The 63,568-nt window shown below is 45.4% G+C and overlaps 2 long non-coding RNA genes across 3 annotated transcripts; one reads left to right on the forward strand and one right to left on the reverse strand.

Annotated features, from left to right (window-relative positions):
• Nucleotides 1-18,881: 18,881 nt before the first annotated feature.
• LOC109557650 (uncharacterized) lies at nucleotides 18,882-20,280 on the reverse strand. The gene is made up of 2 exons (XR_002180572.2): nucleotides 20,130-20,280; nucleotides 18,882-19,509 (listed from the first exon to the last, which is right to left on the reverse strand). It is a non-coding gene; the product is annotated as an uncharacterized lncRNA (long non-coding RNA).
• Nucleotides 19,007-41,035, forward strand: LOC139182762 (uncharacterized). Of its 2 annotated transcripts, none has more exons than XR_011566314.1 (3): nucleotides 19,007-19,440; nucleotides 34,702-36,532; nucleotides 39,486-41,035. It is a non-coding gene; the product is annotated as an uncharacterized lncRNA (long non-coding RNA). The 2 variants fall into 2 exon arrangements; XR_011566315.1 differs by lacking the exon at nucleotides 39,486-41,035 and having other exon boundaries at nucleotides 34,702-35,213; nucleotides 36,262-38,476.
• Nucleotides 41,036-63,568: the final 22,533 nt, after the last annotated feature.

Below are 63,568 nucleotides of genomic sequence, written 5' to 3' on the forward strand. Positions count from 1 at the left end.
TCCCATGCCCTGTCTCTTAGCAGAAAGCAAGTTTAGGATAAACAGAGAAAAAAGAGAAAGCATGGGGAGAAAGAAGGATGCAATTTTCATGGCTTGGTGGGGAGGGCCTCTGAAACTAGAAGAAAATTGTAGAGGGTAATATGATATCGTTAGTAGTATGTAAGAAGATACAGTTTCTACAAAACAGAATAAAGTAATGGGAGAAGCTGAGATGAAAATGCAATGGAGTGAGGCAAAAAAAAGAGAGAGAGAGAGACAGTGGAGATAGGCTTGTGGGGAAACCGAAAGGCAATATATTGTTTTTTTTAATAATTTTTCAAAATTCACTTTGGAGTTAATAAAGGACAGGATTGAAACTGTGGCAAACAGGCTCAATGACAGGGCAGGCAGATCTTTACAAATTTTAAAAGGTTTAGTTATTTCAGGCACAATCAGGAGACACAGAGAGAAGCATGATCATTGAGACTTGAATAAACCTCTTCTTGGTCTTTTATGAGGGAGGCAATACAAATAATGACAAATGGAGTGCCATTAATAGATCTACTTCAAAACTGATGAATTTCAACAGCATTTTTATCAAGCACATATGCTATATTACCAACAGCTGAACTTAAATAAGAGCCCATACAACAATCTCAATAAGTTCAGATGAGTGGGGATTACTATGTGGATTGAAAGCACAATGCAGAAATTGTGGAGCCACATTCTGGCTTACTAACTGAACCATGGTTTCTTAATCTGCAAAATGTGAAGATTAATAATACCTACCTTCTATAGGTATTATGAGGACAAAATGAGTTTTTACAGAACTTATTACTGTGGTTGGTAAATAATAAGCACTCGATATATACTAGCTATTGGTATTTTTACTGTTAATAGTTTTTGGTCATATCCTCTCAGTCAGTCAGTCAGTTCAGTCGCTCAGTCATGTCCGACTCTTTGCGACCCCATAAATTGCAGCACGCCAGGCCTCCCTGTCCATCACCAACTCCCAGAGTTTACCCAAACTCATGTCCATCGACTCGGTGATGCCATCCAGCCATCTCATCCTCTGTCATCCCCTTCTCTTCCTGCCCCCAATCCCTCCCAGCATCAGAGTCTTTTCCAATGAGTCAGTTCTTCGCATCAGGTGGCCAAAGTGTTGGAGTTTCAGCTTCAGCATGAGTCCTACCAGTGAACACCCAGGACTGGTCTCCTTTAGGATGGACTGTTTGGATCTCCTTGCAGTCCAAGGGATTCACAAGAGTCTTCTCCAACACCACAGTTCAAAAGCATCAATTCTTCTGTGCTCAGCTTTCTTCACAGTCCAACTCTCACATCCATACATGACCACTGGAAAAACCATAGCCTTAACTAGATAGACCTTTGTTGGCAAAGTAATATCTCTGCTTTTGAATATGCCATCTAGGTTGGTCATAACTTTCCTTCCAAGGAGTAAGCATCTTTTAATTTCATGGCTGCAGTCACTATCTGCAGTGATTTTGGAGCCCAAAAAAATAAAGTCTGACACTGTTTCCACTGTTTTCCCATCTATTTCCCATCAAGTGATGGGACCAGATGCCATGATCTTTGTTTTCTGAATGTTGAGCTTTAAGCCAACTTTTTCACTCTCCTCTTTCACTTTCATCAAGAGGCTTTTTAGTTCTTCTTCACTTTCTGCCATAAGGGTGGTGTCATCTGCATATCTGAGGTTATTGATATTTCTCCCAGCAATCTTGATTCCAGCTTGTGCTTCTTCCAGTCCAGCATTTCTCATGATGTACTCTGCATATAAGTTAGATAAGCAGGGTGACAATATACAGTCTTGACGTACTCCTTTTCCTATTTGGAACCAGTCTGTTGTTCCATGTCCAGTTCTAACTGTTGCTTCCTGACCTGCATATAGGTTTCTCAAGAGGCAGGTCAAGTGGTCAGGTATTCCCATCTCTTTCAGAATTTTCCAGTTTATTGTGATCCACACAGTCAAAGGCTTTGGCATAGTCAATAAAGCAGAAATAGATATTTTTTTGGAACTCTCTTGCTTTTTTGATGATCCAGCTATTACCCCAAATAATAAAAGTTTAAAGAGGAAAACAATAATTTAAAAAAGATCAGCTATGAATACATGAAGTCCAATGGAAGGCAGTCAAAGCACTATTAACAGGTAAACTCAGACTCAAATCATTTTTTTATTTTGTAAAAGAAAAAAGGATAAGAATACAAAGAAATGACACAAAGAAATGGAAAGATACCTTGTGCTCTTGAATTGGAAGAATATTGTTAAAAATGGCCTTACTACCTAAAACAATCTACAGATTTAATGCATCCTCCATCAAAATACCCATGACAGTTTTCACAGAATTAGAACAGTAATCCTAAAATTAACATGGAACTATTTAAAAAAAAAACAGAATTGCCAAAACAATCTTGAGAAAAGAACAAAGCTGGAGGTACCACCCTTGCAGGCTTCAGATTATCCTATAAAGCTACAGTAATCAGAATGGTACTGACACAAAGCAGACACACAGATGAATGGAACAGAAGAAAGAACCCCCAAATAAACCCATGTGCTTCTGGTCAATTAATCTATGATAAAGGAGGCGACAATATGCAATGGGGAAAAAGATAGTCTCTTTAATAAGTAATAAGTAATGCTGGGAAAACTGGATAGCTACATGTAAAACATTGAGTTCAGAACATTTCCTCATACCATACACAAAAATAAACTCAAAATGGATTAAAGACCTAAGTGTATGACATGATACCATAAAATTCCTAGAAGAGAACATAGGCAGAATACTCTGACATAAATTACAGCAATATTTTCTTAGATCTATTATGCAAGGCAAAAAAATAAAAGCAAAAATAAACAACTTGGATCTAATTAAACTTAAATACTTCTTCACAGGATAGGAAGACATCAACAAAACAAAAAGACAACCTATATATGGGAGAAAATGTTTGAAAATGACATGACTAACAAAAGGTTAATATCCAAAGTGTATGAATAGTCCATACAATTCAATGTCAAAAAAAACAACTCAATCAAAAAATGGGCAGAAGACCTGAATAGAAATTTTTTCCAAAGAAGACGTACAGATGGCCAACAGGCATGTGAAAAGATCCTCAACATTGCTAATTATTAGAGAAATGCAAATCAAAGCCACAATGAGGTATCACCACACATCTGTCAGAATTGCTGTCATCCAAGAATTGATGCTTTTGAACTGTGGTGTTGGAGAAGACTCTTGTGAGTCCCTTGGACTGCAAGGAGATCCAACCAGTCCATTCTAAAGGAGATCAGTCCTGGGTGTTCATTGGAAGGACTGATGCTGAAGCTGAAACTCCAATACTTTGGCCGCCTCATGTGAAGAGTTGACTCATTGGAAAAGACCCTGATGCTGGGAGGGATTGGGGGCAGGAGGAGAAGGGGACAACAGAGGATGAGATGGCTGGATGGCATCACTGACTCGATGGACGTGAGTCTGAGTGAACTCCGGGAGTTGGTGATGGACAGGGAGGCCTGGAGTACTGTGATTCATGGGGTCGCAAAGAGTCGGACACAACTGAGTGACTGAACTGAACTGAACTGAAAATCTACAAATGGCAAATGCTGGTGAAGATGTGAAGAAAAGAGAACTCTTGTACGCTGTTGGTGGGAATGTAAATTAGTGCAGCCATTACGGAAAACAGTTTGGAGGTTCCTCAAAAAAAAAAAAAGAAAGAAAGAAAGAAACTAGAACAATTAAATGATACAGCAACTCCATTCCTGGGTGAAAGTGAAAGTGAAAGTCAAGGTCGCTCAGTCGCCACAGACCCTTTGCGACCCCATGGACTATACAGCTATACAGTCCATGGAATTCTCCAGGCCAGAATACTGGAGTGGGTAGCCTTTCCCTTCTACAGGGGATCTTCCGGACCCAGGGATTGAACCCATATCTTCCTCATTGCAGGCAGATTCTTTACCAGCTGAGCCACAAGAGAAGCCCATTCCCAGGTATATATATGGGAAAAAACAAAACACTAATTCAAAAAGATACATGCACCCCAATGTTCATAGCAGCACTATTTACAATAGCCAAGATATGGAAGCAATCCATGTCCATCAACAGACAAATGGATAAAAGACTACTGGGGGAAATATCTGTATACACACACACACACACATAATGGAATATTACTCAGCCATAGAAAGAATGAAATTCAGCCATCTGCAATATAGATGGGCCCAGGTCCTCCTGCATTGCAGGCTGATTCTTTACCATCTGAACCACCAGGGAAGCCTAAGAGATTATTATGCCTAGTGAAAGAGGTCAGAGAAAGACAAATACTGTATCGTTCACATGCATGATCCAAGAAGTAAAACAAACTAATGTACATAGCAAAACAGAAACAGGCTCACACGATAGAAAAATAGTGGTTACTAGTGGAGGAGAGAAAGAGGGAAGAGGCAAGATGGAATTAAAAGATACAGACTACTATGTACAAAACAGATAAGCAACAAGGATATATTGTATAGCACAGGGAGTAATAGCCATTATCTTTTAATAACTTTTAATGAAATATAATCTGTAAAAAACACTGAATCTCTCTGCTGAATACCTAAAATATAAAATTTATAAATTAACTATACTTCATAAAAAATAAATATAAAAATATTAAAACTAATCTTAGGAAAACAGAAGGAATGAAATGGCAGATATAAAAGCAGAAATTGCTTTTTAAAAAATAGCATAAGATGAGTATAGTTTGGGAGGTAAAACAGCAAAATATACTTATTACTTATAAATTTAAATAGTTTTAAAAAAAGTTTTAAAAAGATGGAGACATATGCATACTTCTAGATACCAGGGTTGAATACTGTAAAAATGTTAATTTGTCCCAGATTAGTTTATCTACTTATTAAAAACCCAATCAATATGCTGATGGGACTACTTTTTGGAAATTGGCAATGTAATTACAAGGTTCATCTGGAGAACAGGTGAGAGTTGCTAAGAACATTTGAAAACATTCTAATAATACAAAATTCATCCAAACAGTCTAGATTCGGGGGAAAATTATTTTGAGAGCAGACTGACATCAGGATAAAAAGGACCTTATTCAACCTGATACCTTATTAAAATACTAATTGCCATCAATCTGGAATTCACACCTACTCAACCCCAGCTCTAGGTATTCTCACCTCTTTGATGTACAGACCTTCAAATCAGATAACAGAAAGACAGGCTGAAAATGAATTGCTCTATGTCCCTCAACGAGGAGCCCCCCCAAATGGTGAAAATCTAAACCATAAAATATCTTTCAATCTTATTCAAGTGGAGTGTTTATTGTGTATTATTTTGTTATTTATTAATCACAAAAGGAATTTGGTGTGCACCAGCCATTTCAAATCCTCTTGGTTATTTTCAGCCCCTAGGTTTTGCTCATCTTCAGGCTAGGAAGATTGGAAAGGTTATGTCCAAATTTTAACGTTACTGTTCAAGGACAAAACTATAAACCATTTCTAAAGTGACTGCTAGACTGATTCTAAAGTGGGATTCGTTTTACACTTAAGGTCTGAAAATAAAGCAGGTTGCTTTCATCTACCATCTGAGTTTTGATGGATGGGGAGTGTGGCTTGGGGCAATTGCTGAGTGGGATTGACTAGGCGAAGATGCCTGTGGTTAGCAGCATAAAGACGGGACAGAATGCACAGGATTCCCTCAACCTTCCTAAAATTATAAGAATTATGTGGAAAGATGAGGAGTCTAGAAGTTTAGGGGACTGGTACAGCAATCAAATGTTAGTGTCAGTACTGATTTCAAATACTTGGTACCATAACCAGGCCATGGGTTAAGAAAACATGTTCTAGAGTCAAAAGAAACATGAAATAAGCGTCAGAGCCACCACTTACTAACAGAGTAATGTTAAGTAAGTCCCTTAAACACTGGCTGCCAAGTTCCTGGTCTCTATATCAGGTATTACTCAGATCTAGACAAATGATAGCCAGTATTACTTAGTACAAAAGACTGTGGTCATTGTAAGTCTAAGTTTCTCATCACAGCATGGTAGAAAATGAGTCAGAAATGTGTAAATGTGCAGGCAAAAGGTATTCTAACAAGTGAAGTATTGGGCATAATATTTTTACTGTGTGTATATCGGGAGGTAAAAAGAGACAGAATATAAGAATAATACAGATTAAAACTTAAATGATGCACACCATGGGGGAATTATGCATGCTTCCCTGGTGGCTCAGACAGTAAAGTGTCTGCCAGCAATGCGGGAGACCCGGGTTCAATCCCTGGTTTGGGAAGATCCCCTGGAGAAGGAAATGGCAACCCACTCTAGTACTCTTGCCTGGAAAATTCCAAGGATGGAGGAACCCAATAAGCTACAGTCCATGGGATCGCAAAGAGTTGGACAAGACTGAGCAACTTCACTTTGTACTTTGTACTTTTTTATGGGGGAAAATTATAGATATTATTGCTGGTTTAAAAATACTAATAAACTGGAACTTCCCTGGTGGTTCAACGGTTAAAATGTGGGGGCTCAGATTTGATGCCTGGTCGGAGAACTAAGATCCCATACACATGAGGTGCAGCCAAAAAAATAAAATTAAAAAAAGAAATATTAGTAAATCCACAAAAGAGGGCTTCCCTGGTGGCTCAGTGATAAAGAATCTACCTGCTGATGCTGGAGACCCAGGTTTGATCCCTGGTCTGGGAAGATTCCACATGCCGCGGGGCAGCTAAGCCACAGTGCCACAACTACTGAGCCTGTGCTCTGGACCCCAGGCTCCACGGGAGAAACTAATGCAATGAGAAGCTCGTGCACCACACCCAGAGAGCAGCCCCTGCTCGCCACAACTAGAGAAAAGTCTGCTCAGCAACAAAGATCCAGCACAGTGAAAAATAAACAAACATTAAAAAAAAATCCACAGAAGAGAAGATCCAAAGATGTTTGGTATAAAACAGAAAATGCATGGTGGATGGTCCAGAGAAGCACTTGAAATTCAGCTTTCAGATAAAGAAAGGATGCTGATGTTAAAACGTCCAGCCTTTGAGCGGCCATTTAGGATGTCATTCCTGTGTGCTAGGGAGGACGCAGAGATGTGGGGATGAAGGGGAAGATGGCATGAGGTTAGCGGGTCCTGCTGCACCCAGGTGACCTCTGGTCTGGTGGCTGCCCTGCCTAGGGAAAGGTGTAAGCAACCTTGAGCAATGGGAGATGTCAGGCACAGGCCAGAGAGTCTCCATGAACTCAAGTACAGGATTTATAACCACGAGCACACACCTGTTTACACACTTTATGCTTATTCCCATGCAGATCATTAGGTGAAACAAATTGGTATTGACATGAAGTAAAGCTTACAATAGCACTGAACTTTCAACTCCCTTCCAGCAGATTTCTGATCTTTTCCAATTTGTGGCTCATCTATTTACAACTTAAAACAGTTAGAAGGATATTGATGACAACATAATGAGTGTGGAGTAAATTTCACACTTTGTAAAAACGATTATATGACTGAGCAGACTATAAAGCTCCTGGCTTGATCTGAGGTTTATAGGACCAGGACTTTAAACCTTAAGAAGGTTAATGCCTTAAGTTATCCCTTAATGCATAGGGCTTCCCAGGTGGCATAGTGGTAAAGAATCCCCCTGCCAATGCAGGAGATGTTGAGACGTAGGTTCGACCCCTGGGTGGGGAAGATCCCCTGGAGTAGGAAATGGCAACCCACTCCAGTATTCTTTCCTGGAGAATCCCATGGACAGAGGAGCCCAGAGGGCTACAGGATATGGATTCGAAAACAGTCAAACACGACTAAGCAACTGAGCATGCAACGCATGGGTATGAAGATCTTCAGTTCACTTCAGTCACTCAGTCGTGTCCGACTCTTTGCGACCCCATGAGTCGCAGCACGCCAGGCCTCCCTGTCCATCACCAACTCCTGGAGTTCACTCAGACTCACATCCGTCGAGTCAGTGATGCCATCCAGCCATCTCATCCTCTGTCGTCCCCTTCTCCTCCTGCCCCCAATCCCTCCCAGCATCAGAGTCTTTTCCAATGAGTCAACTCTTCGCATGAGGTGGCCAAAGTACTGGAGTTTCAGCTTCAGCATCATTCCTTCCAAAGAAATCCCAGGGCTGATCTCCTTCAGAATGGACTGGTTGGATCTCCTTGCAGTCCAAGGGACTCTCAACAGTCTTCTCCAACACCACAGGTCAAAAGCATCAATTCTTCGGCGCTCAGCCTTCTTCACAGTCCAACTCTCACATCCATACATGACCACAGGAAAAACCATAGCTTTGACTAGACAAACCTTTGTTGGCCAAGTAATGTCTCTGCTTTTGAATATGCTATCTAGGTTGGTCATAACTTTCCTTCCAAGGAGTAAGCGTCTTCTAATTTCATGGCTGTAGTCACCATCTGCAGTGATTTTGGAGCCCAGAAAAATAAAGCCTGACACTGTTTCCACTGTTTCCCCATCTATTTCCCATGAACTGATGGGACCGGATGCCATGATCTTAGTTTTCTGAATGTTGAGCTTTAAGCCAACTTTTTCACTCTCCACTTTCACTTTCATCAAGAGGCTTTTTAGTTCCTCTTCACTTTCTGCCATAAGGGTGGTGTCATCTGCATATCTGAGGTTATTGGTATTTCTCCCGGCAATCTTGATTCCAGCTTGTGCTTCCTCCAGCCCAGGGTTTCTCATGATGTACTCTGCATAGAAGTTAAATAAGCAGGGTGACAATATACAGCCTTGATGTACTCCTTTTCCTATTTGGAACCAGTCTGTTGTTCCATGTCCGGTTCTAACTGTTGCTTCCTGACCTGCATATAGGTTTCTCGAGAGGAGATCAGGTGGTCTGGTATTCCCATCTCTTTCAGAATTTTCCACAGTTTATTGTGATCCACACAGTCAAAGGCTTTGGCATAGTCAATAAAGCAGAAATAGATGCTTTTCTGGAACTCTCTTGCTTTTTCAGTGATCCAGCAGATGTTGGCAATTTGATCTCTGGTTCCTCTGCCTTTTCTAAAACCAGCTTGAACATCAGGAAGTTCACAGTTCACATATTGCTAAAGCCTGGCTTGGAGAATTTTGAGCATTACTTTACTAGTATGTGAGATGAGTGCAATTGCGCAGTAGTTTGAGCATTCTTTGTCACTGCCTTTCTTTGGGATTGGAATGAAAACTGACCTTTTCCAGTCCTGTGGCCACTGCTGAGTTTTCCAAATTTGCTGGCATATTGAGTGCAGCACTTTCACAGCATCATCTTTCAGGATTTGGAATAGCTCAACTGGAATTCCATCACCTCCACTTGCTTTGTTCATAGTGATGCTTTCTAAGGCCCACTTGACTTCACATTCCAGGATGTCTGGCTCTAGGTCAGTGATCACACCATCGTGATTATCTGGGTCATGAAGATCTTTTTTGTACAGTTCTTCTGTGTATTCTTGCCATCTCTTCTTAATATCTTCTCCTTCTGTTAGGTCCATACCATTTCTGTCCTTTATTGAGCCCATCTTTGCATGAAATGTTCCCTTGGTATCTCTAATTTTCTTAAAGAGATCTCTAGTCTTTCCCATTCTGTTGTTTTCCTCTATTTCGTTGCATTGATCACTGAAGAAGGCTTTCTTATCTCTTCTTGCTAGTCTTTGGAACTCTGCATTCAGATGCTTATATCATTCCTTTTCTCTTTTGCTTTTCGCTTCTCTTCTTTTCACAGCTATTTGTAAGGCCTCCCCAGACAGCCATTTTGCTTTTCTGCATTTCTTTTCCATGGGATGGTCTTGATCCCTGTCTCCTGTACAATGTCACGAACCTCATTCCATAGTTCATCAGGCACTCTATCTGATCTAGGCCCTTAAATCTATTTCTCACTTCCACTGTATAATCATAAGGGATTTGATTTAGGTCATACCTGAATGGTCTAGTGGTTTTCCCTACTTTCTTCAATTTAAGTCTGAAGATCTTAACTTACATGTAAACAGAGTTGACTGGGAGGTGGGGGAAAGATGGAGAGATAAGAAAGTTATGAAAATTCAGGAGCACCTTTAATCAGATACAGGACCTTCTCTGCCCTATATATCTATGTCCCTCAGAGAGGAAGAAGGAAGAGAAAAAAGGCAAGAGAGGGCCAAGTTATCCAAACTCTCTTTCCTCCACTTTTGAAGTTATTCTTAAATAACCTTGAGCAAGACAAGCCGCGCTGCTATGTGCCATGGAAGACAAATTGACAAAGCACATGTTTTGTTTGAGGGATTATTTCCTATTCGGTTGTAGAAAACCTAGCAGAGAGACCCAGATAGGTCCCCTTGTTATCCTCTGCTAAGAACCTAGGACAGTTAATCCCTTTAATGCTCAAATTCCTCCCAGAGCATTCCAGGCACCCTGGAGTGAGGGTGTCTCCTGTGGATTCTGTGCATCTGTTATCTTGGTTGCACAGTGCAGTTTTCCTTTTCTTGTTCATTGGATGCTGCTAGATTGGGTCAACTCCAAAAGCAACATCTAAGCATGAATTCTCCTTCTAGGTCCCCACTGCGGCTGCCTGATGTCTGATTAAAAGGCCTAGACATGAGAGCAAGGGAGTTGTATGGTACTTCTGAAGTCCCTGGCACTATCTCCCACCATTGCAGAGCTGCTGGGACCAATATGGCCGCTTCTTGTGCTCTCAGAGCCCTGTGGAGACGGTGATGAAAAAGCTCACGGAGATCGGACTTGCCCTTTTATTGCAGAACTCAGCCATGAGCACCTGGGGTCTGAGCCAGGAGGACATGGTTTGTCTGACAGATCCCTCACTCTACTCAGTGGCAATTCCCAGGCACAATGAGATGGGGGGGCGGAGGGGGGAAGCGCTATCCTGTTAGACTCTGGTACAAGAATTTATCTTAGTAAGAGATTTGCCTTTTTGAGAAAAATGCCTTGATAAGCTCACTTGTGTAGTCAATTCCCTTTGAAGTATAGCTGTTCTCTGGTGCCAAGGTTTCCAAGAAAGGGCCAACGTTGCTCTGTTTAAGAAAGCAAACGTAATTTATCTACCCATTTATTTTGTCATGGAGATGTGAAAGAGGAGAGTAAAAAGGAGGAAGAAGAAGATAACCAGACAGTGGGAGGGGACTTCCCTAATGGTCCCGTGGCTAAGTCTTTGAGCTCCCAATGCAGGAGGCCTGCCTGGATTTGATCCCTGGTCAGGGAACTAGATTCCACGTGGCAGAACTGAGAGTTCACAGTGCAACTAAAAAGATCCTGCGTGCTGCAATGAAGATTGAAGATCCCTTGCAGCCAAACAAACAAGATAGCAGGAGGTCATGTGTCACACAGCGGGATTCTTCTTCACTAGTATTATTAAAGACCATAAAATGGTTGGTCTGATTGGATTTCTTATGGGAAAAAAAGCTATTGGGAGATGACCTTGTGTATATGCTGACTTGGGGGCAAAACAGCAGCCACAGAAACAGATAAAGGAAGGGCAGACAGACCAGTTGCCATCTGCACAGTTAGACCAGGTTTGTGGACTGAAATCAAACCTGTCAGCCCACCAGGTCCTTAATTATGCAAATTGTTATGCAAATTGAGCCCCAGGAGATGTGCCCGGTAAGGGCCCAGGAGGAGATAAGACAGGTCTATAAGTCGGGGTAGACACAGCTTAGGAACTGCAGAACGCTTCAGAAATCACTGAAAGTGGAGGCAAAGCGGACCTCAACAGCCACCTCCTATGACCTTCTTTGCAGTACGCATTCCCTTGCCTCCTCCAGGAGGGGCCTCGACAGGCTGGGCCCCTTCTGGTGACCAGGTCTCCCCCGTTTCCAGTAAGACCTCTGCCTCTGCTCCAGCTCTCCCTCCCACTCCATTCCCGGCCACTCCACGCAATCAGTGAGCGCCACCTGTGTGCCTGACACTTCAGCGGACCCTGAGCCTACAGGAATAAACATCACAACATCTGTGGGAAACCAGTGCTCAGCTTCTCTGCACTGTCGAGCCAGGGGAAAGTGAAAGTGACTCAGCTGTGTCTGACTCTTTGTGACCCCATGGCTACACAGTCCATGGATTTCTCCAATACTGGAGTTTGTAGCTGTTCCTTTCTCCAGGGGATCTTCCCAACCCAGGGATCAAACCCAGGTCTCCCACATTGCAGGCGGATTCTTTACCAGCTGAGCCACAAGGTTAGCCCAAGAATACTCGAGTGGGTAGCCTATCCCTTCTCCAGCGGATCTTCTTGACCCAGGAATCAAACCAGGTCTCCTGCATTGCAGATGGATTCTTTACCAACTGAGCAGAGAAGCCTGTTGGTCCAGGGGATGGACCCCTTTTTCCTTTCTTGAGCACCCTGTTGAAAACACAATTCTTGTCGCCTAAACAGGTTATCATTTCCTCGTCTTCCAGATCAGTCTATCACAGAGATGAGTTTTGATTCTAGCATTTCTCACACATTTCCATTATTTTCTTACACACAGGTGCCTCCTGCATTGGTTTTCCATTGCTGCTAAACAAACTACCATTAACGTCATGACCTAAAGCAACACAAATTTATCCTCTTACAGGTCTGGAAGTCAGAGAGGGTGTGATTTTCTGGAAGCTTTGGAGAGAATCTTTTTTTTTCTTTTTTTTGCCCCTGGCTTTTTCCAACTTCTAGGGACTGCCACACTCCTCTGCTCGAGGCGCTGCATGCAGCACTCTGGCGCTTCCGTCGTCACATGACCTCTTACATATTCATCAGTGCCTGCTTTAGGGCCCAGACCCAGCCTGCCTCCCTTATTTATGAATGCTTGTGGTTAATTAGACTCACCTGGCTAATTCATGCTACTCAGCTCATCTCATGAGCCTCAATTTAATCACACCTGCAGAATCCCTTCTATTACTTAAGGCAACATATTCACAGGTTCTAGGGAGTAAGATGTGGGTCTTATTGTGCTGTGTGCTAAGTCTCTTTGGTTATGTTCCACTCTTTGTGATCCTATGGACCCTACTGGCCAGGCTCCTCTGTCCATGGATTCTCCAGACAAGAACACTGGAGTGGGTTGCCAGGCTCTCCTCCAGGGGATCTTCCCAACCCAGGAATCAAACCCTCATCTCTTTTGTCTCCTGCATTGGCAGGTGGGTTCTTTACAACTAGTATCACCTGGGGAAGCCAAATTGAAAACTGCATCCATGTGAAAACCTTAACGGGCTTCCCCAGTGGCTCAGCTGTACGAGGCTCAATGTGTGGGGCCATTATTCAGCCCACATTCCCCCACATATCAAAAACACTGCCCTCCGCACCCTGCCCCTTCTGGAGCTGTCTTCCCAGTGTCAGGTCCACAGTGGCCTCTGGGTCGAAGACCAGTCTCCACAAGATGGTGGGGGGTCATCTTGGACATGAAGTGCAACTGAGAATTAAAATTCATAAAACCCACTCTTAAAATTAAGAAATGCTTATTAATAGTCTACTTTATATAGATGCTATTCTGAGACTGGGGGAAGTAGCAATGAGTGAAACAGAGGAGTCTCTGTTACCAGAGGCCTGGTGAACTAGGGAAAAAAATACAAAGGCTTGTTCAATGTTATATGTCATTCAGTTCAGTTCAGTTCAGTTGCTCAGTCGTGTCCAACTCTTTGTGACCGCATGAATCACAGTATGCCAGGCCTCCCTGTCCATCACCAACTCCCGGAGTTCACCCAGACTCACGTCCATTGAGTCAATGATGCCATCCAGCCATCTCATCCTCTGTCGTCCCCTTCTCCTCATGCCCCCAATCCCTCCCAGCATCAGAGTCTTTTCCAATGAGTCAACTCTTCCCATGAGGTGGCCAAAGTACTGGAGTTTCAGCTTCAGCATCATTCCTTCCAAAGAAATCCCAGGGCTGATCTCCTTCAGAATGCACTGGTTGGATCTCCTTGCAGTCCAAGGGACCCTCAAGAGTCTTCTCCAACACCACAGTTCAAAAGCATCAATTCTTTGGCACTCAGCTTTCTTCACAATCCAACTCTCACATCCATACATGACCACAGGAAAAACCATAGCCTTGATGAGACAAACCTTTGTTGGCAAAGTAATGTCTCTGCTTTTGAATATGCTATCTAGGTTGGTCATAACTTTCCTTCCAAGGAGTAAGCCTCTTTTAATTTCATGGCTGCAGTCACCATCTGCAGGGAGTTGCAAATTAAAGCAACAAGGTATCATACACATCTATTAGCAGGCTAAAGTGCAAAACACTGGCAACACCAAATGCTGGTGAGGATGTGGAGCAGTAGGAATTCTTACTCATTGCTGGTGGGAATGCAAAATGATACAGACACTTTGGAAGCTAACCATATTCTTACCATGCCTGCCTGCCTCCCTGCTAGGTCACTTCAGTCATGTCCAACTCTTTTCTACCCTATGGACCATAGCCCACCGGGCACCTCTGTCCATGGGATTCTTTAGGCAAGAACACTGGAGTGGGTTGCCAGGCCCTCCTCATTCTTGACATATGATCCAACAATTGTGCTCCTGGGTAAGTTGAAAATTGTGCATAAAAGATGCCAATCTGACCGAAAATCAGTCACTCAGTCACGTCCAGCTCTTTGCAACCCTGTGGACTGTAGCCCACCCGACTCCTCTGTCCATGGAATTTTCCAGGCAGAAATACTGGAATGGGCTGCCATTTCCTCCTCCAGGGGATCTTCCCAAGCCAGGGATTGAATTCTTTTATCTCCTGCCTTGGCAGGCGGATTCTTTACCACTGCGCCACCTGGGAAGACAAGTTGAAAATAATATCCATGTAAAAACCCTGCACCCAAATGTTTATAGAAGCTTTATTCATAATTGCCAAAAATTGGAAGTAACCACAATGTCCTTCCATAGGTGAATGGATTAAAAAAAAAAAAAAAACTGAAAAACTGTGATCAATTCATACAATGGAATATGGTTCAGTGATTTTTTTTTTTTAATAAACTATTAAGCCACCACAGGAGAAGGAAATGGCAACTCATTCCAATATTCCTGCCTGGAGAATCACATGGACAGAGGAGCCTGGTGGGCTACAGTCCGTGGGGTCGCAAAGAGTCGAACACGACTGAGTGACTAAGCACACAAACCACCACAATGACATGAGGGAATCTTAAATGCATATTGCTGAGTAAAAGATGCCAATCTGAGAAGACTGTGTACTGTATGATTCCAACTGCATGACATTCTGGGAAAGACAAAACTATGAAGACAGAACAGAGGTCAGTGTTTACCAGGGGTTTGGGGGAAGGAGAAGAGATGAGTGGGTGGAGCACAAGGAGTTTTAGGGCAGTTGAAACTATTTGTATGATACCATAATGGTGGATATAGAACGTGTAATGGTGGGTACAAGAACTTATGCATTTGTCAAAATCCATAGAATGTTCAACACAAAGAGTCAACTCTAGTGTAAACTATGGAGTTTGTGGGACCTCTCTGTTAACTTTCCCTGGTGGCTCAGACAGTAAAGCGTCTGTCTACAATGCGGAAGACCCGGGCTCGAGCCCTGGGTTGGGAAGATCCCCTGGAGAAGGAAATGGCAATCCACTCCAGTACTATTACCTGGAAAATCCCATGGACAGAGGAGCCTGGTAGGCTACAGTCTATGGGGTCGCAGAGAGTCAGACACGACTGAGCGACTTCACTTTCACTTTCTGTTACTTTCTGCTCAATTTTTCTATAAATCTTAAACTGTTCTAAACTTAAAACCTATTCATTTAAAAAGGCATGGTATGTTGGATAATGATGCGTGCAATGAAAAATTAAAGCAACACATAGGTACAGAAGTAATAGTGTGGTGGGGTGTGTGTATGTGTGCAAACTATTTTATTCTTTAGGTTAGGGATGACCTCACTGATGATGTGACTTTCTAAGACTTGAGTCTTAGAGAAAGTCTAAGACTTTCTAAGTCTTCGAAAAGTGATGGCAAAAGTCATACAGACTTCTGGTGGGGAAAAAGAAAGAAAACCTTACAGATCAAGGGAAGCAATTGCAAAGGCCCTGTGGCTGGTTATGTGTTTGGTGTGTTTGGTGTCAGTGTGGCTGGAGTGGATGAGCTTGAAGAGGACAGCACGGGTGGGGGAGGGCCATGTCGTATTGCAACTTGCTAGTCACTATGGAGAACCAGGATTTCACCCTGAGTGAGATGGGAGCCCTCGTGGGGGGGTGGTGAACAGAGGAGAGACACCGTTTGCTTTATTTTTAAGAAAATTCCTCTCACTGTTGTGAGAACAGACTGTAGTGGGGACAAAACTGGGACAGGGAGACCTGATTTAAGTCTTGTGGGCTTGGTGGGAAGAAGTGTCATAGCTAAGCCCAGAAGCAAGATCATGTAGACATTTGAACTTATGATCCATGTAAATAACAGGAGACCCTGGGGCCCAGTGCAGCTGGGAGAATTCTAACTTGTGCATATGTGTATGCTGGCCCACTTCAGTCATGTCCAACTCTTTGCAACCCTGTGAACTGTAGCCCGCCAAGCTCCTCTGTTGGTGGGATTCTCCAGGCAAGGATACTGGAGTTGTTTGCCATGCCTTCCTCCTGGGAATCTTCCCGGCCCAGGGATTGAACCCATGTCTCTTATGTCTCCTGTATTGGCAGGTGGATTCTTTACCTCTAGTGCCACCTGGGAAGCCCGGCAAACTCATGGGGGACCCTAATTCTCAGGAGAGATTTAGAAGCCAAGGAGTTGAGAGTATCCTGGTGAAGCCACTCTGCCTGTTTCTCAAAGCTTCCAGGCTAGGATTTCTGCTTGGTAAGTCTCATAATGTCGATGTTCAGAATGAGCCTTAACAACTCATTTCCAAGGAGCATCCAAATTCTGTGCCCCTGGAATGGTTTGGATATATTCATGGTGTCTTTTGTGATTGAAGACCCAAGATCTTCTAAGTTCTGCCCATAGTTTTTTTGTATTCATTAACTAAACTTAATCTTCATAAATATCCCATTATGAGGTCCTATTGACAAGTGTAAGGAATCACAGACCCAGAAAGGTTAAATATCACAAAGTCATCTAGTAATCAACAGCACGCAGACCTACCTGATCCTGAAGCCCAGGCCCATCCCGAGAGAACTGAACATCCCAACTGACACACTCACCACACAGCCCTGGGGTTTAATTCCAGAGTGGAAAACGTGAAAGACAAACATTTCCATGTAAGACCTCTTTCTTTTCTTTGACTATTTGATATCCTCTTTCAAAGTGGGTTTGGGGAATATGGTGGAGTGAATGAAGGAGGCAGGGGTTGGAGAGGAAGAGTTTAGAGGGCAGGAGAGTGAAGCGTGCCCAGAAGCGGGGCAAGTTTGGGCGTGTTTCTTTACGTCTCACTTACTGTTTCTAAGTGGCTCCCAAGGTGTGGAGGCTAATGGCGTATAAAGACAAAGAAAAGCCATGTGCTTCTTAAAAGCTGGAAGCTTGTGGGGGCCTTCTGGTTTCTGCAGCTTCTTCTAGGCAGGGATTTAGACCAGATAAGGGAATCAGGCTGGGTGGAGGGTTGGGTCAGTGCTGTGGTCCCCAGCAGGCTGGTTCTCCGAGCCTCGTCCCAGCCTCTTCCTCCCCACTATTGAGTAGAAGAACCTTCCCCAACCACAGCAGCTGAGCGGATTTGCATGGGGAAGGTCCCTCATTTCCAGATGCAATGATAAATGGAGGTTTGAGTGGGAAAGGATGTCAAAGAGACCCCTGCTGACTGATGACTCTGGGGTCATTAATGTTCACATCCAAGGGCCATTCACCAGCTGAGTCATAAACTTCAAAAGCAGAAATGCTGGCTGAATCCAAACAGTATGTGTGTGACAGAGATGGAAGTTGGCAGAAGATGGTGTTGACTTTATTGCTGCTCCCCAAATCCTGAAGGCCATTTTAATTAGCTTTCAAACAGCGTTTGTACTCTTTGGTCTTTGAGTTTGCTCTTACGGCTACACACACCCATCCACACATAATCCCAGTTTAATGAAACCAGAGGAACATCAAAACCGCTATATTGTATCAGTGTCTCATTAAAATGGACATCTCTTGCTCTGTAGTTCATTAATGTTTTTAATTATTTAAAGCAAAATTTCTACACACTGTTGTGTTGGTGAATAGAGGTCAAGTTTTTGTTTTTGTTTTTAATAAACAAGAGCGGTTGTTTTCTAATTTTCAAAGTAAGCTGCCAAGGAAGGAAAGGCTGTGACTAGCTTTGAATATATCAGATTCCTGGTATAATTGGTTGTGTTTTTCAAAACATACTGCTAATATTTGGAGCGACTTTATACATATTTATGGGGGCGAGGGGTGGCAGGAGCCACACTAGGGGACTAGTGGGGAAATGAAAGGATATCCAATTAGCTGTGGGTGGAAATTAATTGTGTAGTCCTGTAGAAATGACCAAACTGTTGAATCACCACATCTAAAAGAAAAATGACAATAACAATTTAAATAACCAAAGTGTTTGTGTGTGTGTGTGTGTGTGTGTGTGAGGTGATCTCTAGACACTGCTGGGGAACCTCTGGCCTTGACTGTGCTGGCTTCAGAGGCTGTGGGCTAGCTGGTCCCACAGACAGCAAGTCTCAGAGGCTGGGGAAAGGGGATGCTGAGGGTGTGGAAAGATGATGTGATACTGTGGGAAATGGGAGGAGTTGCTTTTCCTTGCTGCCAAGATGCAGTAAAAAGAGAAAAAAAAAAAAGGTCAAGAGTAGATGAGAGGGACCTGAGTGAGTTCCATTCCCAGTAGAGAACACCTTGGAGAGGAAGGGGGTGGCGAAGACACGCGCTGAGTTTTCCCAGACAGCTGGACAGCTTGGAAGGTGGCAGTCTGGGGACTCCAGAAAAGTGATGAGCACTTGAAGTTTTCCTAATGGAATTCTTCCTGACATTGTTTAATCCACATACCTGGTCTGTGATTGTCTGTTAAATGGCTTTCTCTGGCATCTGTACCCTTGGGGTCCCTGTAGTAAGCAGATGGCATCCTCAAACTGGGTACTTAAGAAGAGTTTAATAAAGGAACTGTTTGCCAAAGTGTGGGCCCAGTGTGAGGAAACCACAGGGATGGTGCCAGGGGCTGGAACAGCGTGGGGGAGGACAGTCGCCTGGTCTCCTGGAGAGGGGAGGGGAGGAAGCGGCACTGAACCTCAGCAGTGGGAAGAACCACTTCGGAAGGCAGCTTGGAATAACCTACCAGCAGAAAGCCAAGGGGACAAATGCCCCAGCCTCTCTCTCCCCACATCCTCCAATTGCCTGCTGTTGACCCCCTTTGGCTAAATCCCAATTTGAAGTCAGCCTTGACTGTGGAGCTGTCCAGTCCAAAATCCATAGTCAAGTGGTAAGCTGCAAATCTGAATAAAAGTTGACATTGCAGGCTGTAGTCCAAAGGCCAAAAAATCAAGCAGAATTTCTATGCTACAATTTAGAGAGAGGATTTCTTCTTCGGGTGGGAAACCTGTCTCCTCAGTCTTCTCTGAAGACCTTCAGCTGATTGGATGAGACCAACCTGTATTTTGGAAGGTTGTTTGCTTTACTTAAAGTCAACTGATTGTAAGTGTTAATCCCACATTTAAAATTCTTTTTCTTTGCCATCTGCAGAGATGTGGATGGACCTAGAAACTGTCATAGAGGGTGACATAAGTAAAAAAGAGAAAATCAATTATCATATACCAACACATAAAACATTGCATAAATAAACTTATTTGCAAGCAGAAATAGGGACACAGACATAGAGAACAAATGTACGGAAACCAAGCGGGGAAGGGGTGTGTGGGATTGGCATATATACACTGCTATGTATAAAATAAATAACTAATGAGAAATGACTCAACAGCGCAGGGAACTCTACCCAGTGCTCTGTGGTGACCTAAATGGGGAGGAAATCCAAGGAAGAGGGGACACGTGTATAGGTACAGCTGATTCACTTTGCTGTAGAGCAGAAATTAACACAATATTGTAAAGCAACTATACTCCAACAAAAGAGGGGAGAAGGCACAGGGGAAGGGAAAATTAGGGGTATGGGAGTAAGGGATACAAACTACTATGTATAAAATAGAGAAGCAACCCGGATATACTGTATAGCACAGGGAATCATAGCCATGGTCTTGTAATAGCCTTTAATGCAGCATAATCCGTAAACATACACAATCACCATGCTATATACATGTAATGTAATATGCTATACACATGTAATTAATGTAATATATTAAATCAACTATACTTCAATAAGATATAAATACCTTTACAGAGACATTCAGACTGGTATTTGGCCAAATAGCTGGTCACCATAGTCTCATCAAGTTGACGTATAAAATTAACCATCACGGTTCTCATGGTGGGGCAAGATGGAAGCAGAGCTACACTGAGGTTCAGTCAAAGCCTTAGTTTAAATATTACTCACATGTGTTGAATTATCTAATCCTCAAAACAATATGGTGAAACCTCTGTAAACAAACTTTACAGATGATGCAACTGAAGCTCAGAAAAGTTATTGCCCAAGGACACAGCTGAAATGCGGTCGAGGCAAAATCCAAGTCTTCTGAATTCAGTTCTAGACAGTTTCTAAGTGACTAGCACAATCTTTTAAAGTTCCATTATGAAATCACATGATATCTAGAGTTGACTTAACTCTTTATTGACTGGGGGATTTTTGCAGAAACACTTGTGGCTGGTGATTTGCTATGTAAGCGAAAATTGAAACATGCTAGTCAATAATATTCAGGTAACAAAAGAGGTATTAACATGTTTCTGGTCAATAATGTGTTAAAAACAATACAGTTTGGAAGCAGGTGAGAGTATGGATGAAATGTGATTGGTCATGTGGTTAATTGTTGGGCTGGGTGATGAGTACACAAAGGTTCATTGTATTTTTCTCTACAATTCTGAATATATTTGAGAGAATTTCCACAATCAAACATTAAATATAATCTCACAGCTTGGTCAGCAGTTGGCATTTTACAAGATGGAGCTAACCACTTGAGCCCACTCATAGCTGCATGAACTCAAGCCCTTTGAATCAAGCTCTGCTTTTTCCTGCTCTGCTTTTGAAGGGCATATTTGCCACAGAACAACGGCAGTTACAGCAGATGTCTTTACTGTCAGGTTACACTGAGTGTCTTCTGATGACACGACCCTTTTACCCATGAGCCAACTTGCAGGTCATGCCACAGTGTGCTGCTCACAAGCACAGACTCTGCAGCCAGACTGGGTTTGACCCCTGCCTCTGTCACTTACCAGCTGTATTCCCTCGACACGCCACTTAACCTCTCTGTCCCTCAGCTTCACTGCTCAAGAAGTAGGACATCAATAGTACCTTCCTCCTAGGTTTTATTACAAGGACTGAAGGAGTCAATATTGCTCAGAGACTTAGTCCCTTCATACAATAAGTGCGATGGAAGCATGGATTGAATAAAACCTACAAAACTCTCTATAAGAAAGAATTGCTTTGGACTGCAAGTGGCTTTCTGATTTTTGTCTCCCGATGCTGGAAGAGAAAGCAAAAAGTAAATTGTTCATTCACTCAATAATTATTGCAGAGAAGGTAATGGCAACCCACTCCAATACTCTTGCCTGGAAAATCCCATGGATGGAGGAGTCTGGTAGGCTACAGTCCATGGGGTCGTGAAGAGTTGGACACGACTGAGCGACTTCACTTTCACTTTTCACTTTCATGCATTGCAGAAGGAAATGGCAACCCACTCCAGAGTTCTTGCCTGGAGAATCCCAGGGATGGGGGAGCCTGTTGGGCTGCTGTCTATGGGGTTGGACAGAGTCGGACATGACTAACGTGACTTAGCAGCAGCAGCAGCAATGATTGAATCCCTGTTTTATATCTATTATGATGATGATCATAAAGACAAAAGTCTTTGACAACAAAGAACACAGTTTAGTTGGGAGAGGCAGACCGTTAACTAAATCAGTAGTTCTTAACATTTAAATATAGACCTTCAGAGAACTGTATGAAGTTTATGGATCATCTCCACAAAATATACCTACACATAAATTATTGGGTACCATGTTAAGAATCCCTAAAATAAACAATTATAAATAGTATGATAAGTATCATGATAGAGCTATGTATCCTGCTTATCTCTCTAGACAAATTGCTCTCCTCTACCCACCCTGCCCATCCCCAGTTCTACCATATTGTCTTCTTTCAGTTCTTGAAAGAAATGGTTCCCCAAGTCTCGGTTGTACACCTCAACTAGAAAACCACAGATAAGCAAAAACATTCTAGGCTCTAAACATTCTAGAAACAACTAGAAAACCACAAATAAATAAGCAAAAACATTCTATACATTGTGTGTGTGTATATATATATATATATATATACACACACCTATGTATATACCCCAAGATATGTATATTTATTTATAAATTGTACACATGCATTATCACCATTAATTAAGATGTCCAGATGAGAACCATAAACAGGCCCAGGTTTGCCTTTAACAATAGAGGATGCAAATCCATATTTCAAGAAGACTTGGCGATAATTTTGTATTCTTTTGGTAGTCTTCTTGTCAGGTCTGATTAATCCATTGTTTTTATTTCATAACATGGTTGACAAAGAACTTGTATGAGGCAGTGTCAGTTCAGAAGAAAATTCTTGTTCACTTGTACTTACATTATCAGCATTACCTTCCGTCTGTGACTTCTTCGCAGTAAACTCTGTGAGCCATGTTTCACTTCGTGAGGTTTGGTTTAGGCTAAGTCATGTGATCCATGCATTCACATAAAAGACACACAGACACTGCTTGTAGGGCGTGGCCATTCTTCCTTCAGAATACTTCATGGGCTTCGTACTTTGCATGGCATGTGACCCTCTGACACTATAGGAGTTGCTGGTTTCAGCCTGTTTATTAGATCATCGTAAAGCTTAATTTCTTTTTCAGTTAGATTAAAAATTCAGCATAAGGGGATGAATATGTTTTCCTCCTGCTTCCTAATGGGTTATCTTATGCACCCTTTGGAGAATAAGTCCTCTACCATGGAAACACATGCTTGAAAACACCAGCCCTTCTAGTTACAGTCTTCCCAAAGCTGTTTGCCACCTGGAGCACTTTGGCTGGGCACTTGCTCTTGGCCTAATTCCTTCATTCCCTGCAGGGTGTCTAACTTCTTACTTACTCTGGGCAGCTTTGCATAACATAATAACCAGGTGGAGGTCTTCTGTTCACCTCCCTGGCACTGCTTTATACCACAGATACCTGCTGCTGCTGCTAAGTCGCTTCAGTCGTGTCCAAATCTGTGCGACCCCATAGACGGCAGCCCACCAGGCTCCCCCGTCCCTGGGATTCTCCAGGCAAGAGTACTGGAGTGGGTTGCCATTTCCTTCTGCAATGCATGAAAGTGAAAAGTGAAAGTGAAGTCGCTCAGTCGTGTCCGACTCTTTACGACCCCATGGACTGCAGCCTACCAGGCTCCTCCGTCCACGGGATTTTCCAGGCAAGAGTACTGGAGTGGGGTGCCATTGCCTTCTCTGCAGATACCTGCTAAGTTTCAATTAAGCCAGGTTTACCAAGGTGAGCAAACTGGACGTGGCCCATCATTCACAAAGATTACGGCCTAGAGGAGTTGGACATGAATCAAGCAGTGATTCAAATATATATAAAATTATAATTGTGTTACAAGCTTTGATGAAGTACAAAATGTGATAAAAGCATAGAGAGCAGAGATTTGATCTAACCTGGGAAAATAATTAAATTTAATCTGAAGGGCTTCCCAGGTGGTGCTAGTGGTAAAGAACCCACCTGCCAATGCAGGAGATACAAGAGACATGGGTTCAATCCCTGGGTTTGGAAGATCCCCTGGTGAAGGGCATGGCCACCCATTTCAGAATTCTTGCCTGGAGAATCTCATGGAGAGAGGAGCCTGGAGGGCTATAGTTCACAGGGTCGCAGAGTCGGATATGACTGAAGCAATTTTGCATGCAATCTGAAGGAGTACTAGTCAAAGGGAAGAGAGAGTCCCGGGGGAGAGCGGGGCATAAGCAAAGGCCGTGTGGCAGAAGGGGGCATTTATTTGAACACTTACTATATTTTTTATAATTCCTTGTAAAATTGCCTCCACCCCTCATGCAATGCTGAGCTCTATGAAAGCAGAGACCAACAGTCTTGTTTGCCATTCTATCACCCTTGCCTAAGAGAATGCCTGTTACATAGAAGTTGCTCAAGAAATGTTTGTTATGAATGAATGAGCACATAGGAAACACAATAAACCCGGACTGGGGACTGGGAGAAATTTTCTCAGAGGAAACAGCACCTGGGTTGGTATATAAAGAACAAGTAGGATTTCACTACAGGAAGAAGCTGGAAGAATCCGGGTGAGGAGGAGCGGGAGGTCACAGGAGGACAGCAGGAGTTCTCAGGGTATGTGAGGACCTGCAGGGGTTTTGTACATATGGAACAGAAGGTGAGACTGGAGAGGCCATGGGGAGGGGACACAGAGAACCCTGCTCACTGGCCTTCGAAAGACTAGACCAATGGAAAGGTGTAACACAGGTGCAGGAGTGACGGCCCCAACCGAGGTGGGTGCAGTGAGAATGCAGATGCCACTAGCCAAAAGGGGGCACAGGAAGAGCAGCTGAATGTGACGGGCTGGGGCTGGGGACTGCAGGGCTGGTCAGGCTGAACTTGAGGTGCATGGGACATGTGTGTGTACTCAGCCGCTTCAGTTGGATCCATGGGATTCTCCAGGCAAGAACACTGGAGTGGGTTGCCATGCCCTCCTCCAGGGGATCTTCCGGACCCAGGGATCGAACCTGCATCTCCTGCATTGCAGGCAGATTCTTTACTGCTGAGCCACCAGGGCAGCCTGCGTGGGAACATAGCCCCAGACATAAACTGTAGTGGTCAAGTTTGCTGGTCTGCCGTCACGCGTCAGGGTGAATCAGGGAGAGGGAATCCTAGTCCGAGTGCTGGATAGGATACAAAAATGGGGAAGACTCTGCCCTGTCCTCAGGTGAGTTCCAGTCTACCAGGGATGCATTTATACATAATTACATATAAAGTGGAAGACGTTAGGTAAGAGAGAGAAGAATCAAAAACTACTTCTGGAGGGGCCAGCAGAGGAGGGAACCTGCTTAGAAATGCCCCATGGGGTGAAAGTCAGAAGTCATTCATATTTCGTAGTGGAGGCAACAGGAAAATGTGGGTGTCTCGTTGGCGTTAATCTCAAAAAGCTAGTCCTTTAAAACCTAGATTCCTCAGTGACTTTTAAAAATAGCCCTTAGCATGGAGTCTTTCTGAAAGTCTAAATAAATTGCCTTCATTGGTTTCCCCTTGTCCGCACATTAATCTTCTCAGAGGCTGCAGCACATTAATCAGGTCTGCTCTCTTCTGGAATCGCCTTTCCCGGCCAAGTTCTGCCATGGATGGTGCTCATCGACTCCACGCCCTGCCGGTGCTGGTGGAAAGGAGCGTGCTCTGCCTGTAGGTCTCTGAAGGCCCTGTGGGGTCTCCCCCGTGTTTGGGGTCCCAATGGAATTTTCTGGCCCCCAGACATCAGGGATCTCCATGTGGACAAGCCACACCTGTTCTGAGAGCTGTGCAATTTTACCACCCCCTAAAAAGTTGTTTTTTTTTAAAAAAGCTGATATTCTTTAATTTTTTTTATTTATAAATTGTTATTTATTTCTTTTGGCACCAATGAGCAGCATGCAGGATCATCATTCCCCAACCAGGGATTGAACCCACAGTCCCCTGCATGGCGAGCACAGTCTTAACCACTGAACCAAGACAGAAGTCCCTAAAAAGACTTTTCACCCCTCTAAAACTTTTGAGTGAACCCCATCCATTCCCAGGGATATATTTACATCTAGTTGAATGATTAATAGTTGAATGATTAAGTAATTTGGCTAGATACCTCCAAACTGCCTGCTTCAATAAATATTCTAGAAGTGGCCCAAAGCATCTGAGTCGTGTGGTTCTATGCCTTTCTCCCTCTGCCCAGGTACTATCATCACCATAGCCAAGTGTGCCCTTGATTTGTGGGACAGTCAAGCTGAGCTGGGTGCCGTCAGGCAGCATCTTCTTAGAAGCTTTGGAGCTCCCAGCAGGGCGTCTCCTAAATTATTTTTGTCCCTGTTGATTCCACTTTGCCCCAAATCTGCCACAATTCACGGACTCCCCAGATCTAGTTGACAGTGCTTTCTCCATGTCTACAAAATGCACTCTGCCTGCACCCCAGCCTCCCCTAATGAGTTTGGCCATCCAGCCTGTCAGGGGTCCTGTGGGCTGGCTGGCCTGTGAGAGAGTCATTTCGGACAAAGAGGGACCAGGACTGGCTTGAGCACCGTGCCCAGACGGGGTAGGATCGGGGCTGGGGGGAGCCTGCACGGACTACTCAAGGGATGTTGTTGATTTGCAAAGAAGATCTAAAGGGTTTTGTTTTGTTTTAGTTGAGAGTTGTTTTATCCAGTGGGAACTTTTAGGACTTCAAGCCCAGGAGACAGCATCTCAAGTAACCGTGAGAGAACTGCTCAGAGGAGGTGAGGAGGGGGACCCAGGTTATACAGATGTTTTGCGACAAAGGGCAGGTAGTCGGAAAATCAAAAGATAATTGTTAATTAAAGGAAAACCAGATCTCCTAAGTTAAGGAATTCAGTACTTTTCTCTGTATGGGAAGATGCAAGCATCTAGGCTCACTGAAGTCATTCCTTTGATATGCATCTCAGCAATCTGGGGCCAGTATCCTGAGTTTCCTCAGGGCTCGCTGTAGGGAGTGGTTGCAGTCTGAAGAAGCTCTAAAGTTTTGGGTAGAGCTGGGAGCCTGTTTGCATGGCTTGTCCATGGCTCTGTAGCCGACCATGAGTCAGGAAAGCTATTCTGTGTCTTTAATTAAAGGGCCATCAGAGGTAAAGACTCTGCCTGCCAATGCAGGAGACCTGGGTTCGATCCCTGGGTTGGGAAGATCCCTTGGAAGAGGGCATAGCAACCCACTCCAGTATTCTTGCCTGGAGAATCCCATGGACAGAGGAGCCTGGCGGGCTACATAGTCCATAGGGTCACAGAGTCAGACATGACTGAATGACTGAGCATGCACACAAAGGACCATCAACAGCAGTCCAGATTCATAGACTCCTAGATCATCCCCAGACTGAAAAACTGAAACCCATAAGGCTGTCCTCCTTGTTCAGTCAAGCCCTTGATTGTAATTGAGGAGGTGGGCTCATTTTGAGACTGAATCGGCAGTGGAGGTCTCACCCCCACCCCCCCACCCCCCCAGAAAGCTGACAGGGACTGAGAAGCCAGTAGTGTGTGGGGTTGCCTTCCCCTCATACCCTGTCCCCTCTTGGCTGTCTGAAACTTGGTTGTGTGTGTCTGACGTTAAGGGCCAGGCTTCTTCTACTCATTATCCAGACAGTTATTAAAACAGTCTGAAAAATAGCATCCTTAGACTTCAAAGGCAGCTGTGGCCATGATTGTTAGAGAGAAATTTTTTGAAATGGTTGACTTTAAGTTGTTCTTATTCAAAAATGACAAGGGGAGAGCTCTGAATTTGTAAAGTTGTTTGAATAACTTTCTGAGTTTATTGTCAGGCAAGACAGGTTGAACTAAATGATATTTCAAGTCCCTTCCAGCTATGAGAACCATGTTTTTCATAGGTGGTTGGGCAAGTAAGGGGCTTCCCTGGTGGCTCAGACAGCAAAGAATCTGCCTGCAATGCAGGAGACTGAGTTCAACCCCTGGGTCAGGAAGATTCCCCTGAAGAAGGAAATGACTACCATCTCCAGTATTCTTGCCTGGAGAATTCCACGGACAGAGGAGCCCTGCAGGCTCTTTGCATCCATGCGGTCACAAACAGTCAGACACAATTGAGTGACTCAGTTCAGTTGCTCAGTTTTGTCCAACTCTTCATGACCCCATGGACTGCACACCAGGCCTCCCTGTCCATCACCAACTCCCGGAGTTTACCCAAACATGTCCATTGAGTTGGTGATGCCATCCAACCATCTCATCCTCTGTCGTCCCCTTCTCCTCCTGCCTTCAATCTTTCCCAGCATCAGAGTCTTTTCAAATGAGTCAATTCTTCACATCAGGTGGCCAAAGTATTGGAGTTTCAGCTACAGCATCAGTCTTTCCAATGAATATTCAGGACCAATTTCCTTTAGGATGGAATGGTTGGATCTCCTTGCTGTCCAAGAGACTCTCAAGAATCTTCTCCAACAAATTGAGTGACTAACACTTTCAATTTCTGGACAAGTGAGAAACATAGTGGAAAGACGATTGACCTTGATCTGGAACAGTTAGGCTTCCAACAAACTCAAGTTCCAAGTCTGGAACAAGTAGGTGCCAGGGGAGACCCCACTAGGTAGAAAACAAGATTCCTTAAGGAATTTAGGTTCCAAAAGAGGACCTCAGTCCTTAGAGGATGCAGAATGAAGTGTTATCCTATCCTTGGATGTGCTGAAGTCCTTGGAACCAAGGCCAAGATTCGGTCAGAATTGGGGCTCACGGCAAAGCTGGGGTTGGATTAAACAAAGCAGGAGGAATGATTGGAAACGAGGGACCAGGATCAGATAGAGACTGATAGCCAAGGTGGTCTGATGCTAGCTACTAGTTATGTGCTCTAAAATTTTTACTACTTGGGGACAAGATGGAAAAGGTTGAACCTCAGATCTGGTTTGGTGGCCTCAGTTGGAAAAAAGCAAATAAATGAATTTCATCTGGTTATTAACGTTAATATTGAGGAATGAACTATAAAAATACACACACAGAGAATGACTGAACCTCTGGGAACATCTGCACAGATAGCCAAGCCAGCAGAGTGATATTCAGGGCTGGCTTTTAGATCTGATTCTGGAATTGTCCTCCAAGAACCTGTAAGTGTGACTTTTCACACAGATCACACAGTGAAGGAAGTGCTTAACTAATTGTGCCCAAGAGAGTTATCAGAAATTAACGAGATGCCAGAGATGGACCATCAACAAGCCATGAAAGAGAGACCTCAGGTCACAGTTAGACAATTCAACAACTAGAGATATTCTCCCAAGGGGTGGTGCTGTGTCCTTGGCTTTGCAGACATCTCGGAAGGTTAAAGGAAGATGGGCACACTGCTCTAGAAACTGTTCTGTTATTCCTTTCCTGCTCCCAGCTCTAGGCATCTCAGTCCTAAGCCCTCCAGCATCTCCCACCCCATCCCACTTGTGCTACATCACCGCTTTCTATGGGGAGCTTCAGGGAGGGTTGAAGAAGAGTTTGGACCCCCAGCTGGCTTCTGCTGGATCGGCCACTCACCAGCTGCATTTCTGATCTTGTTCTCATCTCAGAAATATCAGTTTTGGTATTCTTGCCTTAGTGCCCTTTTCTTGGTCTTGCCTGTTTGGTTAAAGCACCACTTCTCACAGTGTGCTCTGGGGAAGCTTGTGTGCGTGTACAGGTTCATATCAACATCCTCTGGTTTTAGTGTGCAGTGGATGGGGAGGCAGAGAGAGGGTTGGAGTAACAGCCAAACCATCTTCCTTCCCCCTTTGTCTTAACACATTCACGTGTCAGGCTTGAGGCTGAAATGCTGTGCTGCAGAGCAGCAGTCCACAAACTCTTTGTCACCAAGGACTGGTTTTATGGAAGACAAATTTTCCATGGAGTGTGGAGTAGAGGGGTGATGGTTTAGGGATGATTTAAGCGCATTACATTTTTTTCTGCACTTTATTATTATTACATCAGCTCCACCTCAGATCATCAGGCACTAGGTCTGGAGACTGGAGACCTCTGCTGTAGAGAACACGAGTTGGGGGTGGAAATGCCCTGGATGAACTTCCCAGGTGGTGCTAGTGGTAAAGAACCCGCCCACCAATGCAGCAGAGGTAAGAGACACGGGTTCAATCCCTGAGTCAGGAAGATCCCCTGGAGGAGGACATGGCAACCCACTCCAGTATTCTTGCCTGGAGAATACCATGGACAGAGGCACCTGGTGGGCTACAGTCCATGGACTGCAAAAGAGTTGGGCACGACCTAGTGACTAAACAACAATAGATGATGAATATACTCAGCACGTGGCTTTCCTCTTGCTCACCAGCCTCCCACCCCTGTTCTCTGCAGGAAGACAAGGAAGGGAGCAGAAAGCAAGTGGGGAGATGCCCTTATGGGAGGAGCTAGAGGGTTGACAAGTCCTCGCTCCTCGCCACTGAGAAAGAACTGTGGATGTGGCTCTCCCTGGCTGCAGAGGAGGTTGGGGAGTGTGGGGTTTTGTTTTTCAGCTGGAATTAAAATCAGGGTGTAGTTAGTAAGGAAGAGAGGGAATGGATATTGGAAAGGCAGCCTTACTATGTTAAAATAGATTAATTACTGTATTAAAATACATTAATACACATTCCATTCTGCATATTCCTTTAGGGTCTCCTAAGCTTCCTTTTTGGCATCATGGGACCTATAAAATAAGGCTGGTCTGGCAACATAGGGTAAACGGAGAACACGGCTTATGGATAAGGCAACTCGCCCCAGGGACATGGGTTGATGTGAAACCCACCCAACTTCTCCAAGGGCTGAGAGCACCAATCTCTGTAGCCCAGCCACCCATTCACCGTAATACTGAGCTATATTATAGCTACTGCTGCTGCTGCTGCTAAGTCGCTTCAGTAGTGTCCGACTCTGTGCGACCCCATAGACAGCAGCCCACCAGACTTCCCTGCCCCTGGGATTCTCCAGGCAAGAACACTGGAGTGGGTTGCCATTTCCTTCTCCAATGCATGAAAGTGAAAAGTGAAAGTGAAGTCACTCAGTCGTGTCCGATTCTGTGCAACCCCATAGACAGCAGCCCACCAGGCTCCTCCGTCCATGGGATTTTCCAGGCAAGAGTACTGGAGTGGGGTGCCATTGCCTTCTCCGTATTATAGCTACAGCGGCTTGCAGATCAGCACACAGGCACTTTATTAAGTAGTGTTTGTAGAATGGCTCTGTAGTAAAGAATCTGCCTGCAATGCAAGAGACCTGAGTTTCATCCCTGGATTGGGAAGATCTCCTGGAGAAGGAAATGGCAACCCACTCCAATCTTCTTGCCTGGAAAATCCCATGGACAGAGGAGCCTGGTGGGCTACAGTCCATGGGGTTGCTAAGAGTCAGACACAACTGAGCGATTATCACTTTCACTTTGTAGGACAACACCTGTGAGGGGTGAGGGACACAAGACTTGGCAAAGGAAGAAGCTGGGTGGCAATAAAATTGGCTCAAAGCTCTTAGGAGATCCTCTGGGGAGCTCTGGAGAGGGAACATCTTTCAGAGTTGTCCCACTCTGAGACAAGGAAGTCAGGCCCTCATCCCACCCCTCCCCACTCTGACCAGTCACTGGGCGTGGGAGGGGATGTGGCCCTGGAACAGGGGCCCTCAGGCTGAGGGCAATGCTCAGACTGGAACTTGATGGAGAGCCATCAGCTGCCATGACTCCCTGCAGCTGTGGAAACGGGTCCCTCAGTCCCAAAGTGGGCTGGGGTCTATGCAGAGCTCCCCTAATTCACTACTGGGGGCTTTGTGCTCTACAGGGAACAGCCATGCCCTCCTGCAAAACGGCCCTTGGTGGCCTGGTAAGAACAGAATACAGGAAGGTGTGAAATAAAAGGCTTACCTGGAATGGCATCTGTGGTGTTCTCATGTGAAGTGGCGTCTCAGCCCATGCTGAGTCCCAGAGGCTTATGGGAGAATCCCACCTGATTTCAGCAGCCCCGGAGGCTTGACAACTGTGCTCCACCTGCTGTTTATTTGAATTCAGCCAGGCTCTTCTGCGGCATTCATTATCATGGACATCATGTAGCAAGAAGCAGCTGAGAGCCTGAAACAAGCTCCCAATTTGTCTTTGGAAAATTTTCTCCATTATGAGCAGAGAAAGATTAAAGGGATAATAATACCTCACATGGATATCATGCTTTCCTACCAGCAAAGAGCTTGCAGATGTATATTATCTTATTTGAGCCTCACAGAGCCTATAGCCCTGTGAGGTAACTAGAATAGGAATTACTATTCATCATAGAGGTGAAAATATTGTGACTTTAGAAACTCATGACTCCATCTTATATTCCAAGAATAGGTTGCATTTCTTAATTTATTTTTTTTTCTTTACCATGATCCTTTCTATTCTCGAAAAATCCAAGAAGGCTAAAGCAAGAAGGCAAGTGGGAAAAAGACTTTCCCTTCCCTATGCATGTCTGCTCTATGGCATCTTTCTCCAATCTCTAATACTACAATATGAGAATGAGGATGCTGAAATTAAACTACCGACAAACAAGAAAAATATGGCAGCTGTCAACTTCTGAGACTGCATCACTTATGTATTTTTAATTAATTTGTTTTAGAGTATAGTTGCTTCACAGTGTTGTGTTAGTTTCTACTGTACAGCAAAATGAATCAGCTACACGTATATGTATTACGTCAGTTAGTTCAGTGGCACAGTCATGTCCGACTCTTTGTGACCCCATGGACTGCAGCACACCAGGCCTCCCTGTCCATCATCAACTCCCGGAGCTTGCTCAAACTCATGTCAATCCAGTCAATGAAGCTTTCCAACCATCTCATCCTCTGTCGTCCCCTTCTCCTCCTGCCTTCAATCTTTCCCAGCATCAGGGTCTTTTCCAATGAGTCAGTTCTTCACATCAGGTGGCCAAAGTATTTGAGCTTCAGCTTCAGCATCAGTCCTTCCAATGATTATTCAGGACTGATTTCTTTAGGATGGACAGGTTGGATCTCCATGCAGTCCTATGTATCCCCTCCCTTTTGAACTTCCTTCCCATTCAGGTCCCCACTGTGTATTAAGTAGAGTTCACTGCACTCTACAGTATGTTCTCATTGAAATTGAAAGTGAAAACCGCTCACTCGTGTCCAACTGTTTGTGACTCCATGGCCTGTACAGTCCATGGAATTCTCCAGGCCAGAATACTGGAGTGGGGAGCCTTTCCCTTCTCCAGGGGATCTTCCCAACCCAGGGATCAAACCCTTGTCTCCCTCATTGCAGGCAGATTCTTTCCCAGCTGAGCTACCAGGGAAGTTCTCATCAGTTATACATGGCATCATTTTATGTCATGATCTTTTATATCATCATTTATATATATATAAAATCATCTATTTTATACATGGTATCAATAGTGTACCTGTGTCAATCCCAATCTCCCAGTTCCTCCCACCCCTCTTTCCCCTTTGGTATCCATGTATTTGTTCTCTACATCTGTGTTTCCATTTCTGCTCTGCAAATAGAGAAAAACTTTCTATATCATATATTAGTGCATATATGTGGAATCTAGAAAAATGCATCCCTTATTTATTGTGCCCCTGCTGCATGCCATGGGAGTGGTAAAAAGGGTGAATAAAATGTATAGTTCTTGTAGAGCTAGCAATCCAATAACGGATATAAAATAGGAAAAGGACTAACAAACATTAGAGCGCAGAAGTGGAGCCCTGCTTGACAGTTTCAGAGGAGGCACAGACGCCAGGAGGCATTAACGGAAGTGGCAGTGTGCGAGCCAGTCCCTAAGGGTGAGTTGTGCTTCTTCCACTGATGATGAAACACACTGATGACCTTGTGAGTCAGCCAGAATCCCGGGCTTCCTGAGTGCCAGCGGGGCTGAAATGCAGGCAGGAGCGTCCACTGTGTTGCTGGTCAACTCAGGTCAATATTTAGCCCACTGCACACTTGTTACCACCAGCCAGCCACCTAAACAGCCCGTGCTTTCTTGCTCTTCCATTGGCTTATTTTTTTAAAACACATTTTGTCTTTTCAACACTTCTTGTAGCATTGGATAGGGTTATTACCAGAATTTTTAAAAGAAATGTTTACTGCAGCTTCCCATGAAAAATAGACTCCCTAGGCTGGGACATCACAGGGTCTTCGGGGAAATTCAGAAGCCACTTGGAGCAGCAGATGCTGTCATATCTTCACCAAGTCAGATGTTTTTTTTTCACACACAGGTGATACATAAGCTTGTTTCCGAGGGAAACAGCAGGACTTTGAAAGGGGTGTTTTTTCCACAGTTGCCCGTTTGTCTTGCTTTTTTGTTCCACCTTTATTATTCTCCTGGAGGGAATATTCCTAATAGGATTAATAAATGAAAATGTAAATAATGTGACTATTGAAATATAGATTTTCCAGGTATACAATTTATTACCAGCTTGGTAGAAGTGAAGTCATCTGATGCCATCTGTTCCACGGCCACTTCTCATGCTGCCAGGGGGAGAGGATTTCACAAATTAACAGCCAGAGCTCCCAGGAGTCACTGACCTTGGGAGAAACTGGAGGGAGAGAAGGGCGTCAACTCTGGGAGCAGAGAAAACCTCCGACCATAAACTGGTGTCACGTGGGCACAAAGTCTTGAATCAATACCAGTGAGGGCCTGATGCCTAAACTCTAAATAACCATTTGAAAGCTTGGGGTGATGGTGGAGGGGGTAGATTTAAAAAAAAAATAGAAGGGGAAATCAAGGGGAGAGGATAATTAGCAGTAAATGTGTCAGATCCTTGAGCAACAATGTAGGCTGATGGGGTGTGTTTACAGGCTTGACCCTTCGGTGGAATTATTTGCAAGGCTGAATGAACCCATGCACACTTTGGAAATCAAACTTCCTACTGGGGAGAATCTGTCTTTGCCTCACCTTGGTGGTCCTGCTTGGCTGGACAGCAGACTGGGAGATTTCAAGGCTTAGCTGTGCCGCTCACCAGCTCCACAGCATCTCTGTGTCTCCGTTTCCTCATTAATCACCTGAGAAGACTGGGTGTTCTGGTCTCTGGAGTTGCTCAATCTTTTATGAATGATTCCATTTTCAGAGTCAGAAGTTTCATAAAATCCTCCTTTGCTAGCGTCATTCAATGTCACCCTTGATATCTCCTGCAGAAGGACATGGAGTCTGTGGTGAAGTGTGGTGACTTTGCCTTCATCAAGAACCATCCCCTGCAAGGGGGGAACGTGGACACCCAGGTAGGAAACCTGGAGAGTGAAGGAGTCGTATCAGGAGCCACGTCTTCCCCCGGGGAGGGCAGTGGAGTCTGACTCCACCTTTCTTAACTGGAGAAGGATAAACCCCAAGAGTCCGAGGGGGCAGTCTGCCTCCTCACAGCTTCTCTCGGCCCATCCCTCCTCTCCTCCTGTTTCCAGTCAAGGCTCTCTCTCCTCGCTATCAGCGGTTGACTCTTAGAACAAGGCTGTCTGGGACAGAGGCATGTGTTTCTGGGAGCTGGTGTGGACCTGAACCGAAGCAGGAGCCGGGAAGCATCTCCCTTGCCGGGGCGGTGGGCTGGAGGAGGAGGAGCTTGAGAGCTGTGTGGAGATGGGGTGGCTCCAGAGAAAAGTGAGATCCTGCCCCAGGCTGGCATTCAGGGGCCAGGCTCCCGAGGTGTCTCTGAGAGGTGGGTTTTGGAAGGGGCTTCTGAGGAGAGGGAGGAGGCCATGAGTCTCCTACTGCAGCTGGAGAGCCAAAGAGCAGCTGGGGCAGTTTCCCTCCCCAAAGCCTTCAATTTCTTCAGAGCCTGTTGTCTTTCATGGGAGACTGAGCTGCTGCTCCTCTGTCACTCATTCACTCAACGAGCGCTCCTTGCCTCTGCAAGGCACTATGGATCCCGTGTGGGGGGAAAAAAAAGTTACATGTAAAATTCTTATGCCTTCAGGGAGCTTATGGTTTAGTGGAGTAGACAGGTGCTCAAGGCGTAGTTGAGGAGACTTCCCTGGCGGCCCAGTGGTTGAGACTTCACCGTCCAGTGCAGGAGGTGTGCATTTGATCCCAGGTTGGGGAGCTAAGATCCCACATACCCCATGGCCAAAAACAAATAATAATAAAACAAAACAGAAGCAATATTGTAACAAATTCAATAAAGACTTTTAAAAATGGTCCCTGTGGAAAAACATTTTTCAAAAGACGTAATTGAAAAATTATGAAATGATAGCAAGTGGTGAGGCGTGTGAGGGAGCAACGTCCAGCAGAGTGAGGACAGAGACGGTGAGGGAGGGTTGGTTTTCTGTCACGTGGTGAGAGAAGGCTTTCTTTCTGAGCTGAGACCTAAATAAAGCGAGGTGGGGTGGGGGCAAGCCCTGGGGATTTCTGGGGTTAAAAATCTGTCCCCGGGCTGAGGGAACTAATCCACGAGGGCCCGAGGCAGGCGTGTACCTCCTCTGTCCAGAGAACGTGCCGCTGGAGCAGAACGAGAAAGAGGAAGGGTTCTAGTGATGCCATCCCAGACGCCAGCAGACGCCAGCCCAGGGCCCCATGTGGGACCCCGGAGTTGGTTCTCAACGTGATGGAGACCATGACGGGATTGACAATTGCGAGGGGTCACCCTCGGCTGGCCTGTGGAGAAAGGACTTACCTGAGGGGAAGAATGGGGGCTGGGGACAGGATTTTGGCGCTGCTGTCCACCTGGGCCAGTAAGTGACAATCCCTGATGCTTTGCCACTTTGTAGGATGTTAGCAGCCCAGGCAGGGAGTCCTGGCCATCCCACGGAAGGACGCTCCGGGGACCAGGGCTGCGGGGCCACTGGATGCCAGCATCTGAGAGCACGACTTGCAGACAACTGGGACCATGTGGCTGCAGAGCTTTGATGTGCTGAGTAAAGATTACAGGTTGTTCTCCAGCTCTTTCCCCAGCATGCTGTAGGAGAAAAAAAGACAAAGCTTTGTAGTCAAGGAGATCTGTTCAAATCCCAACTCTACTGCTTCCATGTACCACTTCAGGTAAGTTACTTCATGAACCGCAGACTCCCACAGACTCCCAACTTGAAGCACGGATGTGAGGGTGTGAGACGGTTCATGCCTGGCTCTCTGTCACCTGTTACTGCTCTTCAGGAAGCGTTGGCTGCCGTGACATCTATGGTCCTGCTCCACCTCCCACTGCAGACGACAGTCCTGCCTCCCATTATGGCCTGGCCTGCATGCATGCTCAGTCCTGTGCAACTCTGTGCGACCCCATGGACTGTAGCCTGCCAGGCTCCTCTGTCCATGGGATTCCCCAGGCAAGAATACTGGAGTGGCTTGCCATTTCCTTCTCCAGGGGATCTTCCTGACCCTCGGATCAAACTGATGTCTCCTGCAAGTCTTCTACATTGCAGACAGATTCTTTAGAGCTAAGCCACCAGGGAAACCCCTCTATTATGGGCTGCATCACAATTAATGTTAGAAATCTCCTCCAAGCTAAATTAAGCACTGCCACGTATAGGGGAGAGGGGGCCAGGAATCTGGAAAATCAAATAAATTATTGTGAAGTTTTCCATATGCCCCCTTCCTTTTCCCAGGAAATCAGGGGCCCAGGGGAGGAACAGAAAGCAGATATGTGATGGGCAGCTGTGTGATGTGGGAAGCCTGCAACCTGTCCAGCTTCAGTTCTGACCCCTGTGAGGGAAGGGTCGGCTCTGGACCACCGGTGAGGCAGGAGACAGAGGATCAGCGCTGATCTCTAGCCTCTTCCCCACACTACGGTGGGAGGGCAGTGGTGCCTTGAGAAATCTGTAATCCTTGCCCCAGGGTCTTACAGCATCGCTGAGAAGCAATGACATCCTCCATTTTCCCTGATGCCTGTTCCCTGGTTTCCTCCTACAGAAACCAGCCCTGAGTCCATCCAGGCAAGGATGCTATGGTTGGAGACAGATCCCATCCACTCTCAGCCAAGCCCCTCTTATGTTCAGGCATGCCACACTTCTCTGCTTTTATCCTGGCTCTTATCACCATCTGATTTGTGTTTGCTTGCTTACTCTTTGTCCTGCTCACTGGAACACAAGCTCTGTGAGAGCAGAGGCCTCCTAGTCATGCCCACCACGGTGATCTCTGGTGCCCCCAAAACTGCTGGGCACAGAGCGGGCACTCACCAGCCTTTGGCTGAGGGAGCTTGAGAGTGAGGGAGTGTGTCACTGGTGTGCAGCACACGCATGCTGGGTCCACGGGGTGCTAAGGTATCTGGACTTGGCTGTTGACCAATACGTGGAAGCAACAGCCCAGCTCATGAGTGATCATGGAGAGGCCAAGCAATGCAACCCTTCAAGCTGCAGTTAAATGACCTTGACATACACACTTTAGTATTAAGTGAATTGATCAAACAGTTCCTCAGCTGCACCCAGAATGGTCACCGGTTAGCTGAGTTTTCCCCTTTTTGCCCTGCGTAGGCAGATTTGGAGTCCTGAGAGTGGGGAGTAAGGCAGAGAAGAGGGATGTGAATAACGCAGGTTGATGTCAGAAAGGGCATGACACAACCTCAGATCTGCCCAGAGTGGGATCAGGTGGCCAGCTGGATATATGGGAGGCTCATGGAAAACAGGTGAGGCAAAAGAGCCCAGCAGGCCTTTAAAATAAAAAAGGCTGCCTGCCCAAGCAGGACCACGTGGATGCTCCTGGGGGACCAGCCTGAGACTCTACAGCGTCTCATGATTTGCTCAGACAAGAGTCCCTCCTACCATATCAGGCCTGCTTTTAACTGTCCCCCTAATGACACCATGTATTGATAATTCCTAAATTTAAGCCTTTGAAAGTTCTGCTTGTACCTCAGTTAATCTGGAGCCCCAGCCTGCCTGCACCCGTATTAGACATAAGGGATGGACACAGACAGCTTGGAAATCATCTATTTTGCTTATCCCATATGGCTCCAGCAGGATGTCCCTCCAGTGTCTGTTGGGGCAGAATTCTGGAGAAGGGACAGGAGGGTCCTCGGGAGGGGGCGGCGGGGGACGAAGGAGATGCAGGGCTCTGGGCTTCACTCTGGCTCACTCAAACACCTTCTATTGTGCTTCATTGACTTTAGCCGCTGATGGGACTGTGTTTGCCCATTCATTAGAAAGTACTACATTTCCCTTCCTCTCATTTATTTTTTAGTCTGCTCTGCCCTTGGTAGTAGAAGTGAATCACTGTGTCGTGTCCGCTGCTTGCCAGCCGGGGGCTCAATATTTTCCTTTCTGAATGTAGGCAGAAGCCCAAGTAGCATCAGTTTGTCTCAAACAGAATCACTTGCAAAGCTGCTTTGTTATCAGTGTTTGGTCAGTGGATGAAGAGCGTTGATGCTGTACGCAGAAAGAGTGTGCTGTTTGGAGAGCTCTCTCCGAGTCTCATTTTTCCCCAGGCCTGGCATTGCCCTCTTGAGAGACATGAAATAGGGGGTTATGGTGAGGATTCAATGAGATGACGTAAGTGTTTGGCACACAGGAGGTAATCAAGTCATATTCGGTCTCTTCCTTATACTGATGTGTAAGCTCTGTGTTAAGGCCTAGAGGAAAGACAGAAAAATGACTCTCCACGACGCTGAGGTGTGTGTCCACCCCTCCTGACTTGGTTGTCACTAACCCTGGTCTTTTGTTGATGCTTTGAAACCATCTTCTTTAACTCTACCCAAAATGTATCCCCCAAACCTGTGGGGAGGGTGAGAATTTAGAAACGCATTTCCCTCTCCACGCTCCTCATTGTGTCACTGTCTCTCTGAATCAAAGATTATAACAGAGGATGAAAAACTCATCAGAGCAACAACAAATATTCCCTCTAAGCCGTCAGCAAAATGAGATCGTTTTCAGGACGCCCGTCAAAAGGACCAGAAGTGGAAAGTGGAGCCATGGCGCCACCACGTGGTGAAATGGCAAACGACAGCTTTTACGGCTGTGGGTTTTTTTTGGTTTTTGTTTTTCCATTAATTTCGTATCTTCGAGTTTTCTAGGTGGCGCTAGCGGTAAAGAAGCCGCCTGCAGATGTAGGAGACGAAAGAGATGCGGGTCGATCCCTGGGTCCAGAAGATCCCCTGGAAGACGGCATGGCAACCCACTCCAGTATTCTTGTCTGGAGAATCCCACAGACAGAGGAGCCTGGCGGGCTACAGTCCATAGGGCCACAAACAGTCAAAAGTGAGTGAAGCAACTGAGCCGGCACACGTTATTTTCATAGTTACAGGCCTCCACCTGACCCAAGGCCAGGCTCATCAGAGCACAGAGCTGAGCCTAGGGTTCACGGGGACCGGCCATGCTAACACAGGGGATCGTCACACAACTGTGCTAGTGAGGGTGACAAGCAAGAGAGTGGAAATGGATGAGCAGAAATGAACCTTCTCTAGAGGAAAAAACAATAAAGCACCCTGTTGTTTATGGCTCATCAGTGACACAAGGAAGTATTTTGCTGTTCTTATACCACTTGCCTCAGAATTACCTGCAGAGCCTGGTAAAGGTGCCGACTCCTGCCCAGAACCTCCAGGGAGGCAGGCTGGCAGCCTGCATGTTTAACAAGCACCCTGGGCGAGTCCGGGGAACGTTACAACCTGGGGGCCGGAAGGGGACCGGAGACATGAATGAGGAGCCCTGAAGGCTCACTGGGCTCATCCTATAAAAAGAGAAAGTGAAGAGAACAAGCAGGAGGAGAAACGATCACATTTAAAAGGGACAGAAACTTCAATTATCCTTCAATTAAAAATAAAATTTTTTAATAGTTAAAAAAAATAAAAGAGACAGAAAATTGAAGGGAAAGGGAATCCTCAAAACAGGCAGATCTTGGATATATTGTGAGTTCAGGTCTAGACCACAGTAATAAAGCACATATCGTGATAAAGAGAGTCACAGGAATTATTTTTTGGCCCCCCAGTGCATATACAAGTTAACTTTACACTACAGTGTAGCCTATTAAGTGTGTGATAACATTATGTCTACAAAAGAAATGTGTTGTTTTTCAGTTGATCAGTCATGTCTGACTCTGTGACCCCATGGACTGCAGCATGCCAGGCTTCTCTCTCCTTCACCATCTCCCAGAACTTGCTCAAACTCATGTCCATCGAGTCCGTGATGCCATCCAACCATCTTGTCCCCTGTCGTCCCCTTCTTCTCCTGCCCTCAATCTTTCCCAGCATCAGGGTCTTTTCTAATGAGTTGGCTCTTCGCATCAGGTGGCCAAAGTTTGGAGCTTCAGCTTCAGCATCAGTAATAACATTACGTCTACAAAAGCAATGTGCCTACTTTAATTTTGAAATACTTTATTGGAAAAAAAAAGATAACCATTATTAACAACATAGGGTTGCCACAGACCTCCAGTGTGTAAAAAAGGCAGTATCTGTGAATCACAATAAAATGAGGTATGCCTGAATAGATTACTACACACACCCACACACACAGAGTCTTACATGTGCAACTGGCTGACTATGTGGATAGGGATTTGTTTGCTGGGCCAGTGAACCCTTAGTCACTGGTAAATTGGAAGGACTGATACTGAAGCTGAAGCTCTAATACTTTTGGCCACGTGATGCAAAGAGTCAGCTCGTTGGAAAAGACTCTAATGCTGGGGAAAATTAAAGGCAGCAGGAGAAGAGGGCAGCAGAGGACAAGATGGTTGAATAATATCACCAATTCAATGGACATGAGTTTGAGCAAACTGGGAGATGGTGAAGGACAGGGAAGCCTGGTGTGCAGCAGTCCATGGGGTTGGTCACAGAGTCGGACAAGATGTAGCAACTGAACAACAACAAAAAGTAAAAACAAAACCAAACTTTCATTTGAAACATTTGCCTTGTTTCCACGTCATAAATACTCCCACCGTGGCCTATTTCCAGTCACAACCTGACATCACTGAATGCAGAGGAAATGCATAATCGAGTATTTCACCATACGGATTTGGTCGTAAATCACCCCAAGAGCTTACGTAACAGTAAAATGTAATAAAATAATTAGGAAGGGCTGAGCTTTGAGTATTACCTTTGTTTCTAATGTAATTTATTTAAAGTTTATATCATTTAATTTTTAAAATAAGCAGTATTTTAGCAAAATTCCTGAAAATCAGCTCTCGTGAGCTGATCTGAGCCAGTTTGCAACTCACCACTGCTGCTGCTGCTAAGTTGCTACAGTCGTGTCCAACTCTGTGCGACCCCATAGACGGCAGCCCACCAGGATCCCCTGTCCCTGGGATTCTCCAGGCAAGAACACTGGAGTGGGTTGCTATTTCCTTCTCCAATGCATGAAAGTGAAAAGCGAAAGTGAAGTCGCTCAGTCGTGTCCAACTCAGTGACCCCATGGACTGCAGCCTACCAGGATCCTCCATCCCTGGGATTTTCCAGGCAAGAATACTGGAGTGGGGTGCCATTGCCTTCTCCGAACTCACCACTACTCCATACCAAAGAGCTAAGGCCACTGAGCTAAGGCTGGAGATGGAGGGCAGGACCAAGCCTCGAGAGGGAGATGCTGACAGGAGCTGATGAGATAACTCTCATGAAAGGACTTTCTGAGGCAGCTGTCAGGCAGACAGCAAAGCCTTACTGTGGGGTTTTCTTCCTGAGGTCAGCTGTCCACTGAGCATGAAGTGGCCGCCTCTCTCAGCCCTCCCTGAAACCCTCCCTAGAGCTGGGAGCATGTGGATTTCCAGTCAGATTTCCCTGTCTAGCACCCTGTGAAGTCCATGACCCATAGAAGGCATCCAATGACTACTCACTGTGGAATGAATTACATGGCCCAGAATCCAAAGAGCTGGGTCTTGGGTCTGCCATTACAAGCTTCTGCAAATCTGTGGTTTCTGGGCTTCTGTCTCCCATGTATAGGAGTAGAGCATCAAGCCACATGACTCTGAAGGCTCTGCCAGGGTCCCAGGACTTTCTCTCCACAGCCATTGGCTCTGACACCGCCCCCCCAAGTCTGGGGTCCTATCCTGGTTAACTCATCCCCAGGGCTTGACTTCATCATGGGGCCTGGAGTCTCCAACTTCTCATCGGTTGACCTTGGTGACACTGATGTAAGAGCTTCTGATACATAAAGTGAAGTCGCTTCAGTCATGTCTGACTCTTTGAGATCTCATGGACTGTAGCCCACCAGGCTCCTCTGTCCATGGGGATTCTCCAGGCAAGAATACTGGAGTGGGTTGCCATTTCCTTCTCCAGGGGATCTTACTGACACAGGGATCGAACCCAGGTCTCCCGCATTGCAGGCAGACTCTTTGCTCTCTGAGCCACCAGGGAAGACCCTAGCTAAGAACCCACGTGTCCCATCAATGGCAGGAATCCAGCTCCACGGACAGGATTTCCTCAGGGATTCCGGAGAGGGGTGAGGCTGTGTCACGAGGCTGGAGCAGCCTTAGGATGCCAGCTGCCAGGGCGCCTTGGTGCACATCAAGGAAACTTCCAGCCCCAGCTTCCTTCCTCTGCCTGCCAGGGAAGATGTCAAGGGGATAAGATCCCACGAGGAATCACGTATACACTAAAAGGAACTCCACTGAGGATTTTAAAAAGGTGAATTTTATGTTGGGTAGATTATACCTCAATTTAAAAAGCCTTTGAATACTTATGGAGGAAGGAGGAGAAGGCGAAGGAAAGGAGGAAGAGGAGGAGGGAGAGAGGGAAGAAAGGAGAAGAAATCCGAGTGACTCTTGTGGGTAGTGAGAAGGTACAAGAATGTTCCAGGATTCCCTGGACCAACCCCCATCTCAGGGATTTCCTTTCGGAATAGAAATTCAAATTGAAGGTGTTTTCTATTCCTTGGTTCAGTATGTTGGATAATTAGGGTGCAGGTGCAACCCTAGTGCTGGGTCTTAAAAGAGAACAAGTCGGGGCGTGAGCCTCCCTAACCCTAACCCTAACCCTAGCGGGAGGTGATGTGGGGGAGGGGAGGCAAGGTGTCCCCAGTCCAGCCCCTCCAGGAGTCCCTTCCGATCCATCAGCTCTTGATTCTTTGCAGCTTTCAAACAAGGGTCAACTGGGGCCTCTGGGTTCACCCGTCAATCCAGAACCCCTTCTGGAAAAACCCCTTTTTTCTCTTTCATTTAGCAGAGACTGAGCTGGAATTTTCCATGAGGAACTTTGCCTCAGAAACTTAGGGAACCAAACAAGCCCAAAGGTTTTAGAAGAAAAAAAAAAAAACCTATTCTACCAGAGTGTAGCTTTCCACTGTGATCAAAGCACAGATTGAAGGTGGGGGAAGGGCTGGTGGGACCCCCTCCCCCCACCACATACTTCTTGCATCTTCACTTCCTGCCCTCCTCTGCGGCCTCCTTACCGCGCTGGGGGCGGGGGAGCCCAGCCCTGGGCCTCCTGTGAAGCCACATCCAGGCTGGGCACTGGAGGAAGAAGAATCCTGAGCAGCCTTCCTGGGTGCTAAAGTTCATCCCAGAATTTCAGAAGGACAGACCCAGTAGAAACTGTGTCCAGTAGCCAGATATCTCATCCTTCTAGTAGAAGTAGCCTGCCCAGGGTGCCCAGGTATCAGGGTGCCAGGCTTCTGTGGGGGCACAGAGCGGGCCGCCTGGCACTGGGCACCTGGGAAGCCAGACCCACCCAGGCCTTCCTGTGACTTCAGAGAGGACTCTCCCTGGAGCCGAGGGGAGAAACCCTCGTCCCCACTTGGAAGGGGAGAAACCCTTCCAGGAACCTTGGAAGGTGGTTTGGCGTGTTGGGAGGAGAGGAACCTCACCCAGGACTCTGCCCTCCAGGGAGTGGAGGGTGTTTTGCCCTTGGTAGAGCTGGAGCTGCTGGATAGGGACCACGGAGCCTGAGGGCTGGCCACCCCTATGGATGAGACACCTAGAGGGGCGCTCACCCCAGGCCACCAGCTTCCTCAGCCTGCGATCACTGACCAAACTACACTCACGTTATACCCCCCACCCCTGAGTCTGGTCTCCCCACAGACAGCCTCACCCTGTGGATCTCTGAGTTTTGCTAAAAGTGCTCACAAGTGTCTGTGACTCAGTCCTGTGGTCTCCTTGGTGCTTGCACTCCTCACGCCTCTGGCAGTCCGAGGCCCCCGAAGGTCCTGAACCCACCGTGACCTGTGCCTGTGACCTTGGGACGGCCCCGGCATGTCTGACTACAGTCCTGAGAGCTGAGCGGCTCTGCTGGTGGCCTCTTGGTCCTCCCTCAGGGGATTCCTCAGCTGGCCTGGCCAGGCCACGAGTGCTGCAGCTCTGAGGGTACTGCTCTCTCAGTGTCCCTCTCTTTTACACACACACACACACACACACACACACACACACGCACACACACGTACACACACGCATTTACACATGTACACACATGCGCGCACACACGCACACTATACACACACACATGTACACACACTTACACGTGCATATATGCACACACACACATACACACATACACATGTACATACATACACACATGGAAACACATAAACACACACAGCCATTCTCTCAAGGCCGGTGAGCAGGGTGATAAGACCGAGATTCCAGCCCCCCGACCTCGGCCCACCCCCCTGACCCAGGCACCTGGGTTTTACAGGGTCTGGCTCCGGCCACAGGCCACTCCCTCCCTCTCTCAGAACGTGCCCTGTGGTCTCTCTCAAGGGTTTTTCAGTTTGGCTTTGTCTGGGGGCACAATATTTCTTCCCTGGTGGCTCAGACGGTAAAGCGTCTGTCTGCAATACAGGAGACCCGGATTCGATGAATTTACCTCCATTTTTTGCCCAGGGAATTTGTTTTAGTCAACCTGTGAATTCATACATGGGACAGGGGCTCATGAGGACTCCACACCCAGCAGCATACAAACTCCAGCCTGGATGCTGCAGGAGGGTGCCAAATACCCCCCACAAAAGTAGCCCCCCAGGTTCAGCTCCCCAGACATTCTCAGAACCAGGCAGGGGAGACTGGGGTGTGAGGTCTTCTCTCCCCGTTAGCATCTGAGCCTGCCCCAGTGCCCTGGGGTTTTAAGGAAATAGCCCACTAGCCATTTTCCTATACCTTTATTATTATTAAAACTTTGATATTGGTCTTGGGCTCTTGAAGCAGGGACATTAGTGGTTAAAAGAGACCTGTAGCAGCATCTGACCCCCTTCAAAGGACCGTGAAGCCACAGTGGTGCCTGCCCACGGAATCCTGTCCAGGCACTTTCTCACTACAGGCCTGAGGCAGGCTTGGTGGAGCCAGGCCACCAGAGGAGGAAGTGGAAGGAAAAGATAGAAGCCCAAAGTGATGGTCCCTGACAAGCCCCTCCAGAAACCAAGGCTCCAGGGAGACTCCCCCTCTGGAGGGCATGGCTCTTCATGGCCAGGGGCAGCTGGGGTCAGCAATCCAGTCCTGTCAGCCCCATGGGACACAGCAGGTCTACCTGTGGGACAGATCAGAGTGGCTTGGCAGAAATGTGCTTCCTCTGGATCAGAGATCCCCATCAGGTAGGGTCTGACTCTCAAATAGACCAGTCTGGCTCCCCTCAGAGGTACTCTGAAGCTTGCCTCAGAACTTGATTGGCGTGTGTGTGTGTGTGTGTGTGTGTGTCTATGTGTGTTAGTCTTTCAGTCGTGTCTGACTCTGTTGACCCTGTGGACTGTAGCCTACCAGGCTCCTCTGTTTCTGAGATTCTCCAGGCAAGAATACATGAGAGGGTTGCCATTTCCTTCTCCAGGGGATCTTCCTGACCTATGGATCAAACCTGGGTCTCCGGCATTGTAGGCAGATTCTTTACCATCTGAGACACCGGGGAAGCCCGGTTGGCACAATAGCTGAGTGCAAACTTTATTTAAGGCTGGATCTTATCCCATCCCTGCTATGCCACCTTCTGGAGTCACCTTGGTTTTAGACCTGCTGGTACCCAGGATCTTGGTATCTTTTTTACACACAGTTGCCAAGTAATTGATACAGACATGAGCATCTTGGGTCCAGAGAAGGGGACTCCTGTGGGCTGGGCTGTGAGGAAGCATGGCCAATGAAAGTGGGCATGACTTTGGAAGGGGTAAGGGGGATATTCCAGGGAGAGGGACCATAACTCAGTCACCAAGATGAGGCATGCCTGGCCAGGTGAGGCATATCTCTGCCATGGACATCTACAGGAATTTCCATCTGGCCTGCAGGGACAATGTGTCTGACAATTTGGCCTTATCACAGAAGGGCACAAGATGGGCAGAGAAGGCCTGAGGCCAGCTCAGAGGACTGTGCGTACAGCAGTCATCATTCCAGCTGACAACCATCCACACCAAGGCATGCAAAGCATTTTCAGAGCACTTACACATGCCAGGAAGCACCCTGGGCTGTTTGAACATGTTATCTCGCCCAATCCTCATCACAGTTCTAAGGTATTATTATAGCCTTCATTTTACAGATGGTGAAACTGGGGTACAGAGTGGCACAGTAACTTGCCCAAGGATCTACCAGGAAACCCAGAAGTCTGGCGCTGGAGTGTAGCTGACCATGAAGCCACACTTCCCTCCATCTAGGGCCTGGGCAGTGGGTGGTGACGTGAGGAGCTGAGAGGAAATTCCTTGCTCTTGGGATGTTGGAGTGGATGCTTTCTACATGGATATTGTTTTGGGGGTGTGGGTGTTTTTTATTATTGAGTTAAAAGAAACATTTATCCAGGATGCAAGTTGCTTACCATGTAATTTGTAAATACTTCCTTCTGCTATGGGGGTTGTTTTTCACTTTATTTTATGATCAGAGTCTACATGGATGTTTGATTCATTTCCAGTCAAGGGTTGACCCTGGAGTTGCAGGGAACTCCTAAACCAAGGGGAACAGTAGCATCTAGGGTTCACTGTAGTGCTTGGTACATAGTGTGATGTAATGACTGCTGGCAGTTCAGACACAGGCGGGGGGAGCTGGCACTGGGCCCAGACCAGGAAGATAGGGAGGCACTCACCAAAGCCCAGTTCCAGCCTGGGGGCAGTCCAACCCAGGTCCATTTGGACCCAGAGAGCCAGGAAGGTACTGGCTAGCCCAGGTGTACAGGCCAAGTTCCATCGTGGAAGGAGGACCAGAGGTCGGGGATGGGGTCGGGGGGGGTCCACTGTGTAGGTTGCTTTCTCCTTGGCTCTCAGGTTTGTTCCTGGATGGCAGTTAGGCTTGGAGAACATTTTCCAAGTGTGGCTCCCATGCCCCGACCTCCATCAGCATCAGCGCCATCTGATTCCAGAGCTGCACTCGGATTTCTGGGGGGAGCCCTGGAGCTTGAAAAACACTGGGTTCTAGGGGTTCATAATTCCCTGTTTTTCCCCCACTTTTCTTCCTCCCAGTAAATGCTGATTCTAGGAACATAGGAAGAAGAGTAGGTTGCTGAGGGAAGATAATGTTTGGCTTTAAAGGGGTTTGCAGACATGGTGCTAGTGGTAAAGAACCCGCCTGCCAATGCAGGAGATGTAAGAGATGTGGGTTCGATCCCTGAGTCAGGAAGATCCCCTAGAGGAGGGAATGGCAACTCACTCCAGTATTCTTGTCTGGAGAATCCCATCATTCTGGCGGGCTACAGTCCATGGGGTTGCAAAGAGTCAGACACAACTGAAGAAACTTAGCATGCATGCCCTTAATAGGCAGTGAGGTGGTAAAAGCTAGAGTTCAGAGAATCCCAGGGACAGGGGAGCCTGTTGGGCTGCCAGAGTCGGACACGACTGACGCGACTTAGCAGCAGCAGCAGCAGCAGAGCTCAGAGAAGCCATTGGGCTGGGATTGGTCTAGAGATGTAAGCATGTAACTGCAAGAATGATTTGAAAAAATTGTATGTGATTTTGTCTTTTGTTTTCATGAGTCTACGACCTTTTCACACAGTCTGCCTAAGGCAGCCGCATGTCTGGTTAGAGACAGAATTTGTTACAGAAGGATTGCCTAAAGAAAGGCCAGGTTGACATTCAACTTTTGACACTCGATATAGGAGGATGTGGCAGGACAAGAGTCTTCAAGCCAAGACAGTGTCTTGATGTAGGATTTGCCAGATGCTTTCAGTTCAGTTCAGTTCAGTTCAGTCGCTCAGTTGTGTCCAACTCTTTGCGACCCCATGAATCGCAGCACGCCAGGCCTCCCTGTCCATCACCAACTCCCAGAGTTCACTCAAACTCACGTCCGTTGAGTCGGCGATGCCATCCAGCCATCTTGTCCTCTGTTGTCCCCTTCTCCTCCCGCCCCCCAATCCCTCCCAGCATCAGAGTCTTTTCCAATGAGTCAACTCTTCACATGAGGTGGCCAAAGTATTGGAGTTTCAGCTTTAGCATCAGTCCTCCCAGTGAACACCCAGGACTGATCTCCTTTAGGATGGACTGGTTGGATCTCCTTGCAGTCCAAGGGACTCTCAAGAGTCTTCTCCAACACCACAGTTCAAAAGCATCAATTCTTTGGCACTCAGCTTTCTTCACAATCCAACTCTCACATCCATACATGACCACTGGAAAAACCATAGCCTTGACTAGACGGACTTTTGTTGGCAAAGTAATGTCTCTGCTTTTGAATATGCTATCTAGGTTGGTCATAACTTTCCTTCCAAGGAGTAAGCGTCTTTTAATTTCATGGCTGCAGTCACCATCTGCAGTGATTTTGGAGCCCAGAAAAATAAAGTCTGACACTGTTTCCCCATCTATTTCCCATGATTTGATGGGACCAGATGCCATGATCTTAGTTTTCTGAACATTGAGCTTTAAGCCAACTTTTTCACTCTCCTCTTTCACTTTCATCAAGAGGCTTTTTAGTTCCTCTTCACTTTCTTCCATATTCCCTCTTTTCCATGCTGGCTCATCAACAGTGAGGCTCCTGCCTTGTCTCCAAGGCTCAGGTGGAAATCTAAAGGAACAGTAAATATGACAGAAGGGAGGTAGGAAAGGCATGTCCTCCTGCTGTCTTCTCCTTCCCTTAAGGAGACTTAAGGGAAGAGGAGAAGATGGGAGAGGTAGGATGGGGTGGGAGAACGAGGATTCCCCAGCCAGTGACAGTTAAGATAGGACCCTGTCATCCAATGACCTCGCCAGGCTCCATATGAGCAGAACTCAAGTGAGACAGCAGATAGTCAAGATCTGAGGCCATACAAGCATATGAGAGGCCAGCAAAGGGCATAGTCCTGGAGAGCAAGGGACCCTGCTGGAGAGCTGGGCCAGCATACCACAGGCCAAGGGCCTATTCTCCCAGCAGAAATAGACCAGGCTAGCTGAACAAGTGAGCATTTTAGACCAGGAAAGACTGAAGACACCTAACGGGCTTTTTGAGTTATCCCACCTGATTAAACTTCATCAGTAACAGGTCTCATTGAAAATTGCATTTTTGAAAATACTTTTTATTTGTTCATTTATGTATTTATGCTGCACTGGGTCTTCATTGCTGTGCGTGGGCTTTCTCTAGTTGTGGCGAGTGGGAGCTCCCCTCTAGTCGCGGTGTGCTGACTTCTCATTGCGGTGACTTCTCTTGCGGAACACAGGCTCTAGAACTCAGGATCTGTAGTTGTGGCACACAGGCTTCATTGCTCCTTGGCATGTGGGATCTTCCTGGACCAGGGATCAAACCCATGTCCCCTGCATTGGCAGGTGGGTTCTTAACTACTGGATCAATAGACAAGTCCAAAAATTCCATTTTTAATCCTGCACATCCAAGGGGTTCAGTTCAGTCACTCAGTCATGTCCGACTCTTTGGACCCCATGAACCACAGCACGCCAGGTCTCCCTGTCCATCACCAACTCCTGGAGTCCACCCAAACCCATGTCCATAGAGTTGATGATGCCATCCAGCCATCTTATCCTCTGTCGTCCCTTTCTCCTCCTGCCCTCAATCTTTCCTAGAATCAGGGTCTTTTCAATGAGTCAGCTCTTCACATCAGGTGGCCAAAGTATTGGAGTTTCAGCCTCAACATCAGTCCTTCCAATGAACACTCAGGACTGGTCTCCTTTAGGATGGACTGGTTAGATCTCCTTGTGGTCCAAGAGACTCTCAAGAGTCTTCTCCAACACCACAGTTGAAAACCATCAATTCTTCGGAGCTCAGCTTTCTTTATAGTCCAACTCTCACATCCATACATGACCACTGGAAAAACCATAGCCTTGACTAGACGGACCTTTGTTGGCAAAGTAATGTCTCTGCTTTTTAATATGCTGTCTAAGTTGGTCATAACTTTCCTTCCAAGGAGTAAGCGTCTTTTAATTTCATGGCTGCAATCACCATCTGCAGTGATTTTGGAGCCCCCCAAAATAAAGTCAGCCACTGTTTCCACTGTTTCCCCATCTATCTGCCATGAAGTGATAGGACCAGATGCCATGACCTTAGTTTTCTGAATGTTGAGCTTTAAGCCAACTTTTCCACTCTCCTTTCATCAAGAGGCTCTTTAGTTCTTCTTCACTTTCTGCCATAAGGGTGATGTCATCTGCATATCTGAGGTTATTGATATTTCTCCTGGCAATCCTGATTCCAGCTTGTGCTTCCTCCAGCCCAGCATTTCTCATGATATACTCTGCATAGAAGTTAAATAAGCAGGGTGACAATATACAGCCTTGATGAACTCCTTTTCCTATTTGGAACCAGTCTGTTGTTCCATGTCTAGTTCTAACTGTTGCTTCCTGACCTGCATATAGGTTTCTCAAGAGGCAGGTCAGGTGGTCTGGTATGCCCATCTCTTTCAGAATTTTCCACAGTTTATTGTGATCCACACAGTCAAAGGCTTTGGCATAGTCAATAAAACAGAAAGAGATATTTTTCTGAAACTCTCTTGCTTTTTCAATGATCCAACGGATGTTGGCAATTTGATCTCTGGTTCCTCTGCCTTTTCTAAAACCAGCTTGAATGTCTGGAAGTTCACGGTTCACATATTGCTGAAGCCTGGCTTGGAGAATTTTGAGCATTACTTTACTAGCATGTGAGATGAGTGCAATCGTGCAGTAGTTTGAGCATTCTTTGGCATTGCCTTTCTTTGGGATTGGAATGAAAACTGACCTTTTCCAGTCCTGTGGCCACTGCTGAGTTTTCCATATTTGCTGGCATATTGAGTGCAGCACTTTCACAGCATCATCTTTCAGTATTTGAAATAGCTCAACTGGAATTCCATCACCTCCACTAGCTTTGTTCGTAGTGATGTTTTCTAAGGCCCACTTGACTTCACATTCCAGGATGTCTGGCTCTAGGTGAGTGATCACACCATCATTATTATCTGGGTCATGAAGATCTTTTTTGTACAGTTCCTCTGTGTAATCTTGCCACCTCTTCTTAATATCTTCTGCTTCTGTTAGGTCACTACCATTTCTGTCCTTTATTGAGCCCATGAAATATTCCATTTGGATCATGTGGCTCAGATCATGAACTCCTTATTGCCAAATTCAGACTGAAATTGAAGAAAGTGGAGAAAACCACTAGACCATTCAGATATGACCTAAATCAAATCCCTTATGACTATACAGTGGAAGTGAGAAATAGATTTAAGGGACTAGGTCTGATAGACAGAGTGCCTGATGAGCTATGGATGGAGGTTTGTGACATTGTACAGGAGACAGGAATCAAGACCATCCCCAAGAAAAAGAAATGAAAAAAGCAAAATGGCTGTCTGAGCAGGCCTTACAAATAGCAGTGAAAAGAAGAGAAGCAAAAAGCAAAGGAGAAGAGGAAAGATACACCCATTTGAATGCAGAGTTCCAAAGAATAGCAAGGAGAGATAAAGCCTTCCTCAGCAATCAATGCAAAGAAATAGAGGAAAACAACAGAATGGGAAAGACTAGAGATCTTTTCAAGAAAATTAGAGATACCAAGGGAATATTTCATGCAAAGATGGGCTCATCCAAGGGGTAGCATGAGTTAAATATCCAATTCCATGGAGGCATCATTAGGTGATAGTAGAAGTTCTGAGAATAATTGGATGTAGCTAAGGATTGTAAATAGAATGGAAACAGTGGGCTGAAGGAACAGAAAAGTGGTTAAAGATATGACAGAGAAATCAGAGAGAGGCTGGAATGCCTAGAAGTATGGGTTATAGGCTGATGATGTTGAACAGTGCAACTCAGTGTTGCAAAAGCAAGGGAGGATGGTCATTCGATCTGACCATCAGGAGATCAAGATGACATTTCAGAGGCCAAGATGAGAGTAGTGATGGGAAAGAAAGGTAAATCACTGGTGTTAAGGAGTGATGAAATGAAAATAGCCGAGTCAGTGTTTCCTTTGAGGGAAACACTTCCTTTGTTAATGGGGTAGGCAAGTAAGAATACATCAGATGGCAATATGAGAGGATAGTGTGAATGGGAGGGAGTAAGAGGACCTGGGTGTGACTATAGGTAGAAAGAGGATACAGTCAATGCAAGAGGATTAAAGATGCTAGAAGAAAAAAACGAGGACACTGGAGTGATGGCTGAGCAGGACATTGTGTGGAGAAGATGAGAAAGGTGATCAGGAAAACAAGATGGAGAGATTGACGAGGTTAAAGAAGCAGGGACCTCTCTCTCCAGGAAGACAAGTGAAGACACAGGTGTTCTCAGATGGAGACAAGGGTTTATTAATACATGAGACATGTCCCCATCTCCATCTCCCTTTACTAACTAAAAAGCAAGGTCATCTGTAGATGAGGCCATCCAACTGGGGAGACATCAGTGACAAAGAAATGGGGGGGACAAGATGCACGGGAAATGCACCTGCCCGCCGGGTGCTTGGGCTTTGGCTTTAGGTCCACTTCTCAAGAGGAGGGGCAATGCTGATGAACTGGGTTAAGCTTCTGACAACTGCCAGTGAGAACAATGGGATCTGAGAAATGGAGGAGCCAAAGGAAGTAGGGGCTTTCCTGAGAAGAATTTCCGAAGCTTTGTCAGCTTCACTCCTTGTTCACATAATTTTTATTAATCATTTTTACTCATTACCCAAATCATATTGCCAAAACAATCACAGGATTTCTCTTAAAGCAGGATTTCATTTTTCCATGTTTCCTCCTAGTCTTTAATCCTAATGGTTTTGTGACTTTTATGTGGTTCTAACCAGATCATAGATTTCAGCAGATTGTATTTTCTGAAAAACAGCCACAGCAGCATTTTGAGTCTTGCATGCTTGTTTGGAAACTGGTCCCTCTCCCATGACAAGGTAGTCTCTTTTCCTTCTCCTTTGAAACCACCAGATGGGACTTTGTGACTGTCTCCATGAATGGAGAAGGAGTTAATGCTGCATCATTACCAAAGCCAGGGCATGTAAGGTGAGTTGACTTCTGCCAGGCTCCCTCTCTGGGGACTGTTCACCCTGGGAGCCCAGATATCATGTTCTGAAAGAGCTCAGGCCACCCGTAGGTATTTCAGCCAAGAGATCCAGCTGAGGCCTCAGCTGATGGCCAGTGTCCATCGCCAGTCCTGTGATCGAATGAGCCATCCAGATGTGTCCTGTTTGAATTCCTAATCCATAATAAATGGTTGTTTCATGCCACTAGGTTTCAGGGTAATTTTTTATGCAGTCATAGTAACGGGAACTTTGATAACTTCTGCATTTGTTAGCATGAGCATCTACTCAGGTTGCTTCATAATCATAATTATCATTTTATTGGCTGAAAAATATTTTGCATTGATGCAGAATAGCTAATGTAAATACGGTGCTATTCTTGGCTATTTAGACTGCTTCTCATTTTTTTACTACTTAGGTACTGATATATAAAAAGTTGTTGCGTAGAGATTTTTCTTTTTCTTTGAGCTGCTTCACTGGGACAAATTCCCAGAAGTGAAATTACTTTTGGGTACAAACATTTTTATGACTCCACAAATGTACCACCAAATTGCTTCTCAAAACTGCAGCGATAGATTCTACACTCCATTGTATTTGGCAGTTTCAGTACATAAAACCACCTCAAATTCATTTTGAATTAAAGTGGGGTATAAATAACTGCATTAAAGAAAACCCTTTACTCTAACGCCATTAATTTAATCAGTGAAATTGTGTTTTATCTCTGCTTTATAATTTGTATATCTTGGGTGAGTACTGAGGCTGAGATTTTGCTCAATTTAAAAATGGTTTTGCCGTATTTTAAAAATTGCAAAGAATTATTTTATACATAAAAAATCTTTGTATATTCTTTACCCAATAATGTATTTATAAGAGCACTTGAGATCACTGTTTCTTCAGCTGCAAGTCACAATTCATTAGTAGATTATGAAACTGATTAAGTGGCTTGTGACCAGCATTAAGGGCTTCCCAGCTGCTATTGGTGAAGAATCTGCCAGCCAATGCAGGAGACACAGGAAACACAGGTTCCATCCCTGGAGTAGGAAATGGCATCCCATTCCAGTATTCTTGCCTAGAAAGTTCTATGGGCAGAGGAGCCTGGCAGCTATAGTCTGGCATGCTGCAGTCCATGGGGTCACAAAGAGTCAGACACAACTTAGCAACTGAACAACAACAAAAAGAATAGAACAGAATAAAAATACAAGAAAATTACATAAAAATAAAAATGCCACTCCACACATGATGAGTTTCCTGTGTGTGAAAATTTTTGTTTTAATGTCCATAGTGGGTTATGATGTAAAATGTTTTTTCTTAGCAGAGGAGGCGACCAAAGTGTTTTTAAAAATCGGCCTTATAAAACCATATTTATTAATCTCTTTTCACATTGACATGAACATTTCCAAAGCTATATCTTCTCTTTTTATTTTGAATTTTCTTCCTTTTTTACCACTTCAATTTTTTACGCACTCAGGCCCAGCAGTCTTCCGTCATTTCTTATTTCAGTTGAAAGCAGAAATTCATCTTGTTTCCACGAAGGTGATAAATGATCCATCCCATTTTTTTTTGTCAACTCAATTTATACTGAAGCATTCTCCAGACACCTCCGAACTTAAAAAAATTCATGTCGGCTCAGCAAAACCCGAATGAAATGCTTGGACACAAATGCTATTACGGAGTGGGCAAATCGAGAAGATGTGATAAACTTGAGAACGTGTAGCCCTGGTCTCACTTCCAGCTGTCAGAGTTTTCACTGCATCAGCAACATAAGTTCTGGCACAAATGCTACATTAGCACACGTGCTCACAATCACCCAAAGATAGCTACAGAATGGTGGAAGAAAGATGAAGAGGAAGCAGAGCAGAAGATTCCAGAACACTCAGAAACACTCTGAATAATAGAGAGAGATGAGTTTGGGAACAGAATGGCTAGAGACTAATAAAATGATAATCATAATAATTGCTAGCCTGTATTACATACTGAGAGGCGCTGCTGCTGCTGCTAAGTCGCTTCAGTCGTGTCCGACTCTGTGCGACCCCATAGACGGCAGCCCACCAGGCTCCGCCATCCATGGGATTTTCCAGGCAAGAGCACTGGAATGGGTTGCCATTGCCTTCTCCGCTGAGTGGCGCTAGTGGTAAACAACTCGCTTGCCAATGCAGGAGAGTTAAGAGACTCGAGTTCAATACCTGGGCTTGGAAGATCCCCTGGAGAAGGGGATGGGAACCCACTCCAGTATTCTTGCCTGGAGAATTCCATGGACAGAAAAACCTGGTGGGCTTCATGTCCATAGGGTCTCAAATAGTTGGATACAAGTGAAGTGACTTAGCACACATGAACATCACATATTGACCAGGCTCACTGATTCCTCACCACCACCTATGAGGTTTATCATTATTTCCATTCTTCAGATGAGAAAAGTACAGTCCAGAAAGCTACATAACTTAGCCAGGGCTACGTGACTTAGCCAGGGCTACGTGACTTACCCAAGGCTACTTGGTTTGGTAATCAGTGCCCAAAATTTCAACTTCAAGCCCATGTTCTTGATCCTTGCCTCTCCTACAGGAGCCCTCTGTTGCAATCAAAGGAAAATGGTGAATGCCTGGGGAGAGATCCTTATAATTTAGGAGTCTTAAAGGAGCACGTCTACTGCTCACTATCCAGATTCCTCCTTCTCTGGAGAATGTCTTTCAAATAACTGGATCTTGTCACCTAGAAAAAAGGCTGCTTCTACCTTACACTGCGCTGGAGATAAACAAGACTAATCTGCCATGTTCCATCTGTTATTTTGCCGGTTTCCTTTCAGATAGTGAGATTTCCTAATGTTACAAAGTCTCAAAGTGAAGAACAAGGCTTGGAGCACAGACACAGCAGTCAGTGTACGTGTGGATTTGTGACTCAGCCCCACTTCCTTCTCGCTGTGTGATGCTGGCCAAGTTTTCCTCGTTTATAAGTGAGGATAATAATACCAATTGTTGTTGTTTAGTCATTCAGTCTTGTCCGATTCTTTGCAACCCCATGGTCTGCAGCATGTCAACCTTCCCTGTCCTTCACTATCTCCCAGAATTTGTTCACACTCATGTCTATTGAGTCGGTGAAGCCATCCAACCATCTAATCCTCTTGCCATTTCAACCCCTTCTCCTCCTGCCCTCAGTCTTTCTCAACATCAGGGTCAGTCCCTACCAATTAGGACAGACAGTGCTTGGTCCACAGTAAGGGGTACATTTGTATAATTTGTAATATATTTATATATTGTAATTATTTATTTTGAATTCAGTATACTTTATATTCCCTAGAGGAGGAAATGGCAACCCACTCCAGTATTCTTGCCTGGAGAATCCCATGGACAGGGGAGCCTGGTGGGCTATAACCCATAGGGTAACAAAGAGTCAGACATGACTGAGCAAAGGAGCTTGCATGCATGCATACTTTATATTAGTTATATTTTATGTTCTGGTTGGATTTTAGGAGATAATTTAACTTTATCAGCAGCATATTTATAGATAGGGTGAGTTTTTATGTTGATGTAAGTTACATTTAATCACATGGCATTTTCTTATCTAATTCCTTGGTTTCCAGAATGCATGCTATTTGGGTGGGGTGACCTTACATCTCAGTTTGCACTTGTCCGGACATAATTATTAATAGTGCCACCTTTCAACTCAAAAGTTGAAAGTGTCCTGGTTTACAAAATAAGTCACGTGGTCATCCTATTTGGAGAACTGCAGTTGTTCCTATATCTCTGGTCACTGCTATGTTATATGATCTGGGTCAGAAGCCCCAAAGCCTGGCATAAAATCAAGGGCAGCAATCCTAATCATTTTTCATGCCAGGACCCCTTGGCATCCTGCAGAAGCCTTTAGACCCCTGTCTAAGAATTCTTTAATACATAACATTAAATGTACAGGATTACCAAGAAATTCCATAATTTTGAAAGAATGCTAATCAAAATATTGAAAAAACAAATTTGTGATATAGTAACAAATATGTTTTAAAATTAATGATTAAGTAATATCAATAACCTCAGATATACAGATGACACCACCCTTGTGGTAGAAAGCAAAGAGGAACTAAAGAGTCTCTTGATGAAAGTGAAAGAGGAAAATGAAAAAGCCAGCTTAAAACTCAACATTCAAAAAACTACGATCATGGCATCTGGTCCCACCACTTCATGGAAAATAGATAGGGAAACAATGGAAACATTGAGAGACTTTATTTTCTTGGGCTCCAAAATCATTGTAGATAGTGACTGCAGCCATGAAATTAAAAGACACTTCCTCCTTGGCAGAAAAGCTATGACAAACCTAGACAGCATATTAAAAAGCAGAAATGTTACTTTAACTGACAAAAGTCCGTCTAGTCAAAGCTATGGTTTTTCCAGTAGTCATGAATGGATGTGAGGGTTGAACCATATAGAAAGCTAAAAATCGATGCTTTTGAACTGTGGTGTTGGAGAAGGCTCTTGAGAGTCCTTTGGACTGCAAGGAGATCAAACCAGTCAATCCTAAAGGAAATCAATCCTGAACATTCACTGGAAGGACTGATGCTGAAGCTGAAGCTCCAAATACTTTGGCCACCTGATGGGAAGAACTGACTCATTGAAAAAGACCCTGATGCTGGGAAAGGTTGAAGGCAGGAGGAGAAGGGGACGACAGAGGATGAGATGGTTGGATGGCATCACTGACTTGATGGACATGAGTTTGAGCAAACTCCATGAGATGATGATGGACAGGGAAGCCTGGCATGCTGCAGTCCATGGGGTCCCAAAGAGTTGGACATGACTGAGCAACTGAACTAAACTGAACTAAGTAATAGGATTAATGACAGGTGTAGTAAATATTATAATTTTATTTTGAGATATCTGTAACAATAGTGACATGATATAGAAATGCCTGTGATTTCTGTTGGCAACAAAATCATAGCTACCATTTCTGTTTGTTTTCTATATTCACAGTAGAGTGTAATTTTTTCCCCCATCCAAGTTCACAGACCTCTTGGATTCTATCCAGAGCTCCGTGGGCCCCACCTTAAGAACTCCTGGACTCAGGTGGATGTTTATGGCCAGCAGGAGGGATATAAATTGCACAAAGATCAGGAAGGAAAGAAGAGACTGTAAAAGTTGTGGGTGTGGTGATGGGGGAGAAAGCTGTGTGGGAGGTTGTCAGGATGTGGACAGATGGAATAAAAAGGAATGTGGGTCTATGGCTTGTCATTTTTGACAGAATATGGGAAAGGTGAGCCTATTCAAGATATAGCCTGCTGGAAACAAGAATTTGCAGAATGGCTTGGAATGTGGACTTTGAAGTCTGACACCACTGGCTCTGAATCCAAACCCTGCCATTTAACAGCATGCATTTTGCTTGAGCTATTTATTTGTCCTGTGACTCAGTTTCTCCTCTGTTTAGGAATATTAATATTACTACAATTGATGCTTTTGAACTGTGGTGTTGGAGAAGACTCTTGAGAGTCCCTTGGACTGCAAGGAGATCCAACCAGTCCATTCTAAAGGAGATCAGTCCTGGGTGTTCATTGGAAGGACTGATGCTGAAGCTGAAACTCCAATATTTTGGCCACCTCATGCGAAGAGTTGACTCATTGGAAAAGACCCTGATGCTGGGAGGGATTGGGGGCAGGAGGAGAAGGGGATGACAGAGGATGAGATGGCTGGATGGCATCACTGACTCGATAGACGTGAGTTTGAGTGAACTCCGGGAGTTGGTGATGGACAGAGAGGCCTGGTGTGCTGCGATTCATGGGGTCGCAAAGAGTCAGACACGACTGAGCGACTGAACTGACTGACTGACTGACCTACCTCTCAGAATCACTTTGAGGATTAAATCAGATGATGTATGTAAAAAGCTTAGTATAGTGCCTGATACTCTTTTATAAGTTCCCCACTGACAGTATCGGCCAGAGTACTATGGCTATTGGGCATCCCAGGTGGCGCAGTGGTAAAGAATCTGCCTGCCAATGCAGGAGATGCAAGAAACACAAGTTTGACCCCTGGGTCAGGAAGATCTGTGGGAGGAGGAAATGGCAACCCACCCCAGTATTCTTGCAATTGTTCCTATGAAGGTCTACCGGCCAGCAGTAAACACGGGCTCCCCAGTCACCAGGGGTTATTAATACTAAAACATGTCTTGACTCATGTGTGGCCGTAGGGGGCAGCAAGCATCACACAACAGCCTAAGCTTAGGAAGAAAAGAAAATGCAGTGGGGAGTATGGATGGAGCCTTACCTCTGCTCACAGGCAATGAACTAGAGGAACTAGTTTCCTTCCGAACCACCCACCCAGCTCCGTTTGGCCCACAGTGCCTAGAGGGGTGTCCAATCCTTGTTTTAGGATCAAGCCCACCCAGACCACTGAAGTACTGTCAGGAATGTTCTGGGGGAGGCTGCAGGCCAGCGATTGGGCTGAGAGCAGAGGTTTAGATGTGCCCCCATGCTATCCAAGCAGCATTTTAATATAACTGAGGGACATGGGTGCTGGGTCTGGGGAATTCTGGGTACAACATCAATTCACTCTCACATGAAAGTTGTTCAGTCGACTCCTTGCAACTCCAGGGACTATACAGTCCATGGAATTCTCCAGGCCAGAATACTGGAGCAGGTAGCCTTTCCCTTTGCCAGGCGATCTTCCCAACCCAGGGATCAAACCCAGGTCTCCCACACTGCAGGCGGATTCTTTACCAGCTGAGCCACAAAACTTCCACCTGTCCTCCAGGTAGTCCCAGGGGCATCAACAGGGCTACACAGGCTGTGCCCAACTTAGAACATCCTTCCTTATTTCTCTGTGAGGAAGTTATTGCCTTATGTTACCCTGTACAGGAAATTGCCTGGAAACTTGTGAAATAGAGCTCCCATGCACACATAGAAAAAAGTCATCCCTACTATAGCAGCAGAAAGTTGGCAAGTTGTAGGCGCCAAGGTCTTATCTCTTTACCCTTTGCAACCTTTCTCCAGGATAGCCAAGAAAAGGGATGCAACTAAACAGGATGATGGTAGGAACATGGTATGTGAAATAGGCAAGCTGAAGTATCATTTGAAAATGCTTCCTCAGACTTTGTGGCTCAGTGGTAAAGAACCCGCCTGCCAGTGAAGGTGATTCAAGTTCAGTCCCTGGGTCGGGAAGATCCCCTGGAGAAGGAAATGGCAACCCACTCCAGTATTCTTGCCTGGGAAATCCCACAGACAGAGGAGCCTGGCAGGCAACAGTCCATGGGGGTCACAAAGCACAACTGAGCAACTGAACAAAAACAAAGCATAGAAAACAAACTTATGGTTACCAAAGGGGAAAGGGTGGGGGATAAATTAGGAAATTGGGATTAACAGATACACACTACTATGTACGATGTATATAGGCTTTCCCAGCCTGTAGGCTGCAGTCCATGGGGTCGCGAAGAGTCAGACACTGAGTGACTTCACTTTCACTTTTCACTTTCATGCACTGGAGAAGGAAATGGCAACGCACTCTAGTGTTCTTGCCTGGAGAATCCCAGGGATGGGGGAGCCTGGTGGGCTGCCGTCTATGGGGTCGCACGGAGTCGGACACGACTGAAGCGACTTAGCAGCAGCAGCAGCATACATACAGTAACATACCATGGGGTCGCAAAGAGTTGGACGCAACTGAACACCCATGCACTGCACTACTATATATAAAATGAACAAAAAGGACCAACTGTATAGCACAGGGAACTATATTTCAAACTCTAGTAATAACCTACAATGGAAAAGAATCTGAAAAAGAATATATATAACTGAATCACTTTGCTGTACACCTGAAACATTGTAAATCAACTTATACTTCAATAAAAATAGTAATTTTTAAAAAAAGTCTTCCCTCCTCCAAGTGACAGAAATCCGTTGTGGATCTATGCCTTGAGGATGGAGTGATCTCCCTCTCTGTGCCCCTTAGCACGTGCCACAGAGCTGAACATGAAATGAGGAATCTAAGAATTCCTACTGAAAGGTACTAAAATTGGGGAATGAGCAGAGAGACCCCAAGAGATACAATCTGGTTTTCCACAGAATGATTTTTAATCTTTGTGATCTTTTTTCCTAAGGTTCAGAACCCTTCTCCGCACATGAAATCTTACAATTCCAACAAACAAAACAGATAAAAAGGAATTTGCTCCAGTTGAGGCGAGAAGGAGAGAGGAGACCTAGACACCCCTTCCCAACCCTCAGCCCAGGTGCACAAATCCAGACTTCCTCCAAATTCAGTTTGGACCCCTTGGCTTTGCACCCCACTTGGCTTTGCAGTCAGTCTAGCCTCTAGTCCAAATGAGGCCACAGATTGAGAGTTGGGGGTTTCCAAAATGATGTTTTCTGGCTAAGAGGACACCAGTGTAGGTGAGCTAGGGAAAAAAGAACACTGGATGAACAACCAAAGACATGAGTTCTAATCCTGACTGTCCCACCCATTGGCTGGCTTGTCTTGATGGAGTCATTTGGTCCGTTCTGGACAAAGAAGGCTGTGACCATGTGACCTCTGAAAGCCCTAGCAGAGCGGACATGCTTGTCCAAACCTGCTGACTCATGGTGACTGAGAGGGAAGGCCACATAATTCTCCTCGGGTCCCAGGTCCAAGCTGGGGGCCTCTGCTGCCGACCCAGGAGAAGCCCTGCAGCAGGCGTTAAGTCCTCTGCTGTTCCCCCTCCTCGTCCTGCGCTGGGTCTCTGTGCTCTCCCTGCCGTACTGAGCCGGGGGGCCTGCCCCTGTGGTTTGTGTTCCTGTCTCTGCTCCTCCATGACCCTCGGCTCCAATCCACAGAAGCATGTCGACTTCTGTCTTGGGGCCTCAGGCTGACTTGCCCTCCAGGGTCCCAGCTTTAATCCATATACCCTGAGAATTCTCTTCCAAAATCTACTGTCTCTTGCCTGACCGTACCTCACTTTTCAGTACCACTGCAACGATTCCTGAACTGCAACTCTTGCATAGTTTGCTTATCACTAGTGAATGGCTGTGTTATCTACACAGCACAGAAAATCACAAACACGATAGGAGAGAACAGAAATTTCTAAAGGGTAATTCTATTAAAAGAATCTGATATCTTTTGCTCAATAACTGCAGTTTGGTACTCTAGGTTTTCGTGTGTAGAGTTAAGACAGCAACAGAAACAGTCATAAAAATTAGTTTCAGTGAAATTCAGTGGAAAGATCACAGAATGAGAAGGAGGAAACATTGACTAGATATTTGGCACATCAATGAATTTTTTTTGATTTAAGTTCATCTGCAAAATGAGAATTGTGGTGCATGTCTAACAGGTTTGTTGTAAGGATCACATGAGATCATGTGTTGATTCAGCAAACATTTACTTTTATTTGAAGTGCATATCCAAAAAAGTATATAAAATCTGTGTATATCACTTAAAGAAGCAAAATAAGCAAATATGTTCTAGAACCCATGTTAAGAAATCAGTGGTACATTAGAAGCCCTTGGTCTGTTCCTCCCTGATTGCAAAATTCACCCCAAATCCCACCCTTTATTTGGCCATAATTTTAGTTTTCATTTTTCCCCGAGACTGTCTTTTCCCCCCAGCTCTACTGAGATATCATTAATGTATAACTTGGGTTAAGTTTAAGGTGTACAATGTGATGATTCAATGTATGTATACATTGAGAAATACCTACCACAATAAGGTTAGCTAACACATCCTTCGCCTCATGTAATTACCATTTTGTTGTTGTTATGGCGAGAACATTAAAGCTCTATTTTCTCTTTCAAGTATACAATACAGAATCATTAACTAGAGTCACCGTACTGTACATTATGTCCCCAGAACTAAAGGAAGTTTGTACCCTTCGACCAGCGTCTTCCCATCTCCCTCACCCCCGGTTACCACCACTCTACTCTCTGTGTCTACGAGTTCATTGTTTCCTGATTCCACATTAAGCAGACCATCTTCCTTTGTCTGACTTACTTCACTT

The sequence above is a fragment of the Bos indicus genome, chromosome 4 (genome assembly GCF_029378745.1).
Source record: "Bos indicus isolate NIAB-ARS_2022 breed Sahiwal x Tharparkar chromosome 4, NIAB-ARS_B.indTharparkar_mat_pri_1.0, whole genome shotgun sequence".
Lineage (NCBI taxonomy): Eukaryota > Metazoa > Chordata > Mammalia > Artiodactyla > Bovidae > Bos > Bos indicus.